Source organism: Paroedura picta, unplaced genomic scaffold (assembly GCF_049243985.1).
Source record: "Paroedura picta isolate Pp20150507F unplaced genomic scaffold, Ppicta_v3.0 Ppicta_v3_sca21, whole genome shotgun sequence".
Taxonomy (NCBI): Eukaryota; Metazoa; Chordata; class Lepidosauria; order Squamata; family Gekkonidae; genus Paroedura; species Paroedura picta.
This window is the reverse complement of record NW_027518618.1, coordinates 4,358,841-4,420,934: the sequence shown is the minus strand read 5'-3', so window position 1 is coordinate 4,420,934 and position 62,094 is coordinate 4,358,841. Positions and strand designations below refer to the sequence as shown.

Here is a 62,094-nt window from a genome sequence, read left to right as displayed (position 1 = left end):
ATGTCTTTCATATTGAACTGAAGCCTCCCCTCCTGCAATGTAGGCCCATCAGATCTCGCCTGGACATCTTCCTTAAAAGGACTTGTGCACAGTATGTATTTCAGAGGCTGGATCATCTGGGGCGGTGCCCAGACTCCTTTGTCTCAGGGCCTGGAGGGAATGCAGCCTAACGTTGCCTTTACCTTTTCCACAGCTGCAGTAAGTACCCAGTCGGTTGGTCTGAGTGTGATTCTCCTGTGCAACCATGCACAGTACTTTCCCCTAGCCTGCCTTTGACCGGCTTGCTGGCTAGGATGTCTTGGGACTTGTCAAGTGATGTATCATAGAATCACAGAATCATAGAGTTGAAAGGGGCCACACAGGCCATCTAGTCCAACCCCCTGCTCAACGCAGGATCAGGCCAAAGCATCCTAAAGCATCCAAGAAAAGTGTGTCTCCAACCTTTGCTTGAAGACTGCCAGTGAGGGGGAGCTCACCACCTCCTTAGGCAGCCTATTCCACTGCTGAACTAAATTTTTTCCCTGATATCTAGCCTATATCCTTGTACTTGAAGTTTAAACCCATTACTGCGTGTCCTCTCCTCTGCAGCCAACGGAAACAGCATCCTGCCCTCCTCCAAGTGACAACCTTTCAAATACTTAAAGAGGGCTATCATGTCCCCTCTCAACCTCCTTTTCTCCAGGCTGAACATTCCCAAGTCCCTCAACCTATCTTCATAGGGCTTGGTCCCTTGGCCCCAGATCATCCTCGTCGCTCTCCTCTGTACCCTTTCAATTGTATCATTGCATTCCCATGATCCACAGAGCTAGTAGCAGGATGAAAACAAACATTGCTGGTGGGGCAGGATTTATCTTTGGAAAATGCATGCCAGCTTCCAGCAAACAAGTGCGTTGCTTTCAAGGGGCTTGCAGAATGCCTGCTTCATTGCTTGTTCTGCCTAGCAAAACCCATGCATTTTTATCTTCCTCTGCGGAGCCTGGAGAGATACACCTGGGTCTCCTTGTTTTACCTGCACTGGGACCATGTGAAGCAGGCTGGAGACAAATGTCATTATGTTGCTGGCAAGAGCCCGGCTGCCTGGACAAGTCTCCCACTGGGTGCCAGTCCTGGGTGGGCACCCTGCCATGCAACCAGCCCTGTCACAAGTCCTTTGACCTTGACTGCAGAAAGGAGAAGAATAAAACAACAGTGAGGCTTGGGAATGTTTATGCTCCTGGAACCGCTTACGAGAATCCAGTTGATCTCTGGAGGAATACTGTCTCATACAAAATTCTTTATTTTCATTAGTAGCATTTAACTCATAGGTTGGGACCTCTAGACCCTGCCTCTGCTGGGGACGAAAGTTCCATGCAGAGTAACCCTGAAATGTTCAAGGTTTCCTGTCCCCCTCTTTTCGCTGTGATGTCTTGGCCTTGGGCTCCCCTCTGCCTGTCACATGACTGGGTGTAATGTGTGTCCATCTCAGGCCCACAGGCTGGACAGACAGATTCTGGGTGTGGAGAGACTGTCCGCTTCGATAGTTCACAGTCCTTGGTTTTGGGGACAAGAGCACCAGTAACGACACCAACATCCTTTCATGACTGGCTACGTTGTTATTTGCAGCTTAATGTGCAGTTTAATGTGACTTTCAGAAAACACGTGCAAAACATTTGCATGCAACATAAAACAGTTCCATCTAATTAAAGAGACAAAAGCCCCAGGAAACAGCCCCCAAATTGACAGCTCCTGAAAAAACCATCATGAACCACCATCACACGGGCCTGCTTTGTGCTGCCAGTGAAAACCACCCCAGGGGTGTCCTCCTGATCTCTTTGTGGAATCTGTTACAGAAGAAAAACGGAAAAGACTGATCATTGTGTCGTGGGCAGTCAAGTAAACCTGGAAGTGGGACATGGGAAAAGGTTGGTTCGCATCTGGAGCGAAAGGAAGGTAAGGTGGTCATGAAGGGCCCAGGTAGATGTGAAGAGAGATGCAGGTCTGCATCTCCCATGCCTGGGGAGAGAGAACAGTTGGATACAGGGGTAGTCAAACTGCGGCCCTCCAGATGTCCATGGACTACAATTCCCATGAACCCCTGCCAGCATTCGCTGGCAGGGGCTCATGGGAATTGTAGTCCATGGACATCTGGAGGGCCGGTTTGACTACCCCTTAGAAGTTATCAGGCTTTACAGAAAGATACCTTTGCAGAAGCTCAAAGCCTGCTTTCCGTGGTGCCGAGAGCCGACTCAGCATTCCCAGGGAGCTTATGCATGGGGAATGGCCAAAACAAAATGCAGAGTCAGGAAGAACGACAAAAATGTAACCAGAATGATTTGGAGCCACACAAGAGTCTCCCAGGCTGGGAAGGGCCGGTGTGGGGGAGGATGCCACCCCCCCTCCAACCCTCTAGTCTTCCGCTGGGGCCCTCTGACCTTCCTGCATGCCACTCATAGCTAACCGTTAGCCAAATTCTTTCTAAGTTAACAAACAGAGGAATTAGGCCCTGAACTCACTGCATTGATACCTGTGTCTAAAGGAACCCTGAAAGCTTGTTAGGACACCTCCTTCCAACTTTTTTTCCCCTTGCTTAGAAAAGCCTAACGATGACACCTGATTAACAGGTCTAGGAGGAAGGCCACAGAGATGCACATCAGCAGTCCCCCAACTCTGCCACTAAGAACCCGAGAAACTGGTGGGCTTGCCTTGAAGTCCCTTCTCTAACAGAAAAGCTGGCCCTCAATGGAGAAGAGGCCCAGCCCCTGGAGGTGATTTTTCAATATTTAACTGTAATGAAGAGGTGCTACTTGCCTTTTCTCTTATAGTTCAGATCCTGAGCTGCCTAATTAGAATCATAGAATCATAGAGTGGGAAGGGGCCATACAGGCCATCTAGTCCAACCCCCTGCTCAATGCAGGATCAGCCTCAAGCATCCTAAAGCATCCAAGAAAAGTGTGTATCCAACCTTTGCTTGAAGACGGCCAGTGAGGGGGAGCTCACCACCTCCTTAGGCAGCCTATTCCACTGCTGAACTACTCTGACTGTGAAAATGTTTTCCTGATATCTAGCCTATCTCGTTGTACTTGTAGTTTAAACCCATTACTGCATGTCCTTTCCTCTGCAGCCAGCAGAAACAGCATCCTGCCCTCCTCCAAGTGACAACCTTTCAAATACTTAAACAGGGCTATCATGTCCCCTCTCAACCTCCTTTTCTCCAGGCTGAACATTCCCAAGTCCCTCAACCTATCTTCATAGGGCTTGGTCCCTTGGCCCCAGATCATCTTCGTCGCTCTCCTCTGTACCCTTTCAATTTTATCTACGTCCTTCTTGAACTGAGGCCTCCAGAACTGCACACAGTACTCCAGATGTGGTCTGACCAGTGCCGTATACAATGGGACTATGACATCTTGTGATTTTGATGTGATGCCCCTGTTAATACAGCCCAAAATGGCATTCGCCTTTTTTACCGCTGCATCACACTGCCTGCTCATGTTTAGTTTACAATCCACAAGTATCCCAAGGTCTCGTTCACACACAGTGTTACCTAAAAGCGTATCCCCCATCCAGTAGGCATGCTTTTCATTTTTCTGACCCAGATGCAGAACTTTACACTTATCTTTATTAAATTGCATTTTGTTCTCATTTGCCCATTTTTCCATTGTGTTCAGATCTCGTTGAACTCTGTCTCTATCTTCCAGAGTATTTGCCAGTTCTCCCAATTTGGTGTCATCTGCAAACTTGATGAGTAGTCCCTCCACCCCCTCATCTAGATCATTAATCAATATGTTAAAAGGTACCGGGCCGAGCCCCGAGCCCTGAGGTACCCCGCTACTCACCTCCCTCCAGTCTGATGAAACACCATCAACAACAACTCTTTGAGTGCAGTTCTCTAACCAATTCCCTATCCACCTAACTATCTGAAAATCCAGATTGCAGTCCTTCAATTTATCCATCAGAATATCATGGGGAACCTTATCAAAAGCTTTACTAAAATCCAAGTAAACAACATCAACTGAATTTCCACGATCCAGCAAACCTGTTACTTGGTCAAAAAAGGAAACCAGGTTGGTCTGACAGGACCTGTTGGAGACAAATCCATGCTGACTTCCTTGGATCACCAAATTGTCCTCCAGATGTTTGAAGATCGCTCCCTTTAATATCTGCTCCATTATCTTACCCACAACAGAGGTCAGACTCACTGGTCTGTAATTTCCCGGGTCATCCTTCCTCCCTTTTTTGAAGATCGGACTAACGTTTGCTCTCTTCCAGTCCTCCGGGACATCTCCAGTCCTTAAAGAGGTCCCGAAGATGATGGACAAGGGCTGTGCAAGTTCTCTGGAAATGTTCTTTGAGTACTCTCGGGTGCATTTCATCCGGACCAGGGGATTTGAACTCATCCAGTGCAGCAAAATGCCTCTCGACAACCTCTCTATCCATGTCAATCTACCACCCAGACACTATCCGGCCGCCCGGACTCCCCCCCGGAACCATTTGCCAGATGTTTGGAAGCGGTGACAGAATGGTTCGAGCAGAGTCGCCTGAAACTCAACCCCTCCAAGACGGAGGTCCTGTGGCTGGGACGTAGGGGGCGGGAGCAGGAAGCGCGCTTACCCACCCTGGGAGGGACGCACCTTACCATCGCGTCCCAGGCCAGGAATTTGGGGGTGATCATTGATACCTCCCTGACCTTGGAGGCACAGGTCAAAAGAATAGCGGGCCAGGCATTTTTCCAGCTTCGCCAGGCCCGACTACTAGTGCCCTACCTGTCCCCCGAACACCTGGCCACGGTGATCCATGCAACGGTCACCTCCAGAATAGATTTCTGTAACTCGCTCTACGCGGGCCTTCCCTTGTCCTTGATCCGGAACCTTCAGCAAGTGCAAAATGCAGCTGCTAGGGTCCTAACTGGTACACCGTGGAGGGCCCACATCCAGCCGGTGCTGAGGCAGCTGCACTGGTTGCCAATTGCTGCCCGGATCCGGTTCAAGGTTCTGGTTCTAACCTGTAAGGCTATACGCGAGTTGGGACCCACATACCAGAGGGACCGCATATCGCCCTATGCCCCCCACAGAGCCTTACGCTCTGCGAGAGAAAATTTGTCTGTCGTTCCCGGCCCGAGGGAAGCACGCCTGGCCTTTTCGGTCCTGGCCCCTGCCTGGTGGAATGAGCTCCCGGGAGAGCTGCGGGCCCTGCGGGATCTTTCATCGTTCCGCAGGGCCTGCAAGACGGAGCTCTTCCGCCAGGTTTATGGTTGAGGCCAAGGCTAACATCTATGCCCCCCCCGGGACTCGGGACTTGGGATTGGGATTAGAGATGGGTACCACCAATACCCCCTCTCCACCTGCTAGTAGGGGAAAAGGGTAGTGGATTAGCCAATCTTGCCGGGTTAGCTTGCTAACTAATAATTGCTGGACTGTAGTTGTTTTAACTGGATTTTAATGGATTTTATGGGGTTTTAGAATGTTGTAACCTGCCACGAGCCGCAAGGGAGTGGCGGGCAATAAATCGAATAATAATAATAATAATAATAATAATAATAATAATAATAATAATAATAATAATAATAATCCTTTGGCTACTGCCATCTCTAGATGTGCCTAAACCCTTTGACCTGTGGAAAAAAAACAGATGTAAAATAGGCACTAAGCCTTTCTGCTTTCTCTGCATCTTCCGTTAGAGTTTGTCCATCCGCACCCAACAGTGAGCCTATTGCCTCCTTTACTTTACGTTTGCTCCCCACATAACTGAAAAATCTTTTTTTGTTACAGTGGGCTTCCCTGGCCAATCTTAGCTCACTCTCAGCTTTGGCCTTGCTGATGATTGATCTACAGTGCCTAGTAACCTGTAGGTACTCTTCTTTAGAGCTCTGTCCTTCCCTCCATTTCCTGAACATTTCCCTTTTCTGTCTTAGTTCCTCTTGAAGTTCTCTGTTCATCCAAATAGGCTTCTTAGAGCTCCTGCAGTGTTTTCGTCTGGAGATCCCCTGTAAATCCAGAAGAAGTTCAGCCTAATTATGCAGACACACCTGCCCTCACTTCCTGCAACTATGGCTCAGAAGGCTCTCTTTTTCTCCACTGGACGATGCCTTGTTCACCCAAAAGGGTAGTTTGCTACTAAAGATGCTCAGGTTCCATCCATCCATCCATCCATCCATCCGCCACAGGCCTGACAAACCTCACGCACGGCAACGGATAGATTATAATGAGGATTAAAGCCTCTCTTGGCCACCCTGAGATTAGAGATCATTCAAATGCTGGCAGCTATAATCCCTGAGGGCATTGGAGAGGAGAGGGGGGGCTGCGATTCTGGAATGCAGTGCAGACTTGCAAGAGGGTCCTGTGAAGCCCATGCTCAGCCACCGCAAGCAGAGGAAGGCGTGTGAAGCACAAGGCAAAAGGGAGGTGAACTGTGAGAAACTGAATGAGTTCGGAAAGGGATGTTCGAAAAGATAAATTTCAATGGGGACAAATGAAAAGTTCTGCATTTGGGTAGGAAAAACCAAATACATCAATATAAGATGAGGGAGACTTGTCTTGGCAGAAGTACGTGTGAAAAGGATCTGGGGGTCTTAGTAGACCAGACACTGAATGTGGGTCAGCAGTGTGATTCAGTGGCTGAAAAGGCAAATGGGATTTTGGGCAGTATTAAAAAATGTAGCTGGTATTGCTCCTTTTGGGATGTGTAGGGGTTCCGTAGCTGTAATAAAATGAGTAGTGTGCTTAAGCAAGTCATTGGAAATAGGCATATGTTTCTGAATGTGGAAATCTACAAATTTTGAAATAGGCTCCAAAAATGAGTCACATTGGGATACAATTGGGCATCCAGGAATTGGTCTAATGTTTTTAATGAATTTTTGGTAAAATATAAACTAAGAGCAAAGTCCGTTGTATCCGAGAATACAACGGGCGCTAGAGATTGGCAGTGGGAAGAGGAAGGGGAGGAGTTGTCCAGTCTGTAAGGGCATGGGGTTAAATGTATGTGTTGTGTGGGGGGTTGTGGTGGCAAATGAGGGCATGGGTGTGGAGATATGGGTGTCAATAACCTGCGGTTTGGAATGTTCGTTGAGTGTGGGAGAGGACTGACCTTTGGGAACTGCAGCATAGTGGTTACAGATGAGCTTTCTAGAGCCATGTCTTCAGATATGTGAAGGGAAAATCAGACTGGAGACTCTTCTTAGGAGAAAATTACATGGCAACCAATTTCCCCCAGTTCTGCACCATTTCCCTTCTGGTGTGAATTAGGCCACAGACACCAAAATGCCCCTCTGCCCTAATACACATGGGGTAGTCACAGGACACAGGTGTCCACCCTGTTCCTTCTTTTCCATTATTTCACTGTTGATAAAATGTTATGTGCCCACATGCGTCTTTCATAGTTGCTCCTTAGAAGAACGGATTTTTGTACCCTGTTCTTTATTACCCAAAGGAGTCTCAAAGCGCCTTACAAACACCTTTTCCATTCGTCTCCCCACAATAGTCAACCCGTGAGGTATATGGGGCTGTGAGAGGTCTGAGAGAACTGGGAATGGGCCGCAGTAACCCAGCAGGTCTCGGGTGTCTCAAATCATCTTCTGTTTCTCTCCCCATAGCAGACTCGCCATGAGGGAGGTGGGGTAGACAGCATCACAGGGAAGCTGGCAACCCTAAGAGGAAGACTACTTGTGCACAGTAGTCTTGACCTTAGTAAGGTTTTTTTATACTGTTTTTTATTTGCCAGGCCAAGGTTGAAAAAAGTCAAGTCAATTCCCATGTGTCTCCAGCCATTTACTTGTTCACGATTTACAGTTTCAGGCTGTAAATATTTATTTAGATCTTCCTGCACTTTCCAGACTCACGGAACTGATGCTGGTTTGCCTGTCTACACTCCAGAATAGAAACAGTTGCTGGTAAGGGCTGACCACAGTCCATAGTCTGTATAAATATCGCCCCAAGGCCAGTAAGAGGGGCCCTTTTCTCTCCAGGCAACACACATGAGCTCTTTGTGATGTCATGGCAGTAGGTCTGCAGTGTCTCCGTGGAGGTTGGCTCCCTTTCTGACTCCTAGTCTGTTTAAAGATCGCCCCAAAGACCAATACTAGGTGTCCCTTCCCCTCCAGACAACACAGGTGAGCTCTTTGTCATTTCATGTCAGTTGGTCTCCAGTATCTCTCTGGAGGTTGGCCCCCTGTCTGACTCCTAGTCTGTTTAAAGATCGCCCCAAAAGCCATTATGAGGCGTCCCTTCCCCTCCAGGCAACACAGGTGAGCTCTTTGTGATGTCATGTCAGTTGGTCTCCAGTGTCTCTCTGGAGGTTGGGCCCCTGTCTGACTGTTTAAAGATCAACTCCAAGGAAAGTAAGAGGAATCCCTTCCCCTCCTGGCAACACTAGTGAGCTCTTTGTGATGTCATGTCAGTTGGTCTCCAGTGTCTCTCTGGAGGTTGGGTCCCCTGTCTTACTGCTAGTCTGTTTAAAGCCAGTTGAGACGTTCCTTCCCCTCCAGGCAATACAGGAGAGCTCTTTGTGATGTCATGTCAGTTGGTCGCCAGTGTCTCTCTGGAGGTGGCCCCCTGTCTGACCCCTATTCTCTTTAAAGATCACCCCAAAAGCCAATAAGAGGTGTCCCTTCCTCTCCAGGGAACACAGGTGAGTTCTTTGTGATGTCATGTCAGTTGGTCTCCAGTGTCTCTCTGGGGGTTGGGTCCTCTGTCTTACTGCTAGTCTGTTTAAAGCCAGTATGAGGCGTTCCTTCCCCTCCAGGCAATACAGGTGAGCTCTTTGTGATGTCATGTCAGTTGGTCGCCAGTGTCTCTCTGGAGGATGACCCCCTGTCTGACTCCTAGTCAGTTTAAAGATTGCCCCAAAAGCCAGGAAAAGGCATCCCTTCCCCTCTAGGCAAAACAGATGAGCTCTTTGTCATTTCATGTCAGTTGGTCTCCAGTATCTCTCTGGAGGTTGGCCTCCTGTCTGACTCCTAGTCTGTTTAAAGATCGCCCCAAAAGCCAGTACGAAGCGTCCTTTCCCCCTCCAGGCAACACAGGTGAGCTCTTTGTGATGTCCTGTCAGTTGGTCTACAGCAGGGGTAGTCAAACTGCGGCCCCCCAGATGTCCATGGACTACAATTCCCAGAAGCCCCTGCCAGCGAATGCTGGACATCTGGAGGGCCGCAGTTTGACTACCCCTGGTCTACAGTGTCTCTCTGGAGGTGGCCCCCTGTCTGACTCGTTTTCTCTTTGAAGATCGCCCCAAAAGCCAATAAGAGGTGTCCCTTCCTCTCCAGGGAACACAGCTGAGCTCTTTGTGATGTGATGTCAGTTGATCTCCAGTGTCTCTCTGGTGGTTGACCCCCTGTCTGACTCCTAGCCTATTTAAAAATCTCCCCAAATGCCAGTATGAGTCGTCCCTTCTCCTCCTGGCAAGAGAGGTGAGCTCTTTGTGATGTCATGTCACTTGGTTTCCTGTGCCTCTCTGGAGGTTGGCCCCTGTTTGACTCCTAGTCTGTTTAAAGATCGCTCCAAATGCCGGTATGAGGCGTCCCATCCCCTCCAGGCAACAGAGGGGAGATCTTTGTGATGTCATTTCAGTTGGTCTCCAGTGTCTCTCTGGAGGTTGGCTCCTGTCTGACATCACAAAGAGCTCACCTCTGTTGCCTGGAGAGGAAAGGGCAGCTTAGTGCCTTAACCACTCACTCCACCTGCTCCTCCAGATTTTGCTGCCCCATCTTTTTAATAAAGGAGGTGGAGGTGCCACACCCAACTGGGCCACTTTGGTATTTCAGCTCCCAAAAGCAGGGAAAGGGGGCTTTGTGTTGAAGACATTGCCTTCCCCCGACCCCCAGGCAGGAAGAGGAAAGCATGCTGCAAGGAAAAGGGAAGAACCATACAAGGATGGTCCATGCGCACTGTAATCCAGAAACTGTCCAACATGGAAGGATGACTAACGTCTGTAAAAGCAAGAAAGCGGGAAAGAAGGGAAGCGCAAACCTCAGTCCTTAAGAGACTCACTGGACTCTTCCAGAGGGAAAAGTTAGTTCATGGCCCCCGACTCTAAAGACAGCACCACGGCAAGCAACGCATTTCAAGGTCTGCACCTGCCCTGCGCAAAGCTCTCTCTCGCATCTGGCCCCCATTCAATTCTCTCCAGCAGACGGGATGGTGTAGGGTGGCCTTCTGCAATGCTGCCATCCAAAAAGGGCAGAGGTGGCGTGAGGATGGGGAGGACAACGAATCTGGAGACAGCCGGTAAGGAACAGGAAGCCTAGAAAGCTTCTAGGGCAGGAGAACATGGAATGGCATCCCAACAGGGCCTCTCTCCCTCAAGCAAAAACATCCGCGGAAGTCCAAGTTAAGAGGCAGGACTGTACATTCGGTGTCTAGCTCAGAAGTTGCTTTGCACACCTCAGATTCTCTGCCTCAGCCCCCCCCCCCGCCTCCCCAGCACCCATCTGTCATTCATGAACCTCAGGATCAACAGTTGAAAAGACAGGAAGTCACTGTTTAATGCAAAGAGCATGGGGTTGACAGCCCTGAAAGGAACACACACTGACCGCTGGCCCCTTTGAGCAAGCCAGCGACCAAGTTCTATTTCCTACTAACACGGTGGCACTTCCACAGCCCCTCCCCCCCCCATACAAGGAAGAAAACACAGACACAATAAGGTGAAAGGAGGAGGAAAAGACACACGTTCTTCTGGGTCTGCGAGGACTGCCCCCTGGCGTGACGGAAGGGTGTCCCTTGCCTAGTGGCAGGAAGGCGTCGGCCTTAGCCCTTAAACGGGGGTGCTTGGAGTCGGGCGACAGTGGCGCCTAGAAGGCAAAGCTCCCAAACTCCAGCACGTCAAAGTCCTGGTCCATCCCCTCGAAATCCAGGGCTTCATACTGCGGGTCTGAGTCGCAGGCTGACGGGTGGTAGCCCAGCTCCTTGAAGTCTGGCGGGTGAGGCTCTGCAGAGGATCCGGCGCCAGCAGAGGTGACCATGTAGCCCATGGTGGGCCCTGCGGCGGCTCCCCCCACCAAGAGGCAAGCCGCTTCCACTCGGGCACGGGCCAGGGAGCTGTGGCGCAGGCACGGTTCTTGGCACAGGCTGGTCCGGGTGGCTGCAGAGGACAGCAAGGGGGCACCGAGTTACCAACGAGGAAGCAAAAGGAAGGAGGGCTCAATCTCAGCCTTCAGCCAGATCCTAAAAACTACATGTAGGGGGCACAGGGTTTAAGCCCTTTCTCTCCCTGCATTGTGCCCTTGACCCAAATCAGGGCATCTGCATAAGTGCCGTTTAAAGTCCTAGCCGCAGGATACGAGTGACCAATAGCAGGGACCAAGCCCAATACCTTCTCCTCTCTCCATGCTGGGGGGCTGCCTGCAGCTTGGGCCAGCCCCCGCCCCTCCTCTCCGGCAACATTTTCTTGCTGGTGAGTGGATGTGGGCCTTGCAGCTGGAGGGAGACCCTTCGGAGAAACTCTGGAGAGCAAAACAAAAGGGAGAGGCATCCATCTTTTCAACCCACCTGTTGAAAATCCTTTTATGTAAAGACAGTTCTAGAAAGTAGCCATGTTCTTCTGCAGTACAGCACTTAAGGCCCAAGTTCAACAGGTCCCTACAGACCAACAAGGTTTTTGGGGTATTGGTGTTCAAGAGTCAAAGCTTCCTTCATCAGATATAAGTAGGAATGGAGATCTCCAAGTCTCCAAGGTGTTCTAACTGCCAGGGGCTCCCTTGCCTAGCGCCCGCTGTATTTTTATTACAGCGGGCTTGATTACTAGTATCTGTAAACCGCCCGTGGCGCCGCGGGCGCCACGGTCTAAATAAAGCAGTAAGGGGTCCTGGGGCGGGATGAGTCCGGGATGAGGAAGGGTCCAGATTGGACCCTTCCTCATGACAGACAATCGGAGGGACCAATCGGCAGGCGCGAAACGCCTGCCGATTGGTCCCTCCGATTCCCAGCCCCAGGAACTGAGAGCCGCGCGCAGCGCGGCTCTCAGTTGCTCCCGACCTGACGCGGCGAGAGGCGCGAAGCGCCTCTTGCCGCGTCAGGCCGCCGCCTGAGGGAGCCCCCGGCAGTCGCGCTGTGCGCGGCTGCCGGGGGCTCCCTGCCCGGAGGCCTGACGCGGTGAGAGGCGCGAAGCGCCTCTCGCCGCGTCAGGCCTCCGGGCAGGGAGTCCCCGGCAGCCGCGCACAGCGCGACTGCCGGGGGCTCCCTGCCTGACGCGGCCTGACGCTTCCTACCGCTGTCGGGACGGCCGCTGCTGTTGGCTGTCCTGCTGGCCTTCGGCTCGGCGTTGCTGGTGGGCTGGCAGGCGAGCTGCATGTGGAGCCGGTACCTGGACTGGCGGACGCGGCGCCTGCAGGATCAGCTGGCTCCCAGGCAGAAGAAGCTGGACCGCAGCCCCGCAGCCCGCCGCCGAGTCGCTGACCGCCCCGAAGCCAGTGGGGCCGTCAGCCCAACAGTACAGCCACTTCTGCTGCGCCGCCGCAGGAAGCTACGTTCGCCGCCCCATCAGCGGCGCCGCCGGAGACGTCCGCCCCGCCCCTGACGCCCCATCGCCTCTTCCTGCTTGAAGGACTTTGCTGCTGCCGCTGGCCCGAAGCCTCCTTCTCCTGCCCATCAGCCAGCCAGCCAAGCTCAGAGAAGAGCCTGAGGAGCTCACTACGACCGGCCAGGGCAGCTGGAAGGACGAAACTAAGAGAGGGAGGGAGAATGGCTCTCCCTCTCTCCTACGCTTTAGGTAGGCTGCTCCACGGAGCGAGGGGGGGGGGGGATAACTGCTAGCGCCCGCTGTATTTTTATTACAGCGGGCTTGATTACTAGTATATTTTATAAAACAACTGATGATTGCGTAACAATGTGATTCTGAAGTAGCACAAGCACAACAGACACAGACTACCTCCCTCCCTCCTCTCCCTCTCCTGCAAGGCTGAACATTCAACAGGGCTCTTTGTCAATTTCACGCAGGGCAAAGAAGAACTCTGTCCCTTTCATGCAAAGACACTGAGAATGTGGTCAATTTCATGCAGCATCCCCCCCCCCCCAGCAGCTTTCTCCAAGTACAAAAAAGAGCTGTCTTTGGCATTATTTATTTATTTAGATTTTTAAACTGCCCTTCTTTATGGCTCTGGGCAGTTTACATAGAATATTTTGGAACATTTACATGGAACAGTATCAATATAACAATATATCAACAGTAACATACCAACTGGAACTAGAACAGTATTTTGACAACAATAACTTTGATACTCCCTTGGTAGGTTCGACCTCTCAGTCTTGGGGGGGGGGAACCTGTAGATGTTATGGGCCAGTCAGCCTCAAGCAAATGCCTCTTGGAGGAGCTCCCTTTTGCAGGTCCTGAGGAATTGTAGAAGTTCTGGCAGGGTCCTGATCTCTTTGGGGAGCTCGTTCCACCAGGTGGGGGCCAGGACTGAAAAGGCCCTGTCCCTTGTTGAGGTCTGACATGCCTCTTTAGGGCCAGGGATCCGCAGCCAATGCAGAAGCGGCCTAAGGCAGTAACTGAGGGGTTCTAAAAAATAAAAGCTAACATACACTACTTGGGGGGGGGGGAAGGCCACTGAGGGCACTGAATACCTTACTGAAAGCCATCTGTTAATTGGTGTAGCTCCTGAAAAGGCTTTTTTTTTTGGGGGGGGGGGCAGTGAGCCACACAGCAGATGGAAGGGGGGAGCATTTGGGAACCTTTTCCATGGGAGGGGGAGGGAGGAAGGGGGGAGGATTTTATAATGTCTGGTTGGGTTTTTGCACTCACTAATGCATCCTGCTTGTTATGGGTGAAAAAGGAAGGGCATTATCCTGCTTTGATCTTATTAGGATGCAATTGCGTTATTGTGAATGCTCAGCTTAAAAAAAAATGGAAGGGAGGCCAGGCAGGAGGCGGGAATGCCAGCTCTCCCAATGGAGGTGCAAAAGCCACGAAAGAACTCCTGTATGGGATCAGAGAAAACCACAAATGTAGAATGCCAGGCGCAAATTCAGGGTCTAAATTCAGAAATCAATGCAGTGAGAATCTGCCGGCAAATAATAAATGTGGAAAAGGCCACAGACAAATCTACAAAAAATCCAATTTCTTTAAATGCAAAAATCCGTGCTTTTGCCCAAACCCCCAAGGTCTTTGAGGTGTCCTTAAAAAAACCACTCTCCCGTCAGCATCCTACGAACAGTACCCGACTTTGGATATCTGTTGCCAAATCTTTGTGCCCTTCATTCTTACCTCGACTTAAGTAGTTCTTACCTCTTTGACTTTCCTTAAGATGTTCAGCCACTGCCTGTGGAAAGGTGAGGGGAAAAAGAAATATCTTCACCATGCATCTTTGCACCTGATCCCATAAGCCTCCCGCCTCCACCTGCCCCTCAGCACCGTTCTTGGAATAATATCTTGTGAACACGGGAACCTGCCTTGTACCGAAGCAGACTGTTGGTCCCTCAAGATCAGTACTGTCTACACCGACTGGCAGCCTCCCTCCAGGTCAGTATTCTCTACTCCGACTGGCAGCCTCCCTCCAGGTCGGTATTGTCTACTCCGACTGGCAGCCTCCCTCCAGGTCAGTATTGTCTACTCTCACTGGCAGCCTCCCTCCAGGTCAGTATTGTCTACACTCACTGGCAGCCTCCCTCCAGGTCAGTATTGTCTACACTCACTGGCAGCCTCCCTCCAGGTCAGTATTGTCTACTCCGACTGGCAGCCTCCCTCCAGGTCAGTATTGTCTACTCTCACTGGCAGCCTCCCTCCAGGTCTGTATTGTCTACTCTCACTGGCAGCCACCCTCCAGGTCAGTATTGTCTACTCTCACTGGCAGCCTCCCTCCAGGTCAGTATTGTCTACTCTCACTGGCAGCCTCCCTCCAGGTCTGTATTGTCTACTCTCACTGGCAGCCTCCCTCCAGGTCAGTATTGTCTACTCTCACTGGCAGCCTCCCTCCAGGTCAGTATTGTCTACTCTCACTGGCAGCCTCCCTCCAGGTCAGTATTGTCTACTCTCACTGGCAGCCTCCCTCCAGGTCAGTATTGTCTACTCTCACTGGCAGCCTCCCTCCAGGTCTGTATTGTCTACTCTCACTGGCAGCCTCCCTCCAGGTCAGTATTGTCTACTCTCACTGGCAGCCTCCCTCCAGGTCAGTATTGTCTACTCTCACTGGCAGCCTCCCTCCAGGTCGGTAATGTCTACTCTCACTGGCAGCCCCCCTCCAGGTCAGTATTGTCTACTCTCACTGGCAGGTGCTCTCCAGAACCTCAGGCAGCGGCTTTTCATATCACCTGGTCCTTTTAACTGGAGATGCGGGGAGGGGGGGGGAGAACCAGGCACCATCTGCAGCTGCTCAACCACTGAGTTACAGCCCATCCACTGTGCCCAAGGGCCTCTGGAAGGCGGCAGAAGCAAACTGAACCAGCCTGTGATGGGGGGAACTGCGACAGCAGAGGAGAATTCAGCATACACAATGGCAATTGCCCGGGTTCAAGTTGTTCCTGCCCCCTTTATCCACACTGCCCTGCTCACTTAAGTTTTTAAAAACTCAGAAACTGATCTAAAAGCAAGACCATGTCTTATATGGAAGGTGTCACATCCCAAATGAAAACCTATGGATCAGAGCCAGGCCATGGGTCAATTGAGGTCAAAAGGATCAAGCTACAGCAACCAAGAAAATGAAATATTTATTACAGTGTGCACATGTAAAATTAAAAAGGGTCTTAACCTCAGGCTGCAATCTACAAATATTCCTTGGGATGAATCGGTCCTATGAACCCCGTAGGTGAGGTCAGATGCCCCTCTCCAGTTTTGGGGTGCCATCCAGCGCCTATGGACATCTCCCCTGAGGCTCTTGGGGAGGTTGCTGAGCAGGGGGGATAAGGATGGTTTCTGTCACTGGAATGTTTTAGAGGGTATATTTTAACTTTTTATTTTGGGATTGACACAGCCAGTTCCTGAGAGGAGCAAGTCAGAAATAGGGAGGGAGGGAGGGAGGGAGGGAGGGAGGGAGGGAGGGAGGGAAGGAAGGAAGGAAGGAAGGAAGGAAGGAAGGAAGGAAGGAAGGAAGGAAGGAAGGAAGAAAGAAAGAAAGAAAGAAAGAAAGAAAGAAAGAAAGCAAGAAAGCAAGAAAGCAAGAAAGCAAGAAAGCAAGAAAGAAAGAAAGAAAGAAAGAAAGAAAGAAAGAAAGAAAGAAAGAAAGAAAGAAAGAAAGAAAGAAAGAAAGAAAGAAAGAAAGAAAGAAAGAAAGAAAGAAAACCACATGCATTATGGTTTTTACAGCCTTCCTCAGCTACCTCAGTGGTTCCTAGCACACGAAATATACAGAGAGTATTTTATATTTTTCCCAACCAGGTGTTATGCTCTGAAATTTGAGGAGGAAGGAAACCAAATTTTTAAAGTTGAAAATGACAATATTATAAAATTTTGTAAGGATTAGAATTCCATTGGAATTAAAAATTATTTTACTTCCTATTGTGTATGGTTTTAGGCAAGGAATTTCTTGTATATGAGGCCATGGGCTCTTTCTCATGATGCCCATCCCCACACAACTTGGGTCCAAAAATAAATTATACATTCTCTAATTATCCTTATGATGCTAACATCAAAATATGGAAATCTTAGGATTAAAAACAAACCTAGTATAGGATTTCCAGTAGCTCTGGATGTGCATAACAATAATTGGTAGGCAGAATCCAATAGCTCAGTTGTCCAGCTGTGGTCAGCTACGTAGCCGAACACGGAGACAATGCAATCGCTCCCTCGTACGGCCTCCCTGGTTGGCAGCAGCAGCTGTTCAGGTGCTCACGTTGGAAATCTTTCCTATCACCTAAGAGCCAGTCCTTTGAAACCAGAGCTGCTGCTGAGGCTTGAACCGGGGCCTTTGGGATTCAGGGCAGCACCTGCACCAAGGAGATCCAGAGCCATCGTCCTGGGAGAAATGGATCTGAATTTGCCTGGAAGTCTAGTGTGAACCAGGGGTTAGACCTGCCAACCTCTCAGGAAGGAATGGAAGGAAGGCCCCTTTCTGAGAGCCCTACCTGCACTCTTGGGTGCTGGGTGCGAGAAAAAGCAGGAATCGCCCGTCGTTGAGGCTCAGACCCAGGCAGCTGTCCCTCTGGGCGCCCACAGGAAGGCGTGGCAAGTCGCAGATCTCCCTCCCCTCCAGGATGGCCTCACAGCTGGTGCCCAGAGAGATGCCCAACTCCGCAGGGCTCCCCGCACGCGGGCCGATGAGCAGGCACCCATCCGGGGAGAGCGAGAGAAACTTCTCTTTCCATTGCTTGAACAGGAAGCCTCCTGGAAAAGGACAAATTTCAGACTAACAGCAGCAGAAAGTGGCGTCAAGACGTCTGAGCTTGCACAGAGTGCCTTTGGCTCACAAACAGGGATTTGCAAGTAGACCGAGCACTGCCGGGATGGTGGGAAATGGTTTCTGGAGCTGAGGGTCTGATGTAGAATCAAAGAGTTGGGAGGAGCCACAACGGCCATCTAGTCCCACCCCCTGCTCAGTGCAGGATCAGCCTCCAGCATCCAGGAGAAGGATCTGTCCAGCCGCTGCTTGAAGGCCAGTAAGGGGGAGCTCCCCACCTCCTTAGGCAGCCCATTCCCCTGCTGAACTAGACTCCTAGAATCCTAGAGTGGGAAGGGGCCATGCAGGCCATCTAGTCCCACCCCCTGCTCAGTGCAGGATCAGCCTCAAGCATCCAGGAGAAGGATCTGTCCAGCCGCTGCTTGAAGACGGCCAGTGAGGGGGAGCTCCCCACCTCCTTAGGCAGCCCCTTCCACTGCTGAACTAGACTCCTAGAATCCTAGAGAGGGAAGGGGCCATGCAGGCCATCTAGTCCCACCCCCTGCTCAGTGCAGGATCAGCCTCCAGCATCCAGGAGAAGGATCAGTCCAGCCGCTGCTTGAAGACGGCCAGTGAGGGGGAGCTCCCCACCTCCTTAGGCAGCCCCTTCTACTGCTGGACTAGACTCCTAGAATCCTAGAGTGGGAAGGGGCCACACAGGCCATCTAGTCCCACCCACTGCTAAGTGCAGGATCAGCCTCAAGCATCCAGGATCTGTACAGGATCTCCCCAGGCAGCCGATTCCCCTGCTGAACTACTCTGACTGTAAAACAAACTTCCTAATAGACAGCATCTTTTCATCCATAAGTGTTATGAGTGTTATCCTCTGTTGAACTACTCTGACAGTAAAAAAAAACAATGTCCCTCATATCCTTTCCGCACATAATTTAAACCTGGGGTGTTTCCGCACAAGGACCAATGTTGCCAATTGCTTTCACAAAGCGGAAACGCTATTTTAAATAGTGGAATCTCGGCGTTACGCAAACCTGCATTTGTAGTGGAATCCAGTAGCGTTTCATTTGTTCCCCACAGGTTTCCGGTCTCGCAGCAATCGCTAGAAAGCAATTTTTTCTGTGCTTGGTCCCGCCCCTGGCCGTCAATCAAACGAACAGCCAATGGGTGGTTGTTACCATGCTCCGGAAAAGCCCCTTTCCCTTTAAGCACAGGTTTAAAAAAAAATGATTCATCGTTATTACACTCCCCCGAGTAAAAAAAAAAAATGCCCCCCCCCCTCACGGGCGCGATTTTCAGCCGAAAATAAAGGGAACTTGCAAATGGGACTGTGTTGTGCTCGCTCCGAGGGGGAAAAAATGGTGATCGCTTCACCGGAAGTTCGGAGGAGAGAGCCAGGGGGAGGGACTTTGTTGGAACTGCAACAATGGGAACGCACAGGTCTTTTTCGCTAGTGTTGCAGATTGTTTGCAAGAGTGTTGCGCTTTTCAGAGGGTGAATCTACTTTTCCCGATTTCCCTAGAAGCGCTACAACGGATCGCTTTTCACGTAACTGTTGCAGGAGTGTTGCAGATTGTGTGCGACGTCTTGCGGAACTGCAAATTAGTAGGGCTTACAATATGAAAGCCTTCTGCTACATTAAACTCGTGCGGAACGGCCCCTGTTATTGTCTTAGAAGAACTGCTGTTTTATACCCAGCTTTTTTCTACCTGAAAGAGTCCCAAACTGGCTGACAAACCCCTTTCTTTTCTCTCCCCATAACAGACACCCTGTGAGGTAGGTGGGGCTTAGAGAGCTCTGAGAGAACTGGGACTGGCCCACGGTCACCCAGCTGGCTGCATGTGGAGGAGGAGTGTGGAACTGAATCTCTGCTGTCGACAAGGCTTTGAGCCCTTTCCAGTCTACTACTGTGGGGTGCTGCAGGGAGCATCAGGAGAAAAACGTTCAGTCAGAGTAGTTCAGCAGTGGAATAGGCTGCCTAAGGAGGTGGTGAGCTCCCCCTCACTGGCAGTCTTCAAGCAAAGGCTGGATACACACTTTTCTTGGATGCTTTAGGATGCTTCGGGCTGATCCTGCATTGAGCAGGGGGTTGGACTAGATGGCCTGTATGGCCCCTGAGAGATACGCTCCCCCACGCTTTTCAACATCTCCATATGCCCTCTGGCACAGCTGGTCCGGGGTTTGCGGCTGACAGCCAGCTCTATCTCCTGACGCCCGGCATTCCTTGCCTGACCCAGAAAGTATATCTTGTGCTAAATGCGGCTGCTAGATCATCTTGGAGGGCCATATTCTTGCCATATCCAGCCTATGCTGAGGCAGCTGCACCGGTTACCAATTAGCTTCCGGATCAAGTTCAAGTTCTTACTTTTAAGGCCATCCACGGCCTGGGCTCCTGGATATCTAAGGGACCGCTTGTCCTCTTATGCCATCTGTTGGGCTCTTTGCTCTGTGGATATGAATTTGCTGGTGGTCCCCGGCCCCTGGGCAACACACCTGGCCTCAACCAGGGCCAGAGTCTTTTCAGTCCTGGCCCCAACCTGTGGAATGAGCTCCCGGAAGAGCTGAGGGCCCTGACAGAGCTGACAACATTCTGCAGGGCCTGTAAGACAAGCTCTTCTGCCAGGCATTATGCTGAGACCGGGCCAGGAAGATTGGGTCCCTCCTTATATAGGCCCCTGTAGATGCCCGCAGAGGCAATGCCTTCGGACAACTGGGCACGGGTAAATGCTGGCAGGGGCTCATGGGAATTGTAGTCAATGGACATCTGGAGGGCCGCAGTTTGACTACCCCTGCCCTAGATGGTCTGGGACCAGCATACCTACAGGACCATCTTTTCCCTTACAATCTCCCAAGAGCACTAAGATCTCTGGATCAACATCTGCTCAGGGTCCCTGGCCCAAAGAAGGTGAAATAGGCCTCAGTGGCCAGAGTAAGGGCCTTTTGGGGACCTAAATCAGTTCTGCAGGGCCTGTAAGACAGAGCTATTCCACCGGACTTATGGTCGAGGCCCAAAATAAAATTATATCCACCAATAAGGCTGGGGAGGAGGAGAAGAACAGCTCCTTTATTCCACAGTCACTTTAAATTTGCTGTTTGTTGTTGTTACCCACATTGAGCAATCTGAAAGGGCAGGATTTTTAAAAATTGATTGATTGATATCCTGCCCCTCTCAGGCATAGCATCTCGGGTGGTTTACACAGGCTAAAACACAATAAAACTACTACAGTTAACAATGTAAAAGGTAAGAATTTTAAAAGCCACAATCATCATCATCATCATTATTATTACTATTACTATTATTATTATTATTATTGACAACACTGCAGGGAACACATGGCCCATACTCCATACGCTGCAGCTGTCTGCAAACAGATCTGTTCTGTGGGGCTGGAAAACTGCTCAAAGGGAAGCCAGGATTAATGGGAGGTGACCAGTCCCCAAGACCAGTGGTCCCCAACCTTTTTATCACCGGGGACCGGTCAATGCTTGACAATTTTACTGAGGCCTGGTGGGGGGGGTAGTCTTTGGCCGAGGAACGTCGTCATCGCCGCCTAAGCCCCTGCTCCACTTGCTTTCCCACCGGTGCCCCTGACTTCCTGCCACCCACTGGGGGCGCTGTCTGCTGTGACAGCGCCCCCAGTGGGTGGCAGGAAGCTCAGGGGCACCAGGTGAGCACAGCACAGTGGAGCAGGGCGCCTTAGGCAGGGCGATGACCGACGTTCCTCGGACCAAGACTACCCCCCCACAGGCCTCAGTAAAATTGTCCACGACTTGACCGGTCCCCGGATAAAAAGGTTGGGGACCACTCTTTGCCCAAGACCACTGAACAAACCTTTCTCCTCTGCCTTGGTTGGCACCTTCCAGGCTCTCCTGTTTCTGAGTAGACAGATGCCTCGTTTATCCCAGAGTAATTTGCTACTAAAGAGGCTCCGTTTCCACCCACCCACCCACCCAGCAGGGGCCTGACCCGCAGCACGCAGGCAGCCGACAGATTAAAATGCTGATTAAAGTCTCTCTCGGTGTCCTGGGATTACAGCTCAATCAAATGCTGGCAGCTGTAATCCCCAAAGGCAGTGGGGGGGGCATTCTGCAATGCAGCACGGGGGGCCCAAGAGGGTCCCTAGAAGTTCTCATTCGGCCTCTCCAGGCAACTTGAAGGTTGAAGGAGAAGAAGAGCTGTTTTTTTTTATACCCCACTTTTCACCCAAAGCAGCTTCAAACACCTTTCCCTCCCTCTCTCTGCATCAGACACCTGGTGAGGAAGGTGAGGATGAGAGAGCTCTGACAGAACTGTTTAGTGAGAGTAGCTCTGAGAGAACTGACTGGCCCATGGTCACCTGGCTGGGTTCCTTGCGGCAGGGGAATGAGGAATCAAACCCAGTTCTCCAGATAAGAGGCCGTTGCCCTTAACCATGATGGCACCACGCTGGCTCTTTCCCGGTGAGCATAAGGCCAACCGAGTGACAGTGAAGGAACCCTGAGATTTGAAAAGACCAATTCCGAAGCTGGGTTTTTTAAATAGGGCTGTGAATGAACCACGGAAAGCATAACCTGGCCTGCTCCTGTGCCCTGAACACAATTTCACTTGTAGAAACCTGCAGGCGAGGCTCCCCCCCCCCCAGCCATCAAGGCAGAGTTCCCAGCAGAGAGAGGACTATTCTAGCCTCCCCCCCCACTCCAGATTTTAATCATAAGCAGCCAATGGAACGGCATGATGAGTTTGCACTCTTCAGAGTCATGCCAGGAACAGGCCACAGGACTTCAAACCTTCACGAAGACGCCTGGCGACACGCCAAGACAGACAAAAATGTGCAGCTACCCACGGAATCTTCTCGACCCTTAACAGAAGCTTTATTATTATTATTATTATTATTATTATTATTATTATTATTATTATTATTATTATTATTATTATTATTATAATATTTATTGCCCGCCATTCCCTGACGGCTCATGGCAGGTTACATAGATTGAGATAAATGGGATTTAATGGGTTTCTGTTTATTCCCAGCCCATCTGCCCATTTCCACCCATCTATCTAGCCTCAACAATAAAAGGGACAGGAAATTTCTCCTACACGTTACTGGCAATTCTGTTCGTGCAGCTGCCATAATGCCGCTCTTGAAATTCGGCGGTTGTATTTCTGCTCCTCCGGGGGCCAGCCACTAATTGCCAGAGTTGTTTTGAAGCAACCTCCGCCATTCCCAGTCCTCGGGGAAAGCAGGTTCCCTTTAGCTGGGAGGTGGGGAAGGCCTGGAAGCGGGGCAGGATGCAAGATCGCTACAAGCCCCCTGAACATGTGAAGAAGGGACTTTTGAGCATATGCAAAGCACCGAACGCTCAGTCCTGAGGAATTGCAAAGGGGCCAAACACCCCACCCCACCCCACCTCACCCCACCCGCCAGAAATCTGTTCAGGGCTGAACAGGGAGGAAGAGAAAATTTGTCAGCTCACCGTATTTGCGGAGATACCCCCGATGTATTCCCGAGGAGCTCATCCTGCTGGGACCCTTCCATGAGAGAGGACTGGGAGGGAAAGAGGGAGGGGGTCTCTCCTGGAGGGAAGCAGATGCTCCAGCAGGCAAGCCTAATCCCCAAGCATGGGGGGGGGGGGGGAGAGCCTGGAGGCTGCATCCCTGCCAGCCAATCAGAGGCCAGCTGGTCCCAGCATCCTTCCCACTGCCTGGGCCAGCCTTGTCTTCAAGGGAAGCCGGCTCCAGGGGCAGCTTGCTTTCTGCTCTAGGCACAAATGTTCCACAAGGGTGGGTCCTCTGCCCCCCAATCCTAGATTGACCTCCAGGAATCCCACAGGCCCCACCCTTTGCTTTGCACCGGGCAACCTTTCTGGAAGCCAGTGAGGTGCCAACATGGGTGCAACATGGTCCACACCAGTGAGGGGCCTGCAGGGTTGGACTTGCCCTGTGGAGTATGGAAGGCGGCTAACAGAATACCGACTGACTCTGGCAGCGGGGCAGACCTGTGGTTGAAACGGGGCAGGATAACTGGTCCCGAATGAGATTTCGTTGCATCTTGGCAAACTATTTCCCTTCTGTCTTAGAAATGTGAGAGTCATGCTTTCCAAGGAGATGTGATGGAGCTCTTTCCAGGCTCCGTAGCTCCAAGGGAGTGGACCGACAACCTGGCCCCAGGTGCAACTCCGCCAGCGGATAAATAGCAAGAGGCGCTAGGGAGACGCTTCTGGGGGGGGGCATATTGCATTCCCCCCACTTTCTCCTCTTTGGCCCAGCGTTTGGGGGGGAAGGGCATCTCTCCCTGCTGAGCCCCCTCCCCGGATGCCGCCTGGAGTTGGCACCGTCCCTCTCCAGGGTGCCCGCGACGCCCCCCGCCCTCCTTCCACGGACGCCGCATCCCCGCCCCGCCCCCGCACGTGTCTGGCCGCCCCGCCCCCTCACGCGGCCGCCCGCCCCGATCCGCGCTGGGCACGTGGAAGGCGGGGCGGGCGGGGCAGGCGAAGGCGCCCATTGGTCGCGTGCGGGGGAGGCGGGTCTCTGGCGAATTGGGCGCGGGAGGGGCTGCCAGCCGGAGCAGAGCCGGTGCAGGGGGCCTCCCCCTCCCCTCCCGAGGGGCTCGGGGTGCTCACCTGGCTGGCTGGCAGCTCACCTGGACGGGCCGCCGACGCCCTACGCGGGGGGGGGGGCGCCCGTGTCCTTTCCGCCGACCTGTCCGGCCCCTCCCCCGATTGTCTTCTGCCCAAGCAGGCGCAGCCTTGTCTCCAATGCTCAAGAGACCACCCGAGTTTCACTCCAGGTGCGAGCTTTCCGGCGCTCGCACCTTTCCCTGGACTCCCGGAATGGGGATTTCCCAGCCCCCCCCCCCATAGGCATAGGCACTGCTCTGGAGTGGGCGGTGCATCTACCCATTACTCTCCAATCCTGACATATTTATTTTCATTATGTTTTTCCCCCAAAGTTGATTCCTGTCAGGCCCTTGCCTCTTTTTACTGACTTCTCACTCACTCACTCTCCGTGGTGAGGACCGGAAACCCGTCTCCTTGTGTCTGGGGCAGTGTGCCTGTCCAGGAAAGCCCCCCCCCCTTGGGGAAAACCTTGGTGGTCTTCCAGGTGCCTCTGGGCTCCAGCTGCTTCAGACTGGCACAGCGACCCACCTGGATCGATCCTCACACGCTGTATACTATGCTGTATCTGGGCAACGCTACACTGTTCTGGGTGCAGGAGACTTGGGTCCCGAGAAGATGCCCAGGATGGAGACAGGCCCTGGGTGGCAGGAAAGTCGGCCAGAGTTCTGTTGGCATAGGCACAGGTGTGGTCCTGGACCTGCCCCCAGGCTGACGATGCCAACCTGGAGACAGTCAGTGCAGCCATGTTGCCTGGCTGGGTGATCAGGTTTAGAGACAACAGGTGAACACAGGCCCATGGTTACTGCCGCTGCTCAGGTCCAAACTAGCGTCAGTCTTCGTCAGTCAGCAGCTCTCCAGGAACTGCCCTGGTCAGTGGGGGGTTCCAGCCTGCCCGTCCCCCCCTGGGTTTTCTCCACTGGACCCAGCTCCAGTTGCCACCTTTCAATTTGGTCCCCCTGGAGAAGTCTTGAAGAACAGGACAAGGGAGGGAGCATGGCTTAGCAGAAGAACACCTGCTTGGCATGCAGAAGTCCCCCGTGCAATCCCCAGCAGCATCTCCCGTTGAAAAGATAGTTAGGTGGATAGGGAATTGGTTAGAGAACCGCACTCAAAGAGTTGTTGTCAATGGTGTTTCATCAGACTGGAGAGAGGTGAGTAGCGGGGTACCTCAGGGTTCGGTGCTCGGCCCGGTACTTTTTAACATATTTATTAATGATCTAGATGAGGGGGTGGAGGGACTACTCATCAAGTTTGCAGATCACACCAAATTGGGAGGACTGGCAAATACTCCGGAAGATAGAGACAGAGTTCAACGAGATCTGAACACAATGGGAAAATGGGCAAATGAGAACAAGATGCAATTTAATAAAGATAAGTGTAAAGTTCTGCATCTGGGTCAGAAAAATGAAAAGCATGCCTACTGGATGGGGGATACGCTTCTAGGTAGCACTGTGTGTGAACGAGACCTTGGGGTACTTGTGGATTGTAAACTAAACATGAGCAGGCAGTGTGATGCAGCGGTAAAAAAGGCAAATGCCATTTTGGGCTGTATTAACAGGGGCATCACATCAAAATCACAAGATGTCATAGTCCCGTTGTATATGGTACTGGTCAGGCCACACCTGGAGTGCTGTGTGCAGTTCTGGAGGCCTCACTTCAAGAAGGACGTAGATAAAATTGAAAGGGTACAGAGGAGAGCGACGAAGATGATCTGGGGCCAAGGGACCAAGCCCTATGAAGATAGGTTGAGGGACTTGGGAATGTTCAGCCTGGAGAAAAGGAGGTTGAGAGGGGACATGATAGCCCTCTTTAAGTATTTGAAAGGTTGTCACTTGGAGGAGGGCAGGATGCTGTTTCTGTTGGCTGCAGAGGAGAGGACACGCAGTAATGGGTTTAAACTTCAATTACAACAATATAGGCTAGATATCAGGAAAAAAATTTTCACTGTCAGAGTAGTTCAGCAGTGGAATAGGCTGCCTAAGGAGGTGGTGAGCTCCCCCTCACTGGCAGTCTTCAAGCAAAGGTTGGATACACACTTTTCTTGGATGCTTTAGGATGCTTAGGGCTGATCCTGCGTTGAGCAGGGGGCTGGACTAGATGGCCTGTGTGGCTCCTTCCAACTCTATGATTCTATGAAAAGGACCAGACAGGAGGGGATGGGAAAGACCCCGAAGAGCAGCTGCCAGCCTGGGTAGACAATCCTAACTTTGAAGGACCAAGGTTCCAATTCAGTCTAAGGCAGGTTCAGGTGACTTCTGGGGAGGGGCTGGGGCTCAGTGGAAGAGCACCTACTTGGCATGCAGAAGGTCCTCAGTTCAATCCCCGGAATCTCCAAGGCTCAAATGTAATGGGAAAGATCTTTCTCCGCCTGAGACCCTGGAGAGCAGCTGCCAGCCTGAGCAGACAAGATTGCAGGTCTAATTCAGTAGGAGGGGGCAGCTTCATGTGAGAATTTCTTTCGGGGCTCAGTGGCACGGCGTCTGCGTGGCATCCAGAAGGCCCCAGGTTCAAGCCCCCCTCCCCCTTGCCAAGCAGCATCTCCAGTTAAAAGGGTAAGGAAGGAGATGTTGGGGAAGACCCCAGAGAGCTGCTGTTGCCGGTCTGAGCAAACAATACTGACTCTGATGTCTTACTCTGCATCCGTATGAGGCAGCTTCATGTGTGACGGTGAAGATTCGCACCTGAGTCTGTGTCTGAGTCTGATCCTCAGCGCAGGGGCTGTTTTGGTCACCGCTTGCAAGTATCCGGGAAAGGACGTGGCCGTTCCCGTGTGCAGCTCTCCTCCCCGCATCTATGCTGTGACAAGCCTCGAGGTTTCCGTGCTGTTTGTTTATTGGGCCGAACAATTTCCCAGCGTTGGCTGCTCATCTTCAGGGTGAGACTTGGGTGTGTGCACTTTGAGGTGGCACATGGGGGGGGGGGGGGAGAGAGGCTCTGAATCGCACATGTTCAGCCACTTGACGGTCCTCACAGGTTCTGTCTGTGCTCCTTTTAACCCTCAGCGCTGAGCTTTCCCGCTGTGTTCCAGTCGCCCCTCTAGGTGCTCATGGGAATTGCAGTCCGTGGACATCTGGAGGGCCACAGTTTGACTACCCCTGTTGTAAATGCTCAGGCTCGGAGACACGCTGCGGAAAGATGGTGGGTGGCTGGGGGGGGGGATTCTGTGGCGGGGGGGGTTTCAGGATTGGGGCACGTTTGCTCGGGAATGCTGAGCTAGGGTCAAGCAAGCATGAAGGGGTTTCGGAATGTGTGGTCTCAAGTAGGCTCAGCGGAAGAACGCCTGCTTGGCATGCAGAAGCAGGATAAATGCGCTTGTGGCCTCTATGCAGTGCAAAACTGCTGAATGAGTAGATTGGCAGGACAGCAGTCGTCCAGCCGCCAAAACCTCCAGCTCTTTGGCGTCATCCCCGGGGGCATCATGAGGAGGTGAGCTGGAACTGCAAGAACCGGTTTGGGCAGCTGGGCAGACCTGCTGTTCAAATGGGGCAAAATACCAGGTCCTGAATGGGATCGTGCGGCAGCCCGGCAAACCATTTCCCATCTGTCCCAGGAATGTGAACCTTGTGCTTTCCAGGGAGATGTAGTGGAGCTTTTTGTGTTTCCCCCAGCTGCAAATGAGTGGATTGAAAACTGGGCCTATAGGGGGATTGATTGCCCCGTCGATCTGCTGTTGCTCCTCCTTGGATCCCTGTTTTATATTATTATTATGTTTCCTGAGTGTAAATCTGCCATATATAATAAATAATAGGGTCCGAACTACAAAGGGTTTTGTTACAGGCAAGGAGATGGGTGTTCCACCTGGGATGGCCCATTCACACATGCCAGCTGATGCTGGGCTGGAGTTTTGCCTGGACAAAGCCGGGCTAGAGCTTCAGAGACTGGCATTTTGAGGGAGTGAGAGTTGCACACACATCCTTCCTCGTGCAGCTGCAGATTCTGGTGCAGTAATTACCTGGCTTGGCCGGTTGGCCACTGACTCACCTGCCCTGAAACGCCTCCGAGAGCCTGCCGCAGGGGTGGCGCGCTGTCTACTCTGGGCCAAGGTGGAGCTGCTGGAGTGTCTCGCTGTGGAACCAGTTGTGCCGGAACACCAAGAGGCCAGCTCAGGGACAGAAGTCGGGGAAGACGAAGGAGAAAGTTACAGGAGCACGACCGGTTTCTCTGATTTGGCCCTGGAAAGTTCCAACTTCCTCTTCTCTTCCGCTCAAACAAGGCCAAATCCCTGGGTCCTGCCAGCCACCTTCTGTAGTTTGGCCACCCTGGAGCTAGACACTCAGTGTGGCACGGTGTGATGGTTAAGAGCAGTGGCTTCTGATCTGGCAAGACGGGTTTGATTCCCCACTCCTCCACCTGCAGCCAGCTGAGTGAACATGAGCGAATAGTGTAGTTCTCACAGAGCAGTTTGTCAGAGCTCTCTCAGTCCCACCTCCCTCAGTGTCTGTTGTGGGGAGAGAAAGGGAAGGTGATTGGCGGCTGCTTTGAGACTCCTTTTGGTAGAGAAAAGCGGAGTATAAAAATCAAATCTTCTCTGAATGGGGGCAGGGGGAGGACCCTCAACCTGAAGTAGCATTCCCAAGTGCTGTGGGGCCTGATCCAGGGTCAGACCAAGGAGGGCCCATCCAGTCCAGCCTCCCCTCTCACACAGGGGCCAGCCAGTTCCTCTAGAGGACCAGCCACAGGGCAGAGAGGCCGAGACCTTCCTAAGGACATCAGGGGAGCCCTGCTGGGTCAGACCAGGGAGGGCCCATCCAGTCCAGCCTCCCGTCTCACCCAGGGGCCTGCCAGGTCCTCTAGAGGACCAGCCACAGGGCAGAGAGGCCGAGACCTTCCTAAGGACATCAGGGGAGCCCTGCTGGGTCAGACCAGGGAGGGCCCATCCAGTCCAGCCTCCCGTCTCACCCAGGGGCCTGCCAGTTCCTCTAGAGGACCAGCCACAGGGCAGAGAGGCCGAGACCTTCCTAAGGACATCAGGGGAGCCCTGCTGGGTCAGACCAGGGAGGGCCCATCCAGTCCAGCCTCCCGTCTCACCCAGGGGCCTGCCAGTTCCTCTAGAGGACCAGCCACAGGGCAGAGAGGCCGAGACCTTCCTAAGGACATCAGGGGAGCCCTGCTGGGTCAGACCAGGGAGGGCCATCCAATCCAGCCTCCCGTCTCACCCAGGGGCCAGCCAGTTCCTCTGCAGGGCCAGCCACAGGGCAGGGAAGCCGAGACCTTCCTAAGGACATCAGGGGAGCCCTGCTGGGTCAGACCAGGGAGGGCCCATCCAGTCCAGCCTCCCACCTCACCCAGGGGCCAGCCAGTTCCTCTGGAGGGCCAGCCACAGGGCAGAGAGGCCGAGGCCTTCCCCTGAGAAGACCCTCAGAAGAGCCCTGCTGGGTCAGGCCAGGGAGGGCCCATCCAGTCCAGCCTCCCGTCTCACCCAGGGGCCAGCCAGTTCCTCTGCAGGGCCAGCCACAGGGAAGGGAGACCAAGGCCTTTCCCTAATATTGCCTCCTGGCTCTGGGATTGAGAGGTTAACTGCCTTTGGATGTGGAGGTTCTCTTTAAGACACCATGGATGAACCTCTCTCTTATCTATGAAGCCACTGATGAACCTCTCTCTTATCTATGAATTGTACCTTTCAAGGTGTCTCTGCCATTCTTTGTTAGCATTGTCCACATTTTATTCTGGGCCCTTGGCTGCTGCTTTCCCTAGAACAGTGGTCCCCAACCGCCGGGCCACGGCTCCCTCCCCCCGCCCCCCCTGGAGTAAGAAACTTCCCAGTCCGCAAGCAAATCGGCCGCAAAAGTGCTTCGTTTTGCGGGAGGGCGGGGAGAGGGAAGCAGGGCTGTGCATGTGCGTTTGTGGTCATGCATGGCGCAAATGCTCATGCACGGCCGCACGAACGCCCTCCCCACCACCCCCGGTCCGCAGCCCTAGAAAGGTTGTGGACCACTGCGCTAGAACACTGTTCACACCTGAACAAAAACATGATTTTGTGGCCTTGCAGGCGTTCCTGAAGACACCTCAGAAGTTTTCTGCAGGTGGGCATTCTTCCCAAGCGGCTTTTCCATTTCCCCCTGCATCTTTGGGAATTTGGACTTCCTTTGGGACAGGTCCAAGAGCATCCCACTAGGGGATCCGTGGCAGGAGGAATCTGTGGCTTGTGGGTGTGCCGGATCCTCCTCTGCCTTGTTTCACGCCTTTGCAGCTCCCCATGGAGGAAAGCCCCCCCCCCTTCTCCTCGCTTGCTTTCCCCTGGGAGTCCGTGCGGGGCTTTGCCTGGGGTCTGACCCTACGCGCAGGCACGAGGGCTCCCCTGGCCTTGGTGCCCGTCCGTCCTCCTCGCAGCGGGCAGCGGGCAGCGGGGGGGGGGGCGAGTGGGCGTGAGGGGCTTCCTCCCGCGACCCCGCAGCCCGGCTCTCTCTCCGCTCTCCTGCTGCGCCGCTCGGCCTCCACTCGTGGCTTCCTTCCGACGGTCGCGGGAGAGGGCATCTGATGGGGGCTACCGGGAAGGCGGCTGGAGGGCGGGGGGCGGCCTTTTGAGCCCCTGGGAGCAGGTACGCCACCTCGGGGGGGGGGCATGGCTGGGGGCGGGGAAGGGCCAGTGGAGGCATTTCCTGCCCGTGGAGCTGCTTGGCCCTGTTTGCTCTTCTCTCCCCAAAAGCGCGTGCTGGGGGGGGGGGGGCGACCACAGGGGCGGCCTCCGTGGGGCTGGATGCGCTGCCCGTTGGAAACAATGGGAGGCAAGAATGCCAATTGACCGGCATGGGCTCCGTTGAAATGCCTGGCCATGGAGAAAGAGGTGAAAAGAAAACCTGGAATGGATTTTCCATGGCTCTCCGGTGGATTCCTCGGGGCCTGGGACGACAGCTCCTGGGAGCCCCGCACCCCTGCGAGCCCCCTGTGGGGCCCGTCATCCCGGGCCCAGAACCCCCGCGGTGCTCCCGGAGACGGCCGTCATTCTAGCCCCAGAGTGGCCGTCTGAGCGGAGGGGAGAATCCATCCCCCGTTTTCGTTGCGACTCTTTTCCTCCGGCGACCTCTTTCAATGGAGCCCATGATGGGGGGGGGGGGCGGGGACGGGACCGTTCTTCGTGGCTGTTTCCAAAAGGCGCACCTGCGACACCTGCGCCTCGCCCCGGTGGGCTGCAATGCGCGGCTCGGAGCGGGGCCCGGGGCCGGGGGGGTTCAAGGTCCAGGGGGCCTCGGCGCTGCTGCTGCTGCTGCTGCGTGGCTGTGGATGGGAGGGGGAGGTGGGCACAGCTTCAGGCAGGGCGCAGGAGACCACGTGGAGGTGGGTTGCCAACCTCTGGGCTGGGCTGGGCTGGGCGAGCCGCCAGAATGACAGCGGATCTCCCCCCTACGCAAGTCGCCTGGAGAAAATGGCCGCCCCGGAGGGTGGAGCCTGTGGCATCGCTTCCCCGCGGGGGCCACTCCCCCTACAAATCCCCCTGTACTCGAGGGGGGGGGGTGGCTGGGGGGGGGTCTGTTTTTGGAGCAAACGCTGTTGCCGAAGGGCGGAGGGGACCGCACTCTGCAGAAGTTTGAAGGCGGGACGTTTTCTGGGTCTCCCTTGCAGCAAGAGGCTCCGAGCGCCCCCCCCCCCCTCGCCGCGCCGGGAACACTCTGTGCCGTGACGTCAGGCGCCGCGTCCCTCCCCCGCTCCCCCCCCCCCTCGTGGTGCAGCGCGGGGTGTCAACAGAGGCACATGGCCAGACCCCTGACTCCGCTTGGGGCTGCCCCTCACCCAAGGTCCCGGCGGCTGGTGAAAGGGCCACCCCCCCCCCCAGCCTTTACGGTGGTAGCAGATTTCGGGACAGGGAGGAATCTCCAGGAATTTCCCAACCCTGAGTTGGCAAGGCAGCTTGGCAGGCACCACAGCCCCCCCCCCCTCCGGAAAGAGCTTTCTGTCTCATGGGAGTGGGGCGGGGGAGGAAGAAGGGACACATCCCCCCCCCCACCCTTGTGTCCGCTTTCTGAAACGGAGCTGTCCAGGGCTTCCCCAGAGCAAGTCCAGGGCTGTGGTGGGTTTTCCAGGCCATCAGGCCCAAGAGGTCTGGTAGTTTAAGCCCTTGACTTTTCGCCAGGAACTGTGGCTGTCCAGTTGAGAGGCAGGGCAGGGCAAGATGGGGATCTCTCCCTGCCCAAGTGTGTCCCATCTTGCCGTGTCCTTCCTCTGAAGACGCCAGCCAGGGTCGGGGATTAAAACCACCAGACCGCAGCCGCACAGCCCAGGAAAGCCACCCCTGCCTGTTTTTAGACTGGTTGCTGTCGGCTTCTGAGCTGCTTGTGAGCCAAGGGTCCCCACCCCACATCTAGGAAGGGTGTTTTGCCTTCTGGCGCCTTCCTGTCCCAAAGCTCCTCTGTAGCTCCTGGTGTCAACAGTCCCTTCTCTGTGCTAGGGAGTCTCCCTGGCTCGCCTGCAAAAATGCCCCTGTTGAACAGGTGCAAGCAGGATACTTTTGACCCGACCAACCAAGGGAAGGAGCTCCATCTCCTCCTCCTGTCCTGCCAACCTGGCAGTTCACCGGCCCCTTCTGTCCTTGCAAGCTATTCTTTGCTCATCTGCAGGGAGTTCTGTGTGGAGGACGAGGGCCCCTTGTCTGGGAAGAGCAGAGAAGGTGAAACTTTGGGCTGGACCAGCTGAGATGGCACCGAACTCCCTCTGGGCACAGAACCACCATATCTGCAAGAGGCCTCGCCTGGCCCAGCCTGGTAGCCGCCGTCCATACGTTATGTGGCAAGTTGGATCCTGCAGAATCAGGGCGGGTTCTTCCTCTTCTGCTGCTTGAGACCTCAGCCAACCTCCTTTCAGTTCCCCAGCATCTTATGCAAGAACTCAGCAGACCTGCCCCAGTTGCCCCCAGCTGGTGACACAGGTGGGTACTCAGGCTTATTTGTTTTATTGTTTGATTTCTTGGAAAGAAGGGGCTGACCTTCAAAGACGCACTGGAAGACGCTGCCAACGCTGAGGCCGCCAACCGCAGCGCCAAGGCCGTCCGAGGCATCAAGGCACCCACCAGCGGCGCAGCCCACGACCGCGGTCCATCATGAGGACCTGAGCGAGGACGACGGGGAAGATGAGGCCGAGGTGGACCACAATGAGCTTCGGCCACACCTCCGCCCAGTGCACCCGACAAGGCCATGCGCTGGCTGCGCAGGCCCCCATGCACGCAGCGCGATGCAATCTGCTGCATCTGCGACAAGAATTCCGCGATGCAATCTGCTGCATCTGCGACAAGAAAAGGCACATCGCCCGGGTGTGCTGCTCACAGCAGGCTTCCACGACCCACCCGACGGCACGCGAGAACGCATACCGCCAACCAAGGACCCATGAGGACCCATCAGAGCAACCAGGGGCAGCGCGAGATGGCCAGCTGCCAGCCGCACCTGATCCGCCAGGTAACCTCGGCTCCATTCCACCCCTCGACAAACAGACAGGCCGAACGGATGGTCAGGACAACCAAGGATGCGTTGTCCAAACTCACACAGGGAGAATGGCAGGCGCGCCTCACACAGTTCATGGCCTGGCAGCATACCACGGCATCCTCGGCGACCGGGAAGAGCCCGGCAGAACTGCTGATGGGCAGGAGGCTCCGAACCCTCCTGGATCAACTACACCCCAACGAGACCCGGACAAGGAGCCACGAGAGTCCCGCCGCACCGCGTCTTTGCACCAGACGATCCAGTCTATGTCCGGAACGACAGTGATGGGCCCAACTAGATTCCGGCCACCGTCACGGACGCAACAGGACCAGTGTCCTACGGGGTCCAGGGCGTGGAGGGCCGGACCCTCCGGTGACACGTGGACCAGGTGCGCTTCCGCAACCACCCTGTGCAACCGGACGGAGCTGCCAATACCGTGCTCAGCGAGACACAACAACCCTGCAGCCAGGGAGCCCAGGCCAGAAGCAGTGGTGGCTGCGGTCCCCGGGAGTTTGGCAGTGCAGGCCGGCTAGGCCAGTCAGGCCACACCTACATGGCCCCAGATACCTACAGCCTGCGGAGAGGGCGGTATATAAATAAAATAAATTCATCCTTCACATCCTGAGTCCATCACATCTAAGGGGGGAGGGGTGTTGTGTATGCGGGGCAGCAGAGGGCTGAGCACGGGGTCTGGAGCAGGATCCAAGCAGCCCCGAAGAACAACCAATGAGCTGTCGGGTCCCCACCCGCGGGGCCCAATGAGTTTGAATCAATCAAGCACCGCTGAGCCAATTAGGCTCAGCCTAGGGCAATTCAACCTCCTGTACATCTTTAACCGCTCCTAGCAGAGCAGATTAAATAATTCGGTAAGGGCCCCCAGGGTGGGCCCTGTCCGTGATGACGAAGGGTGCCAATAGGCCCCTTCCCCATGACTGACAATCAGAGGGCCCAATCGGCAGGCGCTTCACGCCTGCCGATTGGGCCCTCCGACTGTCAGTCCGGCGGCAAAGGACCAATTGCGAGCCGCGTGCAGCACAGCTCGCAATTGGTCCCTTGCCGCCGGACTGCCTCCCACCCCGCCCCCCCTTCTAGCTCGCCCGCAGCCGCCCGGCAGCTGCCATAACCTGCCTCGCCTGCTAGAGGACAGGTCGCCAGTGGTGGCCCTAGCCCCGCGGCCGCCTCCAACCGCGCCCGCCTCCTCAAGACCTCGCCCCCCCGGCCCGCACAGCCGGGAGCAGCCCGCAACCCCTCCTGCCGATGGAGGACGCGGCGCCAGCAGTGCCAAAGGCGCCCGCCCTTCTTGCTCACTGAACCCCTCAGCCACCGTGCCACGTCGACCAGCGGCCCACCCGCTGGAGGAGCATCGGGAACCGTCTGCGGGGCCGCACCCCGCGCCGCCCCTGACTGCCACGCCGCCAAACAACTGACACGCCGGCAGTGGCCTCACCCCCGCCATTCAGACCCAGGTAGGCCGCGCTGCAGGATCCGGCTTGCACACCACCCCACGACCGCCGTCGGGTCCAGCCCCTGGCCCATCACACCTGCAGAGCCGGCCCCTGATGCTCCTGAGCCCCTCTAGGGCCCGCTGCATTCAGAGTGCGGCGGGCTTATTTACTAGTATGGATCTAAGTGGGGGCTTGGCCAGGCAAGTCCCCGGTCTGCACGGCTCCCCTCCACAGGTGCCCACTCCTGGGAGCAATGAAGAGCCTCATGTTGCTTGTTTCCTAGCTACCCACTGCACAATACCTGGACAAGCCCCCACACATACACAACATTGTCAAAAGGCAGCCCCTGAACAGTTGTGGGCAGGACAGGAGGCAGTACCCCAGATTCTTTGGGGGAACCTGAGAGAGCGAAAGTGCTTGTGATGCAGGAGAAACTTTTCAAGCTTGTGACCGTGGAGCGTTCCCAGAATAGAGAGAAGCCTGCCTGTCCAGAGAGGGGCGGGGAATCGGCCTCTGAGGGCTACATCCCTGAGGCATGCGGCCAAGAGGTGCGAAACTTTTGGGGAGGAGGCCTTGTGGTTTCAGACAGGTCAGGTCTCCCTTCCCCCATTTGTCGGTTGTGGCTTCCCCCTAAGTTTTCTGGGGATTGTGATTTGGTGAGGATGCCAGGCTGCTGTTTCGGAACTGGTAGTTGCTCCAGTGTCATAGAAGTGACCTACCAGGCTGTAGTGGGTTTTTTTTTGGGGGGGGGGGGAGGAATGGGACACCTGCCATTGATTTGACCTCCATTCTGCTGGGCAGCCTAGCTGAGTTATGGCGACATTCAGGTTTGGGTAGGTGTTGGTTGATGCTCCAGACGTGCAGTTTATTGGAACACGCAATTCTTCCGCTTTGTGTTATGCACACAATTAGTCGTTGCTGTTTCTTAAACCGGTATAAGAAGCTGACCAAGTCAGGTAGGGTGGTTTTCCCCCCTTTTCATCTGCTGGCTGAAGGAATTCTGCAGGTGCCAGTGAAAATGTGCTGCCTTTCGAAGGAAGCCCAGAAATGAAATTTGTTGCCTGCTAGAATTGTGTAGGATTCAAATAAATAAATACATATTTTATTTCTATACCTTCCTTTCCTGGTGTGCTCAGGGCGGTTAACAAGAATGTTTAAAACAGTCAAGAATAAAACCTTTTCACATCAATAACAACGAAAAACGCCTTTAGCCCTATGAGGACTACTCCCAATTTGATGGGGTCTCCGGTCTGCGGGTGGCTTTTCCCCACAGGGAAACCCAGATGTTGCTCTTCCGGCATCAACCACTTGCCTGGTGGGGAAACTCCCCTTGACGGGCCTTGCGCCGTTGTCTGCGCTCGCGGAGGGCCCTGATCTGTCCCCGTGGCCGGTTCCGCAGGGGCTTTACCGGGACCCGGAGGAGGTTCTGGCTGCGAGATCTTGGCTGAATGTTCGGGGGGGAGTGGGGGGGGGGTGGAGAGGAGGGCGGGGCAGCCAGACCCGGGTCCCTCCAGCACAAGGCCCAGCTCCAGGGTCTCCGGTGACCGGAGTCAGGCGCGACCTCCACCGGAGACCCCCGAGAGCTCCGGGCCGGCTTCTCTCGGGAGCCGCGTCCGCTTATGTAACTGCTGGCCGGCCCCTTCGCGCTCCGCCTCGGGCCCTGCGGGGTGCCGCGCTGGTGAGAAGGGCTGGAGCCCGGGCGGGCGGGCGGAGGGAGCCGCTTCTGTCCCGGAGGCCCCTTCCTGGGGGGGGGGGGGGCAGGGCGGCCACCTGCAGCCGCTGGCTCCGGGCGAGGAGGAGGCGGCGCGGGGCGCACGTGGCTCTCCATGTGTCTCGGGGCTCCTGGGCGCCCATGTGCGGCGGAGAGCACCCGCCTGCCGGCCCGCCTGCCTGCCTGGCTCCTCCCGCTGGGCCTGGGCCGGGCTTGGCCTCCGAGGCGGCCGGGCGGCCGCTTATGTAATCGCGGGACGCACCGCGCCTGGCCGCGCCCCGACGGCGCCGAGGGAGGGAGGGAGGGAGGCAGGGAAGGGGATGCTCGCGCGGCAGAGACGGAGGGAGGGGCGGCGGGGCGCTGACCGGTGGCCCCCTCCCCCCCGCCCGCCCCCGGCAAGAGCGGAGCAAGGCCGCCCGCGGGCCCCCGGCAGCCCGGGCGCTGAGGGGCGGCACAGGCGCAGGCGCAGCCTTTGGGCAGGTGAGCGGCCAGCGGCAGCCCCGGCGGGGGACGAGAGGTCGGGCCCCGGCTGCCCTTGGCGGAGCTGGTGAGATCCGAGGGGGGGGGGCTGAAGTCCTCCTCCCTCCGGACAAGGGGCGGCTTCGTTGGTTGGGGGAGCGTTGGGGGGCTCAGCGGCAGGAGGAAAGGGCCCCATCCCGCCCCCCCCCCCCCGCGCCACCATCGCCAGGCAAAAGGGGGGGAGGGGAAAGGTCGCCTGAGAAGCTGCGGAGCGGCTGCCGGCCGGAGTGGGCAATGCTGACGGGGGAGGGCCAAGGGGCTGGCTCGGGCGTGAGGCGCTGTCTGCCTTCCTGTATCCACCGCTGTCGTGGGGGGGGGGGCTGCTTTTTTGGGGGGGGGAGTTTAGTATTGCCACGCAGGAGCTGAGCTTGTGGCCCACCTGGGCGAGGTTCTTGCAGGAGGATGTCACGGCAGGGGGAGGGGCATCCCGTTCACCTGGCCCCAGGTGGGGGAGACTCGAGGCCTCTCGGGCTGCTCCCTTGCTGGGCCAGATTTGGCTGTTGGAGTGCTGTGGAGATCACAGCACCAGTAAGGGAGGGAGGGAGGGAGGGGGGCCACGGCGTGTAACTAGTGCTTGCCCAGAGCCTGGGGTTGCCAGCTCCAGGGGCCTCAGCAGGGCACAGGGCCACGGAAGCCCCCCTCCCAAGCAGCCACTTCTCCAGGGGGAGCTGATCTCTGAGATTTATGGGGGGCGTGCAAGCAGCCAGAGGGCGGCGCAGGGATCTGGGCTTGTGGCAAGGCCTTTCAGGAGCGTGGTGATTGCGGACCCGGGGCCGGCATGGAGCTTGCTGCGCCCGCCTGGTCTCCTCTCAGCTGTGCCTTCCTTCCTTCCTCTCCCCCAGGGACAGCAGAGGGAGCCGCCATGCCTCCTGATCCGCCCAAGCCGGGGAAAAGGACCGGCCCAGCTCGGCCCTCCAAGTCCAAGAGCCCCCCCTCGGAGGGCAGCCCCAGGCAGGCCAGGAAGATGATGCCGGGCCGTGGATCCAGCGGGAAATCCCCTCATTCTTCCAGCGAAGTGGAGAAGGACTCGGGATTTTCAGGTAGGGGGCCTGCAAGGGGTGGGGGTGGGGGTGTTGGGGGCAGAGGGGTGAGGTCACTCCTTTGGGAAGGGCATCTGCCAATTAACATTTACCTCCCCACACCCTTCCCCCCTGAATCCAACCCTCTGAGGTCAGCAGCATCTCAGGAGAAGAGACTGGCCTCCCCACCTCCTTGGGGCCCAGAGCTATGAGGCATTCCCTTGTAGTTCTTGTAGGAAGGCAGGGGGGGGGGCAGTGTCTTTCCTTGCTGGCAAAACTCCCTTACAGCAAGAGTTGCCTGGAGAACACCCTAGTCGCCAGTCGCCACTTCCAGGACCTCATGAGGACATCTAGACCAGCCTTACGCATTTTGTTTTTTACCATTGAGAAATCCCCGAAGCATTTTTCAGGCTCTGAGAAACCCCAGAACTGTTTTGATCGTGCAGAATATGGTTGGGAAGCAAAGCTGTGGACACGCCCACCAGGGCCCCCCTTCCCGCCCTCCTCCAGACCCATCACTGGCCATCTTGGGAGGGGGGAAACAGGTCAACATGATCATAATATGGTCCTTTCACCCGATAAATGATTAACAGTTTTAAAAAGTATATGTGAAAAATTAATTAATGAATCCATTCGGGAAGCCCACCCACAGCTGTCACAAAACCCCAGAGGTCCATGAAACCCTTGTTGAGAAGGCATGGGCTACCCTGATGCAATGCAAAGGGACACATAGAAGAACAGAGCAGGAAGGGATGCCAAAGCTCATCTAGTCCAGCCTGCTGCACCATGCAGGAAATGCACCATTACCTCCCACCTCTCAAGCAGCCCCTGCTCGGGGCCCAGAGGAAAGCAAAGGCGTCCAGGGTCCCTCATCTGATCTGGCTTGGAGGAAAAATTCCATCCTGGCCCCAAGGTGGCGACTGGCATTGCCCTGGGCACAGGAGAAAAGGGCCACAAGAGCAGAGCCTGGCTGATCCTTCCCCACACGACCTGCCTAAGCGACAGGAAGGAATGGCCTTCTAGCCCACCCGGAAGCACCCATGGGATCTGGCCCATAGAGGGGAGATTAGGAGAAATATCTCACAGTAGTAAATTGCCCCAAGAGGAAGCTTTTGTAAGCTGCCCTGAGCTGCCGGGGGAGGGCAGGGTATAAATGCAGAAATGACATAAACACTGTGAGTTTGAATAAGTTGGTGACCCCTGGCCTGCCTGTGGTCTGCCTGGCCTCGGCTAGGGCCTTTTCGGTCCCGGACCCAACCTAGTGGAATGAATTCCCAGAAGAGCTAAGGGGCGTGTTGGAACGACCACAGTCCCACAGGGCCTGCAAGATGGAGCTCTTCCACCAGGCATTTGGTTGAGGTCAGGATAGGGAAGATCTGTGGGGACCCTCCCCCAAGCACCCACCCCCCAAACATCTACGCTGAGGCAGGGAGATCAGGATGGGAGTCTGTGGAGTCGGGCTGGAAATGTCCTGGTGGTTCGTCTGAGGCGAAATGGAGTCGTCTAACTATTTTAGTATGTTTTATTGTTTTTAGCTGGTCGTAAACCGCTGAAAGCCAGCCGGTCCGAAACCAGCAGCTAACAAATCTAATGGGGAGCGGTATAAATAAAGGAGTAAGGGGGGTTGGGGTGGGCTCAGTCCGGGATGGGGAAGGGCGCCCCTTGGCCCCGGCCTGACAAACGGAGGGCCTAATTGGCAGGTGCAAAGCAGACTGCTGATTGGCCCCTTGGCCCCGGCCTGACGCCCACCCCCCAACGAGGCCGGACTCTCCACGAGCCAACAGCCTCCCCCACCGAGAGAGGCCGCCTTGCGATCCCCCTGACCCGCGGAACCGCTCTGTCCCAGGAGCTGCCGCCGGACTGCGCCAAGCGCGTGCCACGGGGATGCTGCCTGGCCCACCCGGGACCCACTCCAAGGGCCCTGGGACTTGGTGGGGGGAGGGTGGCTGGCCTGACGCTGTCGGGGGTGTCCCACCCAGGAGGGCAGCGAGGACCCCAGGGGCATGCTAGCGTCCATTGCATTTCATCATACAATGGGCTGTGCCCCTAGTAATAAATAAATGAAATACCTTCTCTAGAAAGGGTTTATTATACAAGAGAGGGGAAAAACGGGCAAAGTGTCACTAGGTTTTTACAAAGTGAGGAAAAGGTCAAAAAAGAAAACACAGAAAGAAGGCCCAAGGCACAGAGACATTCAGATTTTTAAAATGTAGTTACCTCAGTGAAATGCACGTTACCTCAGCCAAGCAAATTCCTCAGAGCGCATGCAGAGTTCCTGGCCCTCACGAGGTGCTGAGGGAGTCTTCATCCGCTACCCAACCTCCCCGGTCCCCTGCTGAAGACTGAAAACGGCCCCGTCGGTGAGACCTGCTGCTCTCAGCGGAGAGGGGTGGGCCGTGGGGGCCCTGCGGAACTTCTCCTTGGCTGGGCTTTTGGGTCCGACCTCAGCTGGAAGCGTTCTGGGCTGGGAAGCAGGGAGTCAAATGCCAAGCCCTTTGGAGAACAGAACAGCGGCCCGTCTGCACCATGTCAGGCCTGGCTTGGGACGCTGAGGGGGGATGGGGAGGAGAGACCCTTCGGTCCATAATTTAAGCCCGTGATTGCCATCCTCTCTGCTGCCCTCAGGAACTGCTCCCTGCCCTCCTCTGAGTCGAATACTTCAATCATCCCACCCCCCCAACTTCCTCTTCTCCAGACCGAATATGTCCAAGTCCCTCAGCCGTTCCTCGCAGGGCTTGGCCACTGGGCCTCAGATCATCTTTGTCGACAGCGACTCTCAGGGATTCTGCCTGTCCACGTACCAAGTGAGCGGGCAGAGGGGGACTGCAGTTCTCCTGGGCTCCTTTGCCATTTCATTGCTCCTTCCCACAAAATTTTGGATTCCTGGATCCTCCGTTGTTTCGGGTCAGCAAGGATGGTGAGGAGTTAGGGGGTAGCGCTGGTTTTGTGGCCGAATCAGCCACTTCTGGTTTTGGGATTCATGGATTTCTGCAATGACAGCTTGACGATCGTGATGAAGGAGCAGTTCTGGGGTTTGAAAAAGAGAGAGGAAAGGAGCTGTGAGCACACACACACCCTTCCCTTCTCCCGCTGCAGGCAGAGATCAAGAAGTGGAGTCAGGCAGTCCTGCCGCCAACAGGACGTAGCGGCTGGGAAATGAAACGTGGAAAGGGACTGGCAGCGAGCAGAGCAGCAGGTTCTTAGCTTGCGGACATCTGAGTCCCAGGGCTCCTCGAAGGAAGGCGGTGGGGGAAGAGGCCCAGGGATGCAGCAGGACAGAATTGGGGCCCTTGGGACAGGGGGGTGGGCAGCCAGGGTTTTGCGTTCTCATTTTGCTTCCTGCCTCCGTAATGCTTCCCCCTCCCCCTCGCCCCTTTCTTGCCTTTCTGTGCAGACGTGAGCTCAGAGTACCTGAGCACCCTGGAGCAGACAGACACAGAGGACCAGTCTACCTCCTCACCGCACCGTGCAGCCAAGCCGCAGAGGGTGCCGCCGAAGGCCTCCAGGGGGGTCCCTGGCAGCACCTTTGCTGGCCTTGCGCCTGTGTACATTGTCAAAAACCTGGCCCTCAAACAGGTAACCCACGGGAGGGAGCCCGGGTGCTGCCCCTCGAGTCCCGCTTGCCTGCGTCCCCCTCTCCACCTTCCCCCACGGCAGGGGTCCGGCACCCTGACCCAGGTGTGGGCCTTCCCTTCCAGCAGTGCCCTGGGACTTCCCAGAATATGCCGTGTCAGCCCATGGCTGCCTGACGCCCGCTCTGGTTTCTCCTTCCTGCAGCCCCTGGGCCCGTCTGCCCCCACCCAGTTCCTGGCATGGAGCAACCCGCATCGGCTCGACAGCCTCCAAGGCCCCCCGGCCCGCCTGCTCTTAATCCAGCAGCCACTGGCTGCATTCAAGCCTCTGCTTCCCAGCCGGAAGTCTGCCACCAAGGAGGCCTACCCAGCCAGGCTCGGCGCTTATCCCAAAATTGCTCCTCATCCCGGCCTCGACCGGCAGTCCAAGGCGGGGCCAGAGGCCGCCACCCCGGCAGGCAACAACACCCAGAAGAAGCGCTTCTGCCTGGGAGAGGCTCGGGTCTCCTCCTCCAAGTCGGCTACCCCAAAACGTGGCGGGGAGAAGCACGGAGGGGAGCCCCCCCTGCCGCCGGCTTCCTCGGCCCAGCCAGCCCCTGCCGCCCTCGGCCCGGAGGTGCCGTGCCAGAACGCCGTCACCTCGTCCACCGACTCCGGGGAGGCTGGCTTGGAGCAGGCCGAGGCGCGGATGGTCTACCGGGCCTCCAAGAAGCTGGGCTTCGGCAACCCGGGGAAACAGCGCCGCTTCCACAACACGGTGGAGATCCTCCGGAAGTCGGGGCTGCTGGGGATCACGCTGAGGACCAAGGAGCTGATCCGGCAGAGCAGCAACACGCAGCGGGATCTGGCCGAGCTGCGGGAGCAAGCCCAGCTCCTCTGCCAGGCCGTGCAGAGCAACGACCCCCTCGCCTGGACGCGCCTCCAGGAGGCCATGGGCCGCTCCGCCCAATACTGGGCCGGCAAGGGGGCCGCTCCGTGCCCACTGTGGGGGCAGAGCCTGCCGGCTGAGGCCCCAAACTCACTCGTGGCCGCGGTGTCCCCCCCCCAGTTCCCCAATGAATTTGTCCCTCGTGCCTGACGCCGCCTTGGTGGGCCTGGAGCTGCCTTAGCCCTCCTGCGCGTTCTTCCCAAGCGGAGGGGGACCTCTGAAAGAATCCTCCGTGGAAGGGCCTGGGAGCCCCGAGAGGAAGGCCGGCCCGGCCCTCCCCAGCCTGGACTGCAGCCGCGCAGGACTCAGGTGGCCGCAGAGGGAGGGAGGGGGGGGGCCTTTGGGTCCTGGAGAATCCAGCTGGGCTCTGCAGCCTGGGCTCGAGTGGTGGAGGGGGGGCTTGGTGGATCGGGTGGTGGAGGAAGGTCAGGAAAAGCAGCAGCTAGCTTGTCTGGAGCACCTCAAGGTGGGAGCTCTGGGCTGTGACTGAGAGCAGGAGGCAGCCAAGGCTGTTCTGTGGCCCTCGGGCTGGGCTGGGGCTCCAAACTGGGGGGGGGGGTCTCTCTCTGCTTTCTCCGGTGCTGGAGGGAGAGAGCTGTGCCCTCCCTGCGGGAGCTGAAGGCTGAATCTGCCCTGCTCTCAGGCTCTACCTGGAGAAGAGCTCAGCCCCCCGGGGAAGCTTCCGTCGGCTGCCACCACGTGAAGATGGTCCAATAAAAAGATACCTTCTGGCTGCGATGATGCCGTTTGTTGTGCCGGTTGGGGCACCTGGGTGTGTGTCGACTTCCAGAAGCCTGCCCCGGGAGGCCCGGCTGATGGGCGTTTCAGGATGAACCCCCTGAGAGGGCTCCGCTCTTCCCTCGTCTGGGAGGGTCAGCCCCCACTGAGCATTGGGCACACTAAAGAAACCCCCCCCTTTGAAATGATCGGGTGCCTTGCTGGGGCTGAGAGGAGTTTTCAGGGGGGGGCCTCGGTGGAGGCCGTCAGGGCGGGCAGCTGTCCCCCCCCCACCCCTTTGCCTGTTCAAACTAGTTGTCACTTGTGAACAATTCTCATTGAGAAGATGAAATGAAAGGTGCTCAATTCAAGCTTATTTGATGAAAAGGGGACTGCCTTGCAGAGATTTTCTGCCTCCCATCCTCCATTTTTAAAAGCAGTGCAAATGTCTTTGTAGTTTCAGTACACAAATGAACAAGTTTTCTCTTTGAGAAGCCATGAGAGGTAGAACATCCGTGTTCCCATTCTACAGGGAGGAAATGAACCTCAGAAGAGCCCTTCTGGGTCAGACCAGGGAGAGCCCATCCAGTCCAGCCTTCCGTCTCATCCAGGGGCCAGCCAACAACAGGGAATAGAGTTGGAATTTTTCCCCAATAAGAACATGAGAATAGCCCTGCTGGATCAGACCTGTGGCCTATCCAGTACAAAGAGACCGACAAGCCCCTGTGGATGGCCAACAACAGGACACAGAGGCCAAGACCTTTCCCTGATGTTGCCTCCTGGCTTGCGGATTCAGAGGTGCAGTGTCTCTGAATATGGAGGTTCCCCTCAGTCGCCATGGATAGACTTAACCTCTGTGACCCTATCCCCCTTTGACAGCTGTTTGGTGGCCCTCACTACCTCTTCTGGCAGCAAATTCTACCTTTGAATCACCGTCTGCAAAGCTGTAGTTGATTTCTCTGAGCCTGCAGCCCTCTCCGTAGTTCAGTCTCAGCAGGCCAAGCTGGATCCCGGTGGTGGAAAGAATCACCCCCTTTGGGGGCACATTCCCCGGATGCGACCCTTGAGCCGTAGTTCTGCAGGCCACTCCCCACCCCCCACATTGGATGCCTAAGATGTGCTCCAGACTTGTGCAGCAGTTACCAGGGTGGGTTTTGTGCTGCTGCTGCGGTTGGCAGAACGGAGACGGAGAGTTTCAGTTGGGTTGCCGTGTTGGCCTGAAGTAGCACAACAAAATTTTTGAATTCAGTGGCACCTTTAAGACCAACAAATATTTATTCAAGGTGGCAGCTTGCGAGTGCAAGCACTCTAACTCAGACAATGGAACAAGGATCATAAGTGTACAGATATAAGGCAAAAGTAAATTAGTAGCAAATTAGTAAACTGTCATAACATTATGCAGTATGATAATTCTTTGCTAAAAAGTTTATCAGTCCCTTGAGTCCAGTTTTAGTTCACAGAAGCAGTGGAGAAATAAAAATGTCAAGGTTAATAATTAATGGCAGACACTCCCAGATGCAAAAAGAAATAATTAAGAAACTTGTTGCTTGCCCCATCTGTCTCCACCCAAGCACGGAGGAATCTCCACAACCTTCTGAGTCTTGCAGGAGTTGGGGGAATAGCCCTTCTTCCCGTGGTCCAGAGTCACTATGTCTGGGCAGATCCTGGAAATGAGTTTTGAGTGTCAGAGGGGCATCTTATTTTTCGACTCCTCTGGATGACTTCCATCTGTTGTCCTCATGTATTGGGTTCTCCTCCAGTTGGTGAGGCACCTTTCCCACCTCTCCCAGTTGCCCTCCAAAAAGTGCCCCATGAGCTCCTTCCAAGAACTCTTCACCCTCCTTTTTAGAATAAAATGTGGACAGGCGTTCTTCTAGCTTCTGTACCTTCTCCTCCTGGTGAGCTACTAACTTGCATTTGGTGCTTTGTTGTTGTTGTGTGCGAAGTCGTGTCCGACCCATCGCGACCCCATGGACAATGATCCTCCAGGCCTTCCTGTCCTCCACCATTCCCCGGAGTCCATTTAAGTTTGCACCTACTGCTTCAGTGACTCCATCCAGCCACCTCATTCTCTGTCGTCCCCTTCTTCTTTTGCCCTCAATCGCTCCCAGCATTAGGCTCTTCTCCAGGGAGTCCTTCCTTCTCATGAGGTGGCCAAAGTATTTGAGTTTCATCTTCAGGATCTGGCTTCTAAGGAGCAGTCAGGGCTGATCTCCTCTAGGACTGACCGGTTTGTTCGCCTTGCAGTCCAAGGGACTCGCAAGAGTCTTCTCCAGCACCAGAGTTCAAAAGTCTCAATTCTTTGACGCTCAGCCTTCCTTATGGTCTAACTTTCACAGCCATACATTGCAACTGGGAATACCATAGCCTTGATTAGACGCACTTTTGTTGGCCAGGTGATGTCTCTGCTTTTTAGGATGCTGTCTAGATTTGCCATAGCTTTCCTCCCCAGGAACAAGCGTCTTTTAATTTCTTTGCTGCAGTCCCCATCTGCAGTGATCTTGGAGCCCAGGAAAATAAAATCTGTCACTATCTCCATTTCTTCCCCATCTATTTGCCAGGAATTGAGAGGGCCGGATGCCATGATCTTTGTTTTCTTGATGTTGAGTTTCAAGCCAACTTTTGCACTCTCCTCCTTCACCCGCATCAACAGGCTCTTTAGTTCCTCTTCACTTTCTGCCATTAGAGTGGCATTTGGTGCAGGTGTATTCAAAATGACTCTGAGGTAAAAATACAAACATGCCACAGACAGAGCAAGTCAGGGCCTCAGGTCCATCACTGGCTGTGCTGCTTCTAAAAACTCTGGAGCCCTTTAGCTCTTTGGAAAACGTTTATAGCACCCAGCAGAGGGTGGTGCTAGCATTCGGCCCCAGGCAAAACTGCCAACTAATGCAAATCGGCTAATTCAGTCCCCCGTCACCCAGGGAAGGAACAGACCAAGAAAACAACACTCAAACTTTCCCCACTCTCCTGGAACCTAAATACCCTCACACACTGCCCACACTCACTGTAAGAAAGAAAGCTGGCTCTTCTCCCAGCTGAGCGGTTTACAGATGAGCAGATGCCCTTGCAACATAAAACCTGGCTGTTAACAATGGACTGTTTTGTAGGTTTAGGATGGTAGCTAGAGGCATGCAGGTATGTTTTTCGGTTATTAGGTTTTTGGTATAAGATATTTTTTAGCCATCCATTATTTTTATAGTATGTATTTCTTGTGTAGATTGGTTTATTTTCAGGTTGAGGGTGAGGTGAAAGTCCTTGTATGCCTGGAGGAAAGTATCCAGGGCTTCTTTACTATGTGTCCAGATGTTAAAAATGTCATCAATGAATCACAGGTATACGAGAGGTGTGAGTGGGTGAGCATTTTGGGAGCGTTGCTCCAGGTCTGCCATGAAGAAGGTGGCGTATTGAGGGGCCATGTGGGTGCGCATGTCTGTGCCATTGATCTGAAGGAGTTATGGCTGAGAACAAAATAGCACAGTTTGGTGGCTGAGTCTGCTGTGGTGTTTTTAGAAATTGTATTCCTGATGGCTTGTAATTCATCTCTGTGTGGGATGTTGGTATACAGGGACTCCACATCCTTGGTGGCTGAAATAGTATTCACTGGAAGGTTGATCAAAAATTATATTTTCCTCAGAAAGTCTTTGGTCCTCAGAAAGTCTAAGACCCTATGCCATCCACACTCCTTGTTATGTTCGCGACATCACAGACTTTCTGAGGTAAATACAATCTTTGAACAACTTTCCAGAGAATACTAGGCAAGGAATACATTTTTTGGACACTACTGGGGGCAGGCAAACCTTTTCTTGCGCACAGACAACCCCCCCCCCATCTCAACCAGCTCCTCACCCACAACAATGCAACTTCTAATGTGAACATGGACACTGGGTACGAGCTTGCAGCAAACCTGGATGCCAACTTTGCTGCCACGTACACTCTAATGATATAATCACATGCTTATCTTCTAACGTAGTATGTGCCATTAAATGCCAACAGTGCCCCTCTGTTCTCTACAGAGGGCAAACAGGTCAAGCCCTCTGCCAAAGAATTAAACGGGCACAAGTCTGACATCAAAAATCACAGGACTGATAAACCTATCTGGAAACTCTTCAACCGTCTGGGACATTCAAGAAAGGACCTCAAAGTAGCTGTTTTATTGCAAAGGAACTTCAAGAACAGACCAGAAAGGGAGACTGCAGGAATGCAAGTTATTACAACACCCAAAACAAGGGAAAGGAGGTGTGATATCGCTTGTTCTCATCAAATCGTAGAAGCCAAGCAGGGTTGGGTCTTGGGAGACCCCCAGGAAGGCTCTGCAGAGGAAGGCAATGTCAACCCCCTCTGCTTCTCTCTGGCCTGGGAGGCCCCTTGCTGGGGGGTGGGCATTAGTTGGTTGCAATTTGAGAGTATTTCTCTTACATTCTTGCAGAAACACAACAGCATTTCACACCACAGGCAACCTATTTGCTTAATCAGAAACAAGTCCTATTGTGCCAAGCATCTCCTCCTCCCTGCAATTTTTCTTTAATGCCACAGTGGATGTAATGGGAATTTTGCTGCAGAGCCAGGGTTTCTGCGTCCACACCATCCCAGCCTCTGGCACTGACAACGATTCACTAATTGGGCTGAGAATGGGAAGTGATGAATTACAGAGGAAGGCCTTATGGCTGATCTCCAGACCACAGAGATCAGCTCCCCTGGAGAGAATGTTTTGTTTGGAGAGCGGACTTAGCAGCATTCTCCCAGAACGCTGGTTGCCAACCTCCAGGTGAGTAACCAAAATGTGGCCACACGGTGAGTAAACAAAAAAAAGATGAGTCCGTGTAAAACAAAAAAATGCAAGAAATTTTACTAGTGTCATGAAAAGGCTGCTGCAGTGCAAACAACATAATGAGGGCAGTGGTTCTCAACCTGGGGGTCGAATGACCCTTTCACAGGGGTCACGGCAGGGCAAGCAGCTTGGCGGGGGGGGGGGGCACCATCCACACAGCAGCCTTGTGGGTAGATCGAGAGAGAGCGTTCGTCTGTCTCCAGGTCTTCCCTGACCCAGAGCTGGCAACCCAGCCCCTCTTGCAATGTGCCTCCCCGCCACAGAGGGCGCGCTGAAGCTCCGCGGCTTCGCGGAAGCGCAGAGAGACTTCCGGATCCGGCCCGGAAACAAGGGGGGGGAGGCCGTGGAGCCCGGGACAGCCATCGGGCGGGCGGGCCTTTCTCCCCCTTTTCTTCCGACCACCGAGACGGGAAAGGACTTTTCCGGCTCCGCTTCGCAACCATAGAGCTGGGGGACCACAAAGTTGCCGCGCCTAGAAGAACCGGCGCGCCCAGCCTCACGCGCTCGCCGCGGCCTCCGTTGGCCGCTCTAGGAGGCCGAGTCAGTCCCCTCTCCGCGAAGGAAGTGATGCGCATGCGCTGGCTGCAGGTGAGCCTTGGCCATTGGTCGAGCAACAGCCAATCGGGGAGCGCCTCGGAGGCCAACCTGGAAAGGGCGGCCAAGATAGCTCCCGTTGCCATGGCGAATCTAGAAGGGGGTTGGGAAAGAGGTCATGACCCGGGGATAGACCCGGATGTGAGGGGGGGTCCCTGTTTTGGGCGCTGCAAGACCCCCCCTTTTGCAACAGGAAGGGACATCGGGAAAAATAAACTTCTAGTCTGTGTTTCTCTAGAGCAGGGGTAGTGAAACTGCGGCCCTCCAGAGGTCCATGGACCACAATTCCCATGAGCCCCTGCCAGCGTTCGCTGGCAGGGGCTCATGGGAATTGTAGTCCACGGACCTCTGGAGGGCCGCAGTTTCACTACCCCTGCTCTAGACCAAAGGGATGAGAGAGAAAAACCAGCAATTTATTACCCAGCACGAATCACTAAGAGAGCAAAGTTTAAGTCCGGCGGCACCTTTAAAATGAACAAAGCTTAATGTGTGGGTGGAGGGCATAGTTTAGCCCCCCTGCGGAGGGTCACGGAGCTGCCTGGATTCCTGAAGGCTCTGCGGGATCCGAGCTGGTGTGCCAGTGGAGGACTGGGGGGCTCCCCACAGGGCTCCCGGTGCCCTCTCCGCCCTCAACTCAGACTGGCCCCCTGGAATACGGGGGAGTGCGGAGAGGAAGGGGAGGGGAGACGGCTGCAGCGAGTGTGGCGGAAGAGTTGCAGGAGTCGGCAAGAGCACCCAGCCGCACGCTGAGGAGGGCGCGTGAGATGGCGGTTAGGGCAGCCGAACAAGAGTTTTATGCCGCCTCTATCGCGTCCACAAGGGCTTGCCTGGATCAGTTATTTAGGGTGATCCGATCCTTGGCCTCCCACAAAGAAGGGTGCCAGAAGAGCAGTCCACGGACTCTTGGCTGTCGGGCATCAGCGAGCTTTTTCGCGGACAAAGTCTTGTTGCTCTGCTGGGACTTCCCACAACCCTTAATACGGAGAGGGAACTAGAGGCCACCTGGCCACCTCGGGGGGATACATTTGATGGGTTCAGTTGCTCTCAGGAACCAAAGAGGACAAGTTGCTGGGGTCAGTGACAAAATGAGTGACCGGTGGATAGGAGGCTCTTTGGGAGAGTTTGTCAACCTTTCTCTGTTGCTGAAGAAGGCGGTGGTTTGCCCTTTAATGAAAAAACCTTCACGGGACCCAGCCAGCTACCATCTTGCATTTCTGGGAAAGGTAGTTGAAAGCTCCTCGCTTTCTTGGAGGAAGCTTGGGTGCTTGACCCATATCAGTTGGGCTTCCATCCTGGCCACAGGGTGGAGATGGAAATTCCAGCCAGTACAGAATGCTACTTCTAGGGTCCTCACTGGTACATCTTGGAGGTTCCATATCCAGCTAATTCTGAGGCAGCTGCTTTGGTTGCCAGTTACCCAGAATCCGTGGGTTCAAAGCAAGTGATGACTACTGGAAATTCAATCCATTCTTTATTAGGATTTCATCATGGTGGTACAAGAGTCAAAACTGAACTGAGAAACCCTTGGAAAACCCCAACACGAACAATCACAAAGAATGGACATTCCTGCCAGTGCACAGTATTGGTCAGTTTTGGTTTAAATTGACTGGATTCTGCAGACAGGATCTAGCAGTGCATTGGTCAATTGCATTGCCTCCTTCGATCCTGCCTCTGATCTCAAGCTCTGCCCTCAGCAGAACCACAGACACAACACAGAGCTCCTTTTGTCAGAAATGCAATTGCCTAAGGCAGGGGTTTGTGAAGTTGCAGATCCGAGCTGATGTCAGGAGCTAATAGTGAGGGGGTGGGTATGAGAGGCTTTTACCGGCATCTGGTGCTGACCCTCAGAGCAGATTGCTAAGAAGTGCAGCCTCAGTAATGCAGGTTAAATATCACCCTTGACCCACGTATACTGGGGAAAGCAACATTTGACAGAAGCTGAAGCTTCCAGGCTGTCTTTAAGGGCAGCCCTCCATACAGCACATTGCAGTAGTCAAGTCTGGAAGTTACTGCTTTTGTGAATCAGCAGGGCGAGGTCAGCTTGGTCATGGAATGGTTATATTCTGCTTGAAACTGAAAAATAAAAAAAAAATCTGCAAGAAGGATAACTCTTATATTAAAACAAATTAAAATAGAGCAATACCTGCTGATGTCCATTCAACTTCATTACTGCTTTTAGAAGAAGAGTTGGTTTCTATATGCCACTTTTCTCTACCAGAAGAAGTCTCCAAGTAGCTTCCAATCGCCTTCCTTTTCTTCTCCCCACCACAGACACTCTGTGAGAGCACTGAAGGAGGTTCTTATATGCTACTTTACCCGAAGGAATCTCAAAGCGGCTTACATTCACCTTCCCTTTCCTCTCCCCACAACATACCTTGTGAGGGAGGGGAGGCTCATAGAGCTCTGACAGAACTTCTTGGTCAGAACAGCTTTATCAGTGCTGTGGCAAGCCCAAGGTCACCCAGCTGGCTGCATGTGGAGGAGGAGCGGGGAATCAAACCCGGCTCCTCCATGCTTTTATGGCATCCTTCCTCCCCTCTTCTTCCTACTCATCTGCCTACCCCACTACTTTCCATATTTTCCTGCTTGCCATCTTGTTCCCATCATGGTCTGTTCTGGAGCTGTTTTTTAAAATCTATGCTGACCTTCTCTTCTGAGCCCATCTTGTTCCTAAGCATACTATGTTGTCAGGTGTTATCGTTCCCTTTCAGCTGTGGTGAGAAAGATGGAAGGTGATTCTGAGAGTTTTGTTCTTGCCTTTTTCCAGGAGCTGTAGAGATGGAGTCTCCCCCAGCTGGGACCACCTCTGGAGGGAGGAAGAAGTTCACTGTGAAGGCACAGGACGAAGATGACTACGTGCCATCGGTATAAAGGGGGAGGGGACTGGGACATCCATTGGGGCCCTCTTTGCCTCCCAGATCTTCCTGGTGCAACCAGACCACTGCAGTGGGCCTTCTCAATTGGCATCCAGAAGCCCCTTGAATTCTGCTCTCATTTCCAGGCACAGCTGCTCTTCAAACCCTCCAGCACTTCCAGCCCCTCCCCAGCCCCTCCGGCTCCAGTTAGGTCTGGTGGGGCCACCTACACAGATGACATTACGGAGAAAGCAGCCACCTCTTCAGGCCCCCAGGCAAAGCCAGCAGCGGCCGTGACTGCAGCAGCAACCAGCTCCCACGGCTCCCTGGCTGTGCAGGGGAGGACAGAAGACCAAGGACCACCCTCAGACCCTGCTCCAAAACTGGGGGCCAAGCAAAACTCCATCCTTGTCAGTCCTCGGCAGGTGAGAGAAGGCAGAGCGGAAAGGAAGGCATAGCCTGGCCTCTGACTCAGAGCTCTCTGGTGGGGTCCAGAACGAAAGCTGATTTTACCTCACCAGCCCAGTAGCTGTGAACAGTGGAGAGGTTCCAGGGCTGAAATCTCAAATGAGGGGTGGGAACTGAACCTTGGAGCTGCATAGGGATGCAGAAGTACCAAAAGCTCAAGACAGGCTGAGTTTTAGACCTCTGGGACAAGGAAATAATTCACCCCTCACACTGGCTACATTCAAGTCCTCTGTCCCCTTCGGGACCCACAAGAAGTTGGGGGGGGTTTGCACCCTGCTTTTCACTGCCCAAAGGAGTCTCAGAGTGGCTTACAAATGCCTTTCCTCTCCCCACAACAGACACCCTGTGAGGGAGGTGGGGTTGAGAGAACTCTGAGAGAACTGAGACTGTCCCAAGGTGACCCAGCTGGCAGCACATGGAAGAGAAATGGGGAATCAAACCTGATTCTCCAGATTTGAGGCTGCCACTCAATTCACTACTCCATGTTGGCTCAGCTTTGGCTATTGAAAGCTGATACCACAGATGTTGCCGCAGGACTTGAATGCAGCTGTTGTACTGCAGACACGGCTGGGCTCTAAAACTATCCTTGGCAGTGAGCAGAAAGCACTCTGCACGTGACCAGAGGACATGTTATCTTTGCTGGGGCTTCATCTAGGCCAGGATGAGCCCGAGTGTTTCAGAACCGTAGAATTTGGAAAATGTTCCAGTTCCTGCCAAAAAAACAGGCTGCTTTTGCTCTTCTCCCTCTCCTGTGGGTGCTAGTCCTCATGCTCAATCCTGATCCGGAGGCCACGGGCAGCTGGGCTGGGTATCTCCTGTCTTCTCTCTCGCACCCTGACTTGGCTCCCCTTCTTTCCTCAGAGGGGGAACCCCATCCTGAAGTTTATTCGCAACGTGCCGTGGGAGTTCAGTGAGATCATCCCCGATTATGTCCTGGGCCAGAGCACCTGTGCCCTGTTTCTCAGGTGAGAATTTGTATGTGGTATCTCACACGGGTGTCCCTTTTGAAGGACAAGAGTTGTTTTTTATACCCCCCTTTTCACTGCCCAAAGACGGACATCTCAAAGCAACTTTCAATTGCCTTCCCTTCCCCTTCCCACAAGAGACAGACACCCTATGAGGTAGGTGAGGCTGAGAGAGCTCCGACAGGACTGCTCTGTGAGAATAGCACTATCAGGACTGTGACTAGCCCAAAGTTGCCCAGCTGCCTGCATGTGGAGGAGCGTGGAATCAAACCCAGATCCCCAGATTAGAAGCTGCCGCTCTTTACCCAGAAGGGAGACTTCTCCCAAGAGGGCCATCCAGAAAAATAGGGGACAATCTTTGATTCACATACAAGTTACAACCATAGATAGCAATAAAAGCATCACACGTATAACCTCTTGTGTGTGTGTGTGTGTGTGTGGGGGGTCACCCCCTTTTCTTTTTGCTGCAAAGATTGGCCTTTCCTGCCTCTGCGTGGCCACCCCGGCCTTCCTTGCTGGGCCCCCATCCCAACCCTAACCAGGCTGACCCCACTTTGCTTCTGAGTGCTGACGAGATCACGCTAAGCGATCAGTCTAACCTGGGCCAGGGAGGTGGGGGGAGAGTCATCTTACATTCCGGGGAAGGTGTTGTTGTAGCTGTAGAAATGTTTGAGGCCTAGAGAAGCACAAAGGTGGTCCCCATTGGGCAGAAACACAATTCTGACACACTCAGGCATGCAGTCGTTCCTGTTTATGCTGCGTCTGCATGGCCCCTTCCAACTCTGTGATTCTGTGCCTCTCTCCCTCTCTGTGTGCCACCTGCAGCCTCCGCTACCACAACCTGAAGCCTAGTTACATCCACAACCGCCTTCAGAGCTTGGGCAAGACCTATCAGCTGCAGGTGCTCCTGGTCCAGGTTGATGTGGTGAGTTGCCGGGCCCTGAGAATACCCTTCTCCCCCCCCCCGCCCCTTAGTCCTCCCTGCCCCCTCCCCTCCCCTCCAGAGCAGGTTTCTTCTGCTTTGTGCCTCTGGATTTCTAGCCCAGCAACTGCTGCCAGCTGTGGACACTCCCCCCCCCCCCGCATTTATTTTCTGTCAATATGTACCCCACCCCTCCCAGCAAGCTGGCTGGGCACTTCTCCTTCTTCTACCCCTCCTGCTTCTTCAGACCCAGCTGGCTCAATCTGCACCCCCCCACCCCCTTGCCTTCTTTAGAAAGACCCACACCAGGCCCTGAAGGAGCTGGCAAAGATTTGCATCCTGGCAGACTGCACCCTGATCCTGGCATGGAGGTGAGAGCAGGACCTCTGGACCTTTTCCGCACAACCAGCAGGAGAGCCACACTGGCCAGGGGGCAGGGAAAGAGGCGCGAAATGGGCATTTTCTCATCCTGGCTGCTGGGCTTCACGATTGTCAAATGCCTGCTGGACGCTTCAAGATTTGTAACTCAGGGCCTCTAGCCTGACCAGTGAGTTCTGTGCTTAATTAATAGGCTCACTTCCCAGGCATGCACAAGCCCTTCTGACTGGGACGGTGGTTCATGTAGGGAGAGGGGCCTAATCCCACACATGGACTTCCCAGCCTGAAATGCCTCCTGGGAGGCAGGCTTTTTCCCACCAGGGAAACTCTGAATGGTGAGGAGCTACGCACCTGAATAGCAGGCCCAGTGGTGGGTCTCTTGGACCACATTCCCCCTGGGTTGTTTCCCTTCCCCACCTGCAGCCCAGAGGAAGCCGGACGCTACCTTGAAACGTACAAGGCCTATGAGCAGAAGCCAGCCGACCTGCTGAAGGAGAAGGTGGACCAGAATTACTTGTCTCAAGTAAGAGCCTCCCCCCCCCCCCCAATTTAATCCTGCCTTTCCTCATGTTGCAAGGTGACTTACAAGGATAGTTTTAAGACATTTTCAATAAACACAGAAGAAACAAACCTTAAGTCGGTGGCTGGATGGAGTCCCTGAAGCAGTAGGTGCAAACTTAAATGGACTCCGGGGAATGGTAGAGGACAGGAAGGCCTGGAGGATCCTTGTCCGTGGGGTCGTGATGGGTCGGACACGACTTTGCACCTAACAACAACAACAAAGTCTTGGTGGCGAAAGAGCTGGGCATAATCCTGGCTCCACTGCTTGTTCGGCCTCTGGTGCCATTTCCCCCAAGACGACTGTCTCAGATTGGGTGGGGGAAGGGCCATCAGTAACGGGCCACTCTGCCCATAAGGCCTGATGCCCCAAATTCAGCTTCTTGGGGGGGGGGGGGGTCACTTGCCCATGAAATCCTGCCTTGCCGGAGCTCGTGCCAAGAATTGGGCCTTGTGACGTCTTTCGGGGCGAGAGCAGCTTTGCCAGAGGTCTGGCGCTGAGGGGTTTCTGCTCTTTCCTCAGATGACCGACTGCCTGACAAGCGTGAAGTCCGTGAACAAGACTGACACCCTGAGCCTCCTCTCCACTTTTGGGGTGAGTAGCCTCTCTTCTGCCATAGAGGAGAGACCCCCCTCCCCCCCTCAGGCCACTGAGCACCTTATAGGAAGGGGCAGAGTTCAGGTTGTACACCTCTTTCAGTTAAGTCTCCTCCCTGCCCCAAACCAATGCAGAAAGTTCCAGATGCCCCCCGCCCCCCAATTTTTGGGAGCCAAGAATGGGGGCGAGGAATACCAAGTTTGCCAAAAGGATGTGTTCGCAACGTCACACTAGGATTAAGTTGCCACCCAGGCCTCATGGCAATCCCTTGGCAGAGGTGGTCTGCCATTGCCTGCCGCGGCATAACCAACCTGGGCTCTCTTGGTGGTCGTCACCCGTCCCAGGCCTGATCCGGGCCAACCCTGCTGAGTTTCCAAGATCTGCCCAACCTAGGTTGTCCACGGCAGGGCAGCGTCACACAGAGCTGTTCTTATCCATTCCTGCCTCTGCGCCACAACCGGAATTCCCTCGGTGGTTTCCCGTCCAGTCCTAACGACGGCCCACCTTGTTTAGATCTGGTAAGATCAGGCCAGCCTGTCATCGCAGGACTAAACACTGGGGCATACAGAAACCTGGCTTAGCCCCCTCTTGATCCTTTTCAAAATTCCTCCCTCCCACTTATCCCCTGCATCGGGAGACGCGTGCTTGCATATGGCATGTTATACCATGAACACCACTTTTATTGGTCTGAGAGGCGTCCCTGGAGTCAGACTTTGTCCCTCCTGTCCCAGGTACTTCTCGAGGGCCCCTCTAGGCTGCCTTTCAGAGTGAGCCTCCCCTGGCCCTCCTGCTGCATTAGGTCATTCCAAGGTCTGCGCTTGCCTTGCAGTCCCTGGCCAGCATTGGGGAGGCCTCCAAGGAAGAGCTGTCCCTCTGCCCAGGGATCGGGCCCCAGAAGGTAAGCAGGGAATGTGTCCGCTGGGGTCTCCCCCCACCCGCTGCGCCCGAAATCCATTGGCCACTCAGAGGTCAAACCTTGCTTGGCCGCCTCATTGGAGCGCTCTAAATGCTCCCTTGAAATTAAGAGTGAGGTTTTGGCCCTCATGATTTAGCAAACGCTTGGAATGCTTCTGAGTTGGTGGAGGAGCACAGGCAACACCTGAGCTGCCTCAGCATAGCAGGCCGGCTTCTCACCAAGCCAGCTTCGTGTCATGGCTAACAGAGGTGGCTTCAAGCCGGGTTTGATTCCCCTCTCCTCCTTCAGAGGCACCCAGCAGGGTGGCCTTGGGCCAGTCACAGTCCTGTCAGAGCTGTTCTCACAGAGTAGACCTGTCAGAGCTCTCAGCCCCACCTACAATACAGGGTGTCTGTCATGGGGAGAGAAAGGGAAGGTGACTGTAAGCCCCTTTGAGACTCCTCTGAGGAGCAAAAAGAAGGAAGAGTTGATTTTTATGTTGCTTTTCTCTACCAGGAGTCATCTCAGAGTGGCTTCCAATCACCTTCCCTTTCCTTTCCCCACAACAGACACCCTGGGAGGTTCATGAGACTGAGAGAGCCCTGAGATTACTGCAGAAGAAGAGTTGGTCCTTATATGCCGCTCTTCTCTACCCAAAGGAGGCTCCAAGTGGCTTCCAATCTCCTTCCCTTTCCTTTCCCCTCAACGGGCAACCTGGGGAAGGGGGGCCAGAATCTGAGAAGATGGCACCTGAGATTTTAGCCCCACACACCCAAAGGGGAGGAGTCTCTTGCAGCCCCTCCGGGCCAGATAAAAATGAGCCCCAGGCCCAGCCCCCAGAAAGAACACCCCTTCCTCACTTGGCCTTCTCTCCCCCCCAGGCCAAGAGGCTCTTTGACATCCTTCACGAGCCCTTCCTCAAAGGCCCCAGATGAACGAACGGAGGGCTCCTGGACCAGGCAAGCCACCAACAAGCCCCCCGCCAACAGTGCCTTCTGGGAAACTAGCAGCCTCAGCTCAAGCCGGCTCCTGTTCGGGGGAGAAGATATGCTCGCAGAGGACAGATTAGCACATCACAACTTGCAATAAAGGGACCGCCACTGGCAAGAAAACCCCCAAGGCAGCCTTTGGGGTTTTTTTTGGAGGGGGGGGGGACGGTGGAGGCAGCCTGGCAGCTGATGCAGAAGCAGCTGAGTAGCTCCCAACCGTGCATGTCCCCCTCCTGGTTCCCTCTTTAGCTGCAAGGGCAGAGGTCCCCCCAGACCAGCCCACCGCCCCTCTCTCCCTGCCATGCTCATAGCGATGTCTGCGCACAAAGCGCACCCCGAAAACCTCACAGAGGAGAGGCTGTTCTGCAGGGGGTGGAGAACCAGGTTGGGCCGGACCCCCGTGTGAACTTTCAGAGAGACACAACAGACCAGGCGGCGTCAGCAGCTGGCGTCTTTATGGGGGGGGGGGGCTCCCATACAGGCAGTGGCAGAGAGCCAGAGGGGACAGAACGGGCAGCCTCTGCCCAGGGTCCAGGCAGCTTGCCTGAAGGCACACAGAGACCAGGAGGACCGAACCCCTCAACAAGTACGGCAAAAACATTACAGCTTAAAACACCCCCCCCCCACGAGGCAAGCTGGCCCAACCATTCCCCCTCCAAGGGTTTTAAATTCGACAGTGATGCGAGGGTCCCACAGCCCGCAAGGAGTCCAACATAATCGGTAGCCTGGGTGTCCCAAAGGGAGTCGCTGTGCAGAACAGATGCAGGGGTCTGAGCCCAGGGGGTGGGGGGCTGAAGTCCTGCCCTCAGCTTGAGCCAGGCTCCTGCGAAGTCCCCGCTTCCCTCTCCAGCCCAGCCTGCCTCCTGCGATGCTCTTTCTTCTTGTGCTTCCGGCTCAACCCCTCCCCGCCAGGCCCCTCCTCCTGCCCCCCTCCTCCCCCTCCCCCCAGAGGGGTGCCCCGCTCAGCCCGGCCCTCCACCCCCTGCGGGACAAGCCATCCTACCAGCCCCTGGGCGGCCTCCTCCGGCTTCTCTTTTGCCTTCTTCCTGTTCTTGGCTTTGTGGCTTGAGTTGGCCGCCCCAAGAGACTCCTCAGCCAAGAGCAGCCCACCCTCTGGAGTAGACCCCAGGCCATGGAAGTCCCACAACACCCCAGTAGTGTCTTCTTGGCTGGAGAAGAGCTCAGAGCTCCCTGCCAGCCTGGAGTTCAGATCGGGCAGCCCCTCTGCCTCTGCCTTCCTTTTCTTCTTCTTCTTCTTGCTTACGGGAGCTGGATTCTCGGCCTCACCACAGATGGGACTGTTGCTTGGCTGGCACACGGCCTCTGTCTCCACCCCTGCCTCCTCCTCCTCCTTCACTGCTTGGCCCACCTTCCTTTTCTTCTGCTTCTTGCTGCTGGGACTTGGGTCCTCCACCCTGCCGGACAGGAGACTGTCCTGAGCCACAGGTTCAGAGTTTGGCGGGGAGCCCGTTCCCCACTGGGCCGCCCCATCCTCCCCGTGTGGATGTGCGGCCTCCGCCTCTCCCCCCATCTCCCGCTTCCTCTTCTTCTTCTTCTTCTTGCTTGTGGGAGCCGGATCCTCCATCGGGCCAGACAGGAGACTGTCCTGGGCAGTGGCTGCAGGGTTTGGTGGGGGGCTCAATGCCCACGATGTTGCTTCATCTGCCTGATGTGGGCCTGTGGCCTCTGCCTCTCCCCTCGTCTCCTTTTTCTTCTTCTGCTTCTTGCTGCTGGCACCTGTGGCCTCTGCCAAGGCTGTGGAGTTTGGCCAGGCCCCTGGCGAGAAGCAGCTGTTTGCTGGCCTGGCTGCTCCTTCCTCCTTACAGTGGTGTGTGGCCTCTTCTGCCTTCCCCCCCACCTCCTCCTTCACTTCTCGGTCCTCTTTCCTTTTCTTCTTCTTCTTCTTGCTTGAGGGAGCCATCTCCTCCGGGACGGCTGAAGAGCTCACCTGGGGGGCTGCCCCGTCCTGGTGCCGCTGCTCAATCTCGGCCTCTCTCCCCACCTCCTCCTTCACTTCTTGGTCCTCCTTCCTTTTCTTCTGCTTCTTCTTCTTCTTGCTTGGGGGAGCGAGGTCCTCAGGCACAGCAGAGGGGAGGCCATTCTGAGCATCAGCTGCAGAGCCAGGCTGGGAATCGCTGGCCAATGGGGGTGCGCCATCCATTTTGCTCTGCCCTCTGGCCTCCGTCTCACCTGCCCCTGTGGCTGACCCCAAAGGCATCCCAAAGAGAGGCAGCTGGGCCTCGGAGCCTTCCTCCTGCAGCCGGTGCTTCTTCTTCTTCCTCTTCTTCCTGGGAGGTTCCTCCCCTGCTCTGGGCAGCAGAGCTCTCTCTGGGTCGCTCCCGAAGGGGACGAAGCGTTGCTTGAGTCCTGCCGGAATCCGGGGGGCCAGCCTGGCTGCCACTGGGAGGAGGGGCCGGTTGCCACTGGGGTCCCCATACCTCTCGCAGATGCTCAGGGAGCCGTCAAACGGAGGGGAGCAGGCAAGGCAGTCCCCGGAGCCGGAAGGGAGCAGTAGGCGAGCACCCCCCTGGTGCTCCAGAGCCTTCTGAATGCAGAAGATCTTCTCTGTGCCGCTTGGCTGCGAGGCCTTCAGAGTCTGCAAACCCACCAAGGGGAGGGAGCGGCCCTCGAGGCTGGGGGCGAAGCAGACAAATGTCACAAGCAGCCCACAAGGCAGCAACCGTGGCCACTTCCCCCCCCCCCCCCGATCTGGACCCCCTTCTAAGGTGCCCCTGACACCCACACAAACAGCACCCTGGACCAAGTGGGGTCCTGCCTCTCTGCAGAACTGCCCCCCCCTTCCCGAAGAGCCCCCCAAACACCCACCTCTGTGGGCTGAAGTCAGCAGGGGCTCGGATCAGCCACAGCTCTTTGGAAGGGTCCTGCAGGGTCTCTGGGGAGAAGGGAGGCCCCGGGCAGAAGGGACTGGTGGAGAAATCCGGGGGGTGCTGGAAGCGCAGCGGGTCTGCAACAGAGGGGAGAAACGAGCCAGTAAGCCAGGACCCTCCCCCGCCCACTTTCACCCCGGGGTCTCCATGGAGGACCCAGAGCCCCCCCCCCTCCAACCTGGACCCTTTCGGCCGGTAAAGGACGCCTGTTTTATTTGTGTTTCGCCCTTTCCTGGTGGGCTCGGGGCGGCTGACAGCAACCCTGACGCCCCTCCCAAGCTCGGCCCCTTCCCCACCGGGCCCCCTCCCCTCCCTCTGAGCCAGGGCCCGGCAGGCCAGGTGGTTGCAGCCAGGGCCGACGAGGACGAAGCGCCCGGCTCCGCTGGCCTACCCTGCAGGGCTGTTGCGTGTCCCCCGCCGAGCTCCGGGGCAGAGCCCCCACTCCACCCTCGGAAGCCCCTCCCGTTCGCCCCGCAGGCCCCCTCGCCCCCACTGACCCCGGCGCGCCTCCATGCCCACGTGCGCCTCTCCCCTGGCCCCGCCGCCGCCGCTTCCGGCTTCCCTGGGCGCATCCATCGCGCGGCGCGCGGGGGGAAGGAGGAGGGCGGTGATGTCAGATGTCCCCCCCGGCTGCTCGAGTTGGCTCCGCCTCGCTCCTTAAAGGGGACGCCGGAATGGCGCCCTCCGGAGGGGAGCGCAGGGCGAGGCACGTGGCTGGCCTCTAATTCGAATGGGGGCCGGTTCAGTCGTCGCTGCCAGGAGACCCGGGGGGGCGGGGCGGGGGGGGCTTTCCTGCTTGGGAAACCCCTGGAGGTGGTGGGGGGGGGGGCGGCCATCTCCCCGGACTCCACAGTCCTCGGATGGATCTGGGTTGGAGGAGGTCAGCTGCAATTCCGGGAGAGCTCCAGGCCAGGCCTTGAGGCTGGCAACCCGAGGAAGGCGAGGCTGGCGATGGGCCCAGTGTCCTCCTGCCAAGCCGCCTTAACCTCCGCGCCACCCGCGGAAAGGAGCCGCCCCTGGGGGCCCGCAGTGGGGGGGGGGGGCTTGGCGAGTGGCTTTGGGGCTGATCATGGGGTGGGGAGTCTTCTCTCCGGGGCAGGCGGCCCTATGGTGCCCTCCCTCCCTCTGCCCCGAGGAGCCTGCCCTGTGCATTGGCCTTCCAGAGGAACTGCGTGGCCCCTGTGTGATGCTGGGCTAGATGGGCCCTCCCTGGTCTGATCCAGTGCAGTTGCTCTTCATAGAATCCTAGAGTTGGCACATCCAGGGTCATCTAGTCTAACCCCTTGAACAATGCAGAAACTCACAACTACCTGCCCACCCACTCCCCATCTGCCTAAATCCATAAATCAGCATTTCTGTCAGATGATTCTCTAGCCTCTGCTTAAAAACTTCCAAAAAGGAGAACCCACCACCTCCCGAGGAAGCCTGTTCCACTGAGGTACTGCTCTGTCAGGAACGTCTTCCGGATGCTTAGACTGCATTTCTTTTGAATTAATTTCATCCCATTGGTTCTGGCCCAACCCTCTGGAGCAACAGAAAACAACTCTGCTCCATCTAATCTAGGACAGCACCTCAAGTATTTGAAGATGGTTATCAGACCCCCTCTCAGTCGTCTCCTCTCCAGGCTAAACAGACCAAGCTCCCCCAACCTTTCCTCCTACGTCTTGGTCTCCAAACCCCTCACCATCTTTGTTGCCCTCCTCTGGACACGCTCCAGTTTCTCTACCTCCTTCTTCAGCTGTCGTGCCCAGAACTGAACACAGGACTCCAAGTGAGGCCGAACCAGAGCAGAGTAAAGCGGTATCATCACCTCCCGTGATCTGGACACGATACTCCGTTTGATACAGCCCAAAATCCCATTTGCCTTTTTAGCCACTGAGTCACGCTGCTGACTCATGTTCAGTGTCTGGTCTACTAAGACCCCCAAGATCCTTTTCTCATGTATTTCTGCCAAGACTAGGCTCACCCATCCTGTAGGGATACATTTGATTTTTCCTATCTAAATGAAGAACTTTTT

At 55.3% G+C, this 62,094-nt stretch overlaps 5 protein-coding genes across 10 annotated transcripts; 3 read left to right on the top strand and 2 right to left on the bottom strand.

Moving 5' to 3' along the window:
* Nucleotides 1–10,425: 10,425 nt before the first annotated feature.
* Nucleotides 10,426–22,832, bottom strand: LOC143828307 (uncharacterized). Its single transcript, XM_077318647.1, has 5 exons — nucleotides 22,676–22,832; nucleotides 16,959–17,217; nucleotides 14,188–14,221; nucleotides 11,278–11,407; nucleotides 10,426–11,046 (listed from the first exon to the last, which is right to left on the bottom strand). The coding sequence occupies exons 1-5, from the start codon at nucleotides 22,716–22,718 to the stop codon at nucleotides 10,757–10,759; spliced, it is 756 nt and encodes a 251-aa protein (XP_077174762.1). The 5' UTR covers nucleotides 22,719–22,832; the 3' UTR covers nucleotides 10,426–10,756.
* A 7,380-nt stretch (nucleotides 22,833–30,212) lies between these two features.
* LOC143828304 (uncharacterized) lies at nucleotides 30,213–33,809 on the top strand. 2 transcript variants are annotated; one of them, XM_077318642.1, is made up of 2 exons: nucleotides 30,213–30,357; nucleotides 32,371–33,809. In XM_077318642.1, exon 2 carries the CDS (start codon nucleotides 32,880–32,882, stop codon nucleotides 33,756–33,758), a length of 879 nt encoding a protein of 292 aa, XP_077174757.1. In that variant the 5' UTR covers nucleotides 30,213–30,357; nucleotides 32,371–32,879; the 3' UTR covers nucleotides 33,759–33,809. The 2 variants fall into 2 exon arrangements, with proteins under 2 accessions (XP_077174757.1, XP_077174758.1); XM_077318643.1 differs by lacking the exon at nucleotides 30,213–30,357 and adding an exon at nucleotides 30,924–31,093.
* Nucleotides 33,810–36,465: 2,656 nt separating this feature from the next.
* LOC143828295 (CLOCK-interacting pacemaker-like) lies at nucleotides 36,466–43,157 on the top strand. Its single transcript, XM_077318624.1, is given in 5 exon segments — nucleotides 36,466–36,861; nucleotides 37,743–37,940; nucleotides 41,314–41,495; nucleotides 41,697–42,529; nucleotides 42,531–43,157. Coding segments are annotated over 5 exon segments (1,443 nt in total). The 5' UTR covers nucleotides 36,466–36,701; the 3' UTR covers nucleotides 42,601–43,157.
* A 4,628-nt stretch (nucleotides 43,158–47,785) lies between these two features.
* Nucleotides 47,786–57,293, top strand: ERCC1 (ERCC excision repair 1, endonuclease non-catalytic subunit). 5 transcript variants are annotated; one of them, XM_077318637.1, is made up of 11 exons: nucleotides 48,347–48,404; nucleotides 48,470–48,555; nucleotides 51,329–51,426; nucleotides 51,563–51,841; nucleotides 52,746–52,849; nucleotides 53,675–53,774; nucleotides 54,066–54,142; nucleotides 54,573–54,672; nucleotides 55,231–55,302; nucleotides 56,135–56,203; nucleotides 57,082–57,293. In XM_077318637.1, the coding sequence occupies exons 3-11, from the start codon at nucleotides 51,340–51,342 to the stop codon at nucleotides 57,133–57,135; spliced, it is 942 nt and encodes a 313-aa protein (XP_077174752.1). In that variant the 5' UTR covers nucleotides 48,347–48,404; nucleotides 48,470–48,555; nucleotides 51,329–51,339; the 3' UTR covers nucleotides 57,136–57,293. The 5 variants fall into 5 exon arrangements, with proteins under 5 accessions (XP_077174755.1, XP_077174756.1, XP_077174752.1 ...); XM_077318640.1 differs by lacking the exons at nucleotides 48,347–48,404; nucleotides 48,470–48,555 and adding an exon at nucleotides 47,786–47,904; XM_077318639.1 differs by lacking the exons at nucleotides 48,347–48,404; nucleotides 48,470–48,555 and adding an exon at nucleotides 48,582–48,631 and having other exon boundaries at nucleotides 51,331–51,426.
* Nucleotides 57,294–57,466: 173 nt separating this feature from the next.
* POLR1G (RNA polymerase I subunit G) lies at nucleotides 57,467–60,718 on the bottom strand. Its single transcript, XM_077318607.1, has 3 exons — nucleotides 60,575–60,718; nucleotides 60,016–60,154; nucleotides 57,467–59,822 (listed from the first exon to the last, which is right to left on the bottom strand). Exons 1-3 carry the CDS (start codon nucleotides 60,651–60,653, stop codon nucleotides 57,995–57,997), a joined length of 2,046 nt encoding a protein of 681 aa, XP_077174722.1. The 5' UTR covers nucleotides 60,654–60,718; the 3' UTR covers nucleotides 57,467–57,994.
* Between the last annotated feature and the right edge of the window lie 1,376 nt (nucleotides 60,719–62,094).

Coding starts and splice junctions, on each gene's coding strand:
- LOC143828304 (XM_077318642.1), top strand. CDS start 32,880: ATGAGGCCGAGGTGGACCACAATGAGCTTCGGCCACACCTCCGCCCAG.
- ERCC1 (XM_077318640.1), top strand. CDS start 51,340: ATGGAGTCTCCCCCAGCTGGGACCACCTCTGGAGGGAGGAAGAAGTTC. Junction 51,427..51,562: donor AAGATGACTACGTGCCATCG/GTATAAAGGGGG, acceptor TCTCATTTCCAG/GCACAGCTGCTCTTCAAACC. Junction 54,143..54,572: donor ACCCTGATCCTGGCATGGAG/GTGAGAGCAGGA, acceptor CCCCACCTGCAG/CCCAGAGGAAGCCGGACGCT.
- POLR1G (XM_077318607.1), bottom strand. CDS start 60,653: ATGGATGCGCCCAGGGAAGCCGGAAGCGGCGGCGGCGGGGCCAGGGGA. Junction 60,155..60,574: donor GGGCATGGAGGCGCGCCGGG/GTCAGTGGGGGC, acceptor CCTCTGTTGCAG/ACCCGCTGCGCTTCCAGCAC. Junction 59,823..60,015: donor GCTGACTTCAGCCCACAGAG/GTGGGTGTTTGG, acceptor CTTCGCCCCCAG/CCTCGAGGGCCGCTCCCTCC.
- LOC143828307 (XM_077318647.1), bottom strand. CDS start 22,718: ATGAGCTCCTCGGGAATACATCGGGGGTATCTCCGCAAATACG. Junction 17,218..22,675: donor GGGGTATCTCCGCAAATACG/GTGAGCTGACAA, acceptor GTCCTTTTCCAG/GAGGCTTCCTGTTCAAGCAA. Junction 11,408..14,187: donor TCTTAAGGAAAGTCAAAGAG/GTAAGAACTACT, acceptor TTTGCTCTCCAG/AGTTTCTCCGAAGGGTCTCC.